The sequence below is a fragment of the Nilaparvata lugens genome, chromosome 11 (genome assembly GCF_014356525.2).
Source record: "Nilaparvata lugens isolate BPH chromosome 11, ASM1435652v1, whole genome shotgun sequence".
Classification (NCBI taxonomy): Eukaryota; Metazoa; Arthropoda; class Insecta; order Hemiptera; family Delphacidae; genus Nilaparvata; species Nilaparvata lugens.
The window spans coordinates 31,511,227-31,572,174 of record NC_052514.1 but is presented as its reverse complement, the minus strand read 5'-3'; the positions used below and the strand labels follow the sequence as shown (position 1 = coordinate 31,572,174).

Here is a 60,948-nt window from a genome sequence, read left to right as displayed (position 1 = left end):
AGACAAAAATTGAAAACAAATAAATTTTAACGATCCATTTAATAAACAATGATAATAATAAACAAATAGATTCTAATTTATTTATTTATTTATTGTATAGGATACTATAATCATAATACAATTATGACATTGGAGGAAAAACTAGGCTAAGCGTGTACTATTTCTCTCCAAAAATTTTGATAAAATGTTAATGTTGTCCAAAAGATAAGGTTATATAGTCACACACTGCTTCGTCACTTGATTTTCGGTCCAGAAATGATGATTTAAAATTTTGAAGGTTGATTTTATACTCTAAATGAATCACAATAAATTATAAACTTTAGAAATATTGCACTTATTTAAAAATTTGAATACAAAATCAAAAACCTTCAATTTCAACTTCAAGCAATTTAATTTTAAAAACAAATTAATAAACAACTGATATTAAACGAACAGAATAGAATTGAGAATTTCTAGAGAAGATTGAAACAGAGGATTCGAAGGCTCTTCAGAGTTGAAATAAAGAGAAAATCCAAGGTTTCTTGGTAAACCTCAAAGTTTTAAAGTTTTTGTTAAAGGGTACTCAGATTTTTTGTCCATTTATATTAAAAGTAGCCCTGAAGAAAAAAGACAAAACTCTATAGGAGTATAAGAGATTTTTGAAAATACCGTGTTAAAGTGACAGCTCTCGCACAATAAAGGTGATTCAGTGAAGATATCATTCTCATGAGTTTTGATGGGATTAATGGAACTATTAATGGAATCACTAAGCTCGGCCAAGTATGAATTATCGCATTAGAACTCATGGAAATGATTCCATCACTGTACTGAACAGTTCCACTCATACTGATATAAATGAATCAAGCGTAATAGTGGACACACACTATAGAGAGAACAGTCGTGTTCACACCAAGACGTAAGGTAGAAAAAATAGAAACCTTTGAAAGAGTGTGAACGTTCTCACTGGGTAGAGCGTATGAAGCCATAATAACGTGTACTATATAACGTCTACTGTATTCTATGTGATCTATGAGAGTGAAGAGACCATTTTAAAGAGTGGTACGCTCACACTGAGTGAGAAGAGAGAAGCCCACATTAGAATGCAGGCGTTCACACCAACAGCGACCCATTGAAAGATGAAAGTTGGGCGATAAATTTCGCCGCTGATAATCGATGTAAGCTAGTAGCAGAGGCTTTGAGTCTAGGAGAGCCTGCTTCCAGCATCGGTTCGCTCTGATTTATATGGCAGTGCATTAGTTCGGCTAGGGGTGCCTACCCGCCAATGCCAATCTGAAATAAGGTGCTGCCGGATAACCCGTTCAATTTATGGACTTCTGGCAAATTTTATCAGGCCATTGCTAACGCATTCAATTGAGTACGCCGTGTCCAAAGGGAAGAAAAATGGGCCAAAGTGTTTTCAGAGCTTCTAGTGTGCCACCGACTAACAAAAACTTTCGAACTCTGGTCACATCGACTGCTGTGATGCTTTTTAAAAGCTGCACTGCTCGATTTTGTTCAACTGATGAGGCTATTGTGAACCACATTGTTGGTGAGCATGAAGGTAGAAAAGGCTGATGGATCAAACCACTATAAATTATCGTGGATCTGCCAAGAAATATTATTTTATCTGTAGATTGAAAGGGTTTCAAAAATAGTAGAATGGGATCTAGGCGTACTGTGCAATAGTTGGATAGTAAGTTTGAAGATATCTGATTTTATGTGAAAATAGACAGCTACCATCATCATAATCATCATCATCATAATTTACTCTTTTCCGCAGAAGTATATCGTATTCAAGAATAGTTATTTGCGCAACTAGTGCGCAAAGTGACAGTTTGCTGCACCGAAAGAAACGTTTACGCACGAGCCGTAGGCGAGGGCGGAATGGTTCTTGAGTGCAGCAGAGGAACTTTACGCACGTATTTCACATTAAATTTTTCCTACAGTTGCCATTGAATATGAAAAATGGTTGATTATGGGTAAAATGATGGCTGAAATCCATCAAATGTTTGTCTGTATAATTTTGTTATTAATAACAAATTCAATTTATTTCAAACTTGATAATCCAATTGAAAATTAGTAATTGATAATTTATTGAAATTAAAATTGAATTAATCCAATTAATTTGAAAATTTGAATAATTTTGAGTAAATCTTAATTTCTAAATAATTTTTAACCAATCAATTTATGAATGAAAAAAATTATTTGAAAAAGTGAATAATTAATAATATTTAAAATATATGATTTAATGAGTTCTAATTTTTATTCATTTGAAAATCAGAAAAATTATAGATAGGAAAACTCGCATTCAAAATACACGCCAACAATGTCAACAGCTGATTGGGATGGCTGCAAGATAATACGCAAAGTATTAAAAGTACGCCAAGTAATACTTTGCGCACTAGAGCGGAAAAGTGATTCTTTGCGGCCTGCAATCAGTGCAAAAATGGTCACTTTCCAAGGTACCTGTAGGAAAGTAAAATTTACAATAGAGTCCCCCGGGAATGGCTAACAAAAAACCTGAAGTTGGATAAACCTCACATGGTTGGATGAAAGATCATCTTTTCAGTTCAATTAATGATTTAGTTCAATTCAGTTTTGATTAATAGTACTACATTTCTAAATTATAGGTTTAGTAATATTCTCTCTCAGTTGTCTTTTTGTCTTTCGTGTGTATAAAGTTGATAAGAGTGTATAATGTGTGTACAAGTGAGTAATAAGTCAAGTGAGTTATGTCAAGACTCCACGTTGGCGAACACGTTTTTTTTGCCGAAGTGTAGCACAACTCTAATATTTAAGAATATTATTTGTGCCATGTATTTTTTGTGCAATAAACTAATTGATTTGATTTGATGATCTTACAAGGATTAGGTTCTATTTGCCTGTACCGACATCCATTTGTTTCTTGGTCTTCCTATGCCTCGCTATCCCTAGGGTTTGTACTCCCAATATTAATTGGGAGAGTATTGGATGACATTCTGAGAATATGACTGTAGTCTCATTATATGACTAATCATAGTACAGTATAATACATAGTCTGATTTCATGTGACAAATAATTTACTGTGACTATATTATAGTGATAGTCAATTTACTGTGACTACTATTACTTCTAAGTTGAAAGTGTAATTAATTCGTCAATCGTGAAAAGTGTTTTGAGTATCTTTGAAAATTTTTGAATTTATTCATTGATTAGCAGCTCATGATGGAAAGTGAAGTGGAAGAAGTTGAATAGGTGAACAGGGAAATGGATGAATAGAGTTATAAGGCTTGATTGATAAACCCATTCATTGGTATGAAAATAAGAAATAACATTTATTAAAATGAATAAATAGAATTATTGATCACTGATTTGATCTTATATGTCTTTTTATCCTCACTTCACACGGCTAAGTTTTCAATGATAGATTATTGATGCTTCATCTATTTCCCTGTTTAACTATTCAACTGTCAATTGTTTGGTTTCTAATACGAACTGCTCGTCATAAATGTATAAGTGAATTAATTCGAACACTTTCAACGACTTGGTGAGTCGTTTCAATGACAAAATTGAGATAATATTCTCCAACTGTTTATGAAAAAGAGGTGGGTGTAATCCCAAAATGGAGTTACTGTTTTCGTGAGTAAAACTTACGAATTTGATAAATTTAATGAGTCTTTGTGATTGAAACTCTTGCGAAGACATTAATGGGCAAGAAAGATAAAACTTTGAAAAAAATTCAAATTCGCAAGTTGCAAGACCTCAATGATTGAGGTTGGAGGAATGGTAGAAACTAGGATCAGAGAAAAGGGAAGTACTAATTTCTCCTTGTTAGGAAAACAAAAATGATAACGATATAGGTGCACCTCGTGATGACATTCGACTTCCATGGAAAATGAGACTGAAAACGTCACTGAGGAATAGGAATTTGACGTCTGTCGAGGAAAGTCGAAATTCCGTCAAAACCGATCAGTGGGACTGAATTGAGTTTCACTTACTTCCCCTTTCTCTCCACCAGATAGATCAAAAAAGATGTAGGGATGGAAATATCCGTACTATTCTTCCCAGTCATAATCATCATCCTTATGCACTTCCATTCATATCTTTCTCCTCATCTTTCTCTTATATCTCACTACACTACACTCTTTTGCTGATCCTCCCTTCCTTTTTTTACACATTCTTCGTTGTCACTTTTGTACTTTCCATTCTCTAACCCCTTTCAACATATTCTCCTTTTCGCACTTCTTCACTTGTTATCTTCTGCTTCTCTATTCCTTACATATATTCTCTCTCTTCCTTTAATATCCTCTTTTACTCCTAATTCATCTTTTCCTTATTCTATACATCGGCGTCTACTACTTCTCCATCTTACTAATTGCCATCCTCTTGCTTCTTATCTATGCAAGGTATTACGCTCTATAATATTTAGGGACCTCTCATGGTGGCATTCGGCAGGCGAGTGATGGTTCTCCTTCCTCAATTTTACAATTCTTATTTCCGACTTTCAAATTTACATAAAATTTGAATATCCTAGTCCTCCGCCATTTAAGGTTCAAATAGACCATACTAAAATATTAAATTATTACTTATGTTGTATGTTTAATAATTTCTTTGCCTTCGGGCCATATCCATAACATAGACTATATAACATTTTTACATAAATCCCAATCATTTATAGAAATATATATAAATATTTTTCAATTGGCATACTATTGCCGCCTATTAACTGCCATTATGTGATTGGTGCATGCAAATTGTTTCAGTATTCATGCGCTTGGTAACCTCCTATTTCCTGGATACATTTCATTATTTTTATTAGGTTTTTTAAGTATGCTCTCTACATGCTAGTTAATATTCTATATACTACTATTTATTTCATGCTTCCTAATAGTTAGCCACGTGACCTTTTGTTCTTCCAAATTGCATACCGTTTTGCCGCAATAGATCTCTGCCAAAGGGTTTGGTCAGATTCTACGTTGCATGGCTCGGTCGATTGTTAGGTCGCCGATCACTGAACGTTTATACCTAACCTCAATCTTCAAAATTTTATAATATATTATATATTAGCAAAAAATTATTTCAATTCCTTTTAGGCTATTGTACCGTTTAGCCATGACAAGCTGATGCTATCTAATCTTTATTGTTATCTCTTTGGCGATATTAGCCAGTTACTTTACTCAGACCTATTAATACTTCAGCTAGGGATTTTTATATCTACCCAAATTTCAAATATGTTACAAACTCTAATATTTAAGAATATTATTTGTGCCATGTATTTTTTGTGCAATAAACTAATTGATTTGATTTGATGATCTTACAAGGATTAGGTTCTATTTGCCTGTACCGACATCCATTTGTTTCTTGGTCTTCCTATGCCTCGCTATCCCTAGGGTTTGTACTCCCAATATTAATTGGGAGAGTATTGGATGACATTCTGAGAATATGACTGTAGTCTCATTATATGACTAATCATAGTACAGTATAATACATAGTCTGATTTCATGTGACAAATAATTTACTGTGACTATATTTTGTGATAGTCAATTTACTGTGACTACTAATACTTCTAAGTTGAAAGTGTAATTAATTCGTCAATCGTGAAAAGTGTTTTGAGTATCTTTGAAAATTTTTGAATTTATTCATTGATTAGCAGCTCATGATGGAAAGTGAAGTGGAAAAAGTTGAATAGGTGAACAGGGAAATGGATGAATAGAGTTATAAGGCTTGATTGATAAACCCATTCATTGGTATGAAAATAAGAAATAACATTTATTAAAATGAATAAATAGAATTATTGATCACTGATTTGATCTTATATATATTTTTATCCTCACTTCACACGGCTAAGTTTTCAATGATAGATTATTGATGCTTCATCTATTTCCCTGTTTAACTATTCAACTGTCAATTGTTTGGTTTCTAATACGAACTGCTCGTCATAAATGTATAAGTGAATTAATTCGAACACTTTCAACGACTTGGTGAGTCGTTTCAATGACAAAATTGAGATAATATTCTCCAACTGTTTATGAAAAAGAGGTGGGTGTAATCCCAAAATGGAGTTACTGTTTTCGTGAGTAAAACTTACGAATTTGATAAATTTAATGAGTCTTTGTGATTGAAACTCTTGCGAAGACATTAATGGGCAAGAAAGATAAAACTTTGAAAAAAATTCAAATTCGCAAGTTGCAAGACCTCAATGATTGAGGTTGGAGGAATGGTAGAAACTAGGATCAGAGAAAAGGGAAGTACTAATTTCTCCTTGTTAGGAAAACAAAAATGATAACGATATAGGTGCACCTCGTGATGACATTCGACTTCCATGGAAAATGAGACTGAAAACGTCACTGAGGAATAGGAATTTGACGTCTGTCGAGGAAAGTCGAAATTCCGTCAAAACCGATCAGAGGGACTGAATTGAGTTTCACTTACTTCCCCTTTCTCTCCACCAGATAGATCAAAAAAGATGTAGGGATGGAAATATCCGTACTATTCTTCCCAGTCATAATCATCATCCTTATGCACTTCCATTCATATCTTTCTCCTCATCTTTCTCTTATATCTCACTACACTACACTCTTTTGCTGATCCTCCCTTCCTTTTTTTACACATTCTTCGTTGTCACTTTTGTACTTTCCATTCTCTAACCCCTTTCAACATATTCTCCTTTTCGCACTTCTTCACTTGTTATCTTCTGCTTCTCTATTCCTTACATATATTCTCTCTCTTCCTTTAATATCCTCTTTTACTCCTAATTCATCTTTTCCTTATTCTATACATCGGCGTCTACTACTTCTCCATCTTACTAATTGCCATCCTCTTGCTTCTTATCTATGAAATGTATTACTCTCTACACAATCCACTCAAATATTCCTTTTCTCCTTCACCTCCTTCTTTCCATTATTTTTCCAATCCTCATCATCCTCCTTCCTCTTCATCTTTTGAACAATGTCCTATAGTGAGGTCCAAGTTATAATGGCAGTGGATAAAGATAGGAGAATAGCGATGCCGATTCTCTGCATTGATTAATTATATTTCTACACTGTCAAAAACATAATTGACATCGTTGTGGACCTAGAGAAGGATTCGACTTTGTCGAATGATAGACAAGGATAGCAAAACCAAAGTTGGTCAAATACTGTCATTATAACGTGGACCTCACTATAATACTGCGTATTCTACATTTCTACCTTGACCTTCATCTTCATGCAGCTTCATCTCTCTCGATATAACCTTTTTCTCCTCCATCTTCTCCTTCTCCTCTTCCTCTTTCTTCTTCTCCTTCTTCATTTCTTCCTCCTTTTTTTCCTCCTTCTCATCCTTCTCCTCTTTCTCCTCCTCCTCCTCCTCCTCTTCTTCCTCCTCTTTTTCTCCTGCTCCTTTTCCTGCTTCTCCACCTCCTCCTTCTTCTCCTCCATCACTACCTTATCTTCTTCCCCTCTCACACGCTCATCTCTCCCGATACCCCTGCAATTCACAGGAAGAAAATGAAATATTCAGGCCGTTTCAAAAGTGAACGCTGATCTCTGGGGATATCAATGGTAAACGAGTGGTAGCGGTATGCTCGGCTTTATCTTGTCAGGAACAGTCGAAGAAAATCATCATCTTTCATAGCTTAGGCAAGAAGAAGGAGGAATAGAGAACTCCCAGGGGAGAACGGAGAAATAAGAGGGTGATCGAACATGAATAATAATCAATAGGATGCCGATGTCTTGCATAGAATTCGAATATTGGAATAAGAATAAAATAGGAGGAGGATAACCACATCAAATTGTTGAACGAATTCATGCCATGTCAAAAAACAGCCTTTACAATCAGAGTCTTTATGATCAGTCTTATAATAAGTCTTATGATCAGTCTTATAATAAGTCTTATAATCAGTCTTATAATAAGTCTTATAATCAGTCTTATAATAAGTCTTATAATCAGTCTTATAATCAGTCTTATAATAAGTCTTATAATCAGTCTTTATACAGAGTCCACTGTAACTCTCTGATGGTTAGTTGTAGCTTTAAACCAATCAAGAAGACTTTCCTCAATCAGGCAGGTTGCTAACAGGGTAACTACTCAGCGGAAAAGTTACTTCCCGGTAGGTTACTATAGGCAAGTTAAGATTTTTTTCCATCCTTATAATTAATTCTATTAGGTATAACATAACTTGACGAACATGTATCAGAACACATCATGAGTTTACCAATTTACATTCAATCTGTCAGAATTTAAAAGGACGGCAAAACATCTATGTGTGTATCACTGGCTTCAGTTGAGAACATAACAGGTATGGCTCACATATTACCATTGTACGATGCCCAAATTTTGGGATTTGGACCCAGGGCAAAGATGCTTATGTATATTAATTGTTATATTTCTGATTCATCTTTTTGGATTGAAAGGAAAATGGATTCAGTTTGATTGACAAGAAGTTTTATTTCTCTTTATTCAAATTAAGTTTTGATACTAAGTTACAGAGAAATGATTAAAAACATAACTTCTATCCAAATGCTGCAGTTTTTTGAATAAAACACCTTGCTATAATTTCTTCGATGAGCTGCAGAATCACTCCTCAATTGACTACATTGGGCCTGTGGAAAAAATTCTATGGTAAAATATTCTGTAGTACAAAGCTCTCAGGAAAAATCAGTAATCTAGTCCAATATGATAATAAATTATATTTTCATAGTTCGTCAATCATAAAAATAATGGCATCCCATTAGCAACATGAATTTTGGAAGTTGGCATCTTATTAGTACCTATCTTGAAGTTTGGATCAACACTAAAATACATGAATTTTCTATGTTTTGGAGGGTATAAGACCCATTGTATTACTGCATAAGTCCATATCTGTTGAGAATATTTGGAATGATTGCAAATATCTATCCTAAGAACTATAACGTATTCTCTGGATTAACAGTAGTTTACTAGAGGAGCTGTAACACCTACACGAGTATCAGTATTTTACAGTGAGTGAAGATTTCCCAGAAGGAAAAGTTTCCAAGCAAAAGTCTCCACTCCATCCCTTCTTGTTTATCCCCTTCATTAATCTCCATCTGAGTGTGAGTGTTTACCCTCAAGAGACTTGAGAAATTTAAAATAATTCATGATATTCAATATATAAATTTGGTGATTAAGAAATTCAATTCAATTCAAATTAATCATAATGAATTAATGATTCTCAATACCCTCAAGTGACTTGTAAATCGATAGAAATTTAAAATAATTCATGATATTCAATATATAAATTTGGTGATTAAGAAATTCAATTCAATTCAAATTAATCATAATAAATAAATGATTCTCGATAAATCATTTCTAAATAATTCAGAAATGGTTTATTGGAATTCAGTTGAATTACTCCATACTTCAAGATCGTTGATATTCTAGCTTCTTATCAGGTTCAGCCTCTATGTTTCAGCTTCTTAACCTGTATTTGAACTCTTTGTAATCAAAATGTAAATCATTTTGAAGGAGTGCCCTTGTTATTGATTGCTTGATGAACCCCACACAAAGGAGAGAACTTCACTGTTCAACAGTAAAGTAAACCTGTGGCGAATACGTCTGTGATCACAAAAGTTCACCTCAGAAGTGTTTGAATTGTTATTCCTTATTTCTTATTCTCAATTATTATTCTCATTCCTTACATTGCTATATTTTTGAGCCAAATCATTTTATAAATATGGATAATAACTTGATATTTTTGTTGTGTTTTTTTTGTTATATTGTACTGTTGTTTATGAGGACCAATAAATTCTATTCTATTCTAATTTGGACAGTGTTTAGTTCTTTTCAGATTACCAAAGGAGTAAGCCACCTTACCTCTTGCCCTTTATAGGTACTGGCTCTCTTTCCTCAACAGCAGACAGGGGAATATTATCTGGTGAATAATTTTTCTCTTCAATGGAGCCCACTGCAACAGAATGGATAGTGCAAAATTCAGTATAATCAAAAGTCAATCTCATTCCTTTTAAACTTGGTACACATTACCAAAGTGCGCGACTTTTTATGAACTGTCTATAGACAACCTGGGGCACTTATCTGACAACATGATCGCGCAATATGCCTTGTTGTGTGTAGTGTGTAAATAAATGAATAAATAAATAAATAAATGAATAAATAAATTTTTATTGTCATTAAGTAACATTGGCAATAGACAAAGTCAAAACTATACTAACATTATACAAGTCAGAAGGTTATAAGTTAATGTAATTGAAAGTATATACGATATACATATATAAACACATAAACATAGCTACATCTAAAGTAAACCCAAACGAATTCAAATATTCATCACTATACAAACAACAGTACTAAACAAGTCCCTGTCAAAATGATTAAAACAAGAAAGAAAAGCTTTAAGCAATCAAGGAATCAAACATCAATAATCATATCGGAATCCAAGAACTCTTGTATAGAATACATTGGTGTTTTCATTAACCAGTTGAAAAGTTTTATTTTAAATCTATCTGAAGACTCATTTATTAAGCTTAGAGGTAACTTATTGTACAGTTTCAGACCTATAATATTGTAGCTATTCATTGACTTTGAAAGCCATTGGAATGGTATATTCAGTCCATTCTTATTTCTTGTTGCATAAGAATGTATGGTATGTCTTTGAATTTTCTCTACCTTTGTTTTTACACGTATTAGAACAGTGTATATATGAAGATTTATGATTTATGTATTGTGTAGCCTACAAGCAGAGTCAAACAAATGAGAGAAGTATTCTTTTCTCCATGACAGGAGGCTTTAAGGCCATTCCACACAGCACGTGGCGTGCGTGGCTGGACGCACGCTAGCTACTTTTAAAAACATCGCTTCCCAGCTAATCAAACGCGGCAACGCTTGCTATACTAGCCACGCGTGGCTACCGTTCGCTCTCTGAGCGAACTTTTCAAACGTGTCCGGCCACGTTTTGGTCCGAGCATGCGCAGAACGTATACTAGACGTATACTATCGTATAGAACGTATACTATCATTGTCAGCCTCAAGGTCGCGCATTAAATGATGGAATTCGCCATAGGTCTTCCTTTTTTTATTGATTGGATGTAACCACTGGTCCCGTGCTTTCACCGAATACAATAAAACCAGCTCATTATCATTACTACTGCTGCTGTTGGAGTCATCAAACCAAGGTAAGCCACAAGAAAATCCAGATTCACACGACGGGACCGTCGGAGTTGACATCTTCCTGCATACTGACGGGAAACTGGCCGGTATAGCATAGCAACAGTCGTGGCGGTGTGAATTGGCATGTGGCTAGCGTGGCCGGCGTGGCGTGCGTCCAGCCAAGCACGCCACGTGCTGTGTGGAATGGCCTTTAAAGCTACGTTTACACTATGTAGCTGGAGAGCTATATAGCTATATAGCAGAGCTATATAAAATTTGAACTACATATAGCTCTGTCAGCTACATATAGCTCTGCTAGATGTAGCTCTGCTATAAGTGGATTTTGAAGCTAATTTCATCTAGCAGAGCTATATGTAGCTCTGCAAGATGTTGGAATAAAGTTCACTGTTCAGATCCCAGCCAGATGCCGAAGAAGAAGGTAGCTCTTGCAGCAGTCGCTGCTTTCGCCGCAGCTACTGTAATATTTTCAGCACAGAGAAGAGAAAGACGATTTTGGATAAGACCCTCCCTTCAGGCTGGAGAACTATTCAGTGGTAGTGACCTTTTAAAAGACCTAAATGAGGATGATAGAGACGATTTGACTTATGAAATTCGTTGTGATGGTAGTTTCAAAAACTTTCTTCTAATATTGTCTTTATTCCAGTCAAATTCACTCTCCATTTTTATAATTATAAATCAGAAAGAAATGCTTGTAATGAGCAGTAGCCTACTAGCACTCTGACAACAAATGAGTACAGTACATCAGGTAATCAGGTGTAAATCCAGGAGGCACTAAACAGCTGCAAACAGCAGTAAACAGTTGCGGCAGCCTTCCTTCAAGGACAGAGCAGCTACATCTAGCTATGCTATAAACAAAAATTGACATATAGCAGAGCTATAGGTAGCAGAGCTACATTCTCCTTGATGTTTACCGAAAACTTTGGATAGCTCAATTTCTGTTATATAGCTGAGAAAATAGGCTTAAAACTGCTATATAGCAGATTTCCAGTGTCACTTTTTGAACATGTAGCTCTGCTATATAGCTCTGCTACATAGTGTAAACTTAGCTGGCTTAATTCATGAATCCCTTTTTTTGAAAAAGTACATGCAATTTTTGAGTACTTGAATGATATCTGAAGTTGCATAAAGAGTTATGCGCCACAAACCAATACCTACTATTACTTAAGAAGAATAGAGCCCTATGATCAATTATCTCTTCTTTTGACGGCGCCATGTGGTGGAGCGTGTTGACAGAAGCTGGATGCTGGTGCTGGAAGCTGTTTGCTGACACACCAGTGACAGTAAACAGTAGAAATATAATTTCTTATTAGATTATTCATACTCGCTCGGCTGGGCTAGTATCGTCCAATCGGAATCTAACCCATGGGAATAATGATAATTTCCACTGTAACCGTGGTGTGGAAAGCTAGCTTCAATCTCAACAGATTTTACAGAATGAAAGAGTATCGAATTGGGATCAGTTACACTACTCCAGGGGTTTCCAACCTTTTTTATCCAAGGGCCACATTGTTAGTTCTTGGGAGGCTTAGAGGGCCAATAACAAGGATGTACGTGGAATCTGACTTGTGGGGACACACACGACGGGGTATTTGGGGGGTGTAAAATTATTATATTTTCATTAAAATAATATGAGGAGTTTTAAGTACGTTTAATTAAACACAGGGAGAAACAAATCAATTCATTTCATTTTAATACAAAGTCCAATTTATTGAGTGTAAAAACGTCATAAGAAAACTTGACAATATACGAATTAACAAAAAGTTACCAAGTTAAAAGAGAATATTTATTTTTAGTGAGAATATTGCATTTGTTTTCCACTTAAAATGTCCGCCCATTCAGGATCAAACTTTGTGGTTTCGATCATTAAAATTGATTACAAATGTTCATCTGACAAAGAAGATCTGTATTTGGATTTAACAAACAACATTTTTGAAAATGTCTGATCACACACTTATAGGTAGATCCAAAAAGCTGTTTGTTTACAGTTAATTCTACACTAATTAAGAAATTTATCTATTTATTTATTTATTTACATACAAATGGAGGGGCTAGTAAGAGAAGAGTACCTACTGAACTCACAGTTATTGTCAAAAATGTGAATAAATAATATTTTAAAAAATATGTTGTTATAACTCTCGGCGGGCCGGATGTGGCCCGCGGGCCGTAGGTTGGAGAGCCCTGCACTACTCTATTCAATCATCTCATAGTCATGAGCCAAACCAATGATTCATCTCACCAATTGAATCAAACTTACACAACATCAAAAAATCAAAATTTTCACTACAATATTTATAATATCTGAAGATTCTACTCACTATATGTTATAAACTCATGCTTGTCATTGTAGTAGGCTACTTCTCTAACCGCTATGCCGTAAAACTCTTGATCAATCTGGAATTTCCATAAGTCGATGACATCATTTTTGTCAATTCTGACGTCAACTACGAAAAGCTTTGTCAAGAATTCCAGTACTGATTTTATGAACTTTTGGCCTCCCTGTTGACAGGAAAACATCAAGTGAACATTCTAAATAACTCTTGGATAAAAAAATAATACAATCAAGTGAGCAATTCTAAAGAAATAACTCTTGGATAATAAAAATCTGGTGTTGTACACTCACACAACTTTCCTTGCTCATTGAACTGTAAGCCTCATTCTTAAACGAGAATAATTTAGGGGAATAACATAATGACGATTGGCGGCAATTATTTGAAACTACGATCAGACTACTGTTGTATAAGTGTATACAGTATATAATTATATTATTGTTTTCAGAGTACTTTTTCCTTTGAGTAAATTGTGAAATTCGATGATTTTTTCAAAAGTCGTCAAAGCAGCTGCAACGTCTCAAGAATGGGGGGGGGGGGTGGACCCCCCATTAGTTTCCCAGGAATTAGACTCATGCCAGTTTATAGAGCTGATAAATAACTATACAGGATATGAATTTGAAATAAATCGGTCAAGTCATTTTTGAGAAAATCGTGAAAAACATGGTTTTTAGTAACTATCCGCCATTTTTCTCAAGAATATTACGGAGCTCCAGCAATTCTCCAAGAAATGAGACTTATGTCAGTTAATAGGGCTTATAAATAGCTATCCATGGTATAAATTTGGAGAAAATCGTTAGAGCCGTTTTGGAGAAAACCGTGAAAAACATGGTTTTTTAGTAATTATCCGCCATTTTTTCCGCCATTTTGAATTGAATTCTATTGAATTTCTTAATGTCGGGCCTCATGGTATAAGGACCTTAAGTTTAAAATTTCAAGTCAATCGGTTAATTGGGAATAGAGTTATCGTGTTCACAGACATACACACATACACATATACACACACATAGACCAACACCCAAAAATCATGTTTTTAGACTCAGGGGACCTTGAAACGTATAGAAAACTTGAAATTGGGGTACCTTAATTTTTTTTGGAAAGCAATACTTTCCTTACCTATGGTAGTGGGGCAAGGAAAGTAATAATACAGTCATGATCAATAATACAGGGCCATTTGCACAGTCAAAGCTTGAGCCAATGTACCTACAATGTATTGTAGGTACATTACATTCTAGGTACATTGGCTTAAACTGAATTGGATCAGCTGGTCGCTGAAACTCGAAATGAACACCATCATATCGAACGAGACTGGATATGGACTTAATCCAGTTTAAAATGAATTCACTGTGCAAACGGTACTTTTACAGTACATAATAATGATTATTATTATATTATACTTGGTTTCATTCAGATTCATACCATGGAACTCTACTCATGTTACGTTAAACACTGGAAAATGCTATTATTTTTCATAATTGAGGTACTGTGAACTCACTAAATACTGTACTCCATGAATTCTTCGACATTTATGTAAACTTATTGAATACGATGACATCAAAATTATATGATCAACTACTGCAGGAGAGATGTAATCTCAAATCCCACCAAGTAAATATTTCTTGACACATCATTGCATTGAATCATCATCACTATCATTACAGGTTCTCATTAAATAAGTTCAGTTACTCATCACTCCAGAATAGAAATAGAAATCGATCAATGAGAAGATATTGTAAGGAAAGCGTATTGTATTGTTAGTACATTTTAACTTACTTTTTTTGTCTCACAGTTCCAAATCTCATGTTTTATTACCATAAATCCTTTTCGGAAATCTTTCTTCTCCAATGGTATTGTTTCATATCTATCTCCATTGGGTCGGTGATGATCGAACCTCAAGCTGTTCCATTCCGTCAAGTATTTCAGTGAATACAGTTCCGGATCTTTCTGATTCAACTCACAGCTTCGAAAATTATGATAGTTCATATCAATGATTGACAGAAATGATAATCATGAGATACGTGATTAAGATTGTAATTCTTCAAGATGTTTGCAAATAATCAGTCACTTGTGCGGGGAATACAACTTAAATATGATATACGTTTTATGTGATAGGAACTAAGCATATTCTCCACAATGTTGTTTCAGAAAAAGATGGAAAATTCATCTACTCATTCACACATAATGAATCTGTTATAGATTTATTGTAACAACTCAATCTGAAAGGAATGAAAATTCGTTGATTCTATTAGAATCAAGATTCAAGACACATGTACTCAAGATACTGTACCAATTAGATAAAACTTTCATGATAAATGGATTTACACTTGTATAGTATGGTTCATAATGATTGAGTGATTGTTGCAACTTAAACTGACTATCCAATAATGATATAAGAATCTTGAGTTTGTCAGACTTGAATAGTATCAGGACCTCCCATATGGGAAATCTTGATAGAATCATATTTATTTTGACATGATGCATAATGTGAATAGTGTGATAAGCATAACCCTACATTATGTTAATAATTCAAATTCAAATTCAAATTTATTTTGTCAATCAAAACAAATACAATTTCAAAGAAAATAGTATACATCACAGAAAATATAATCAGAAAAATCCTTAATAAACAAAAAATGAAATAGAATTATTAATCATATAACATGAGCTTAGTTTATCATGAATGTATAAATGGGAAAAAATATATAAATGTATACAATAATACTTATAATTTAAAAAATGATTTGACAAATTTTACTGAGCGCAAAAAAATATAAAATTTTCGTCCGCGTTCAGGAGTTAAGATAAGCCCTTATGCAGTATTATAAAAGATAAAATAAATAATTCATATCAATGATTGATAGAAGTTATAACTATGGGAGATTGTAATAAATATATTTGCAATTTATCAGTCACTTATGAGGAGAATAGTTCTAATAAACTGAATCCAAAAAAGGAGTAGTTTCGAGCTTGTGCCTGTTTTCAATATTGAGATGGATAGATAAAAAAATATCATGGTAATGAACATAAAATCTACTCACATAGCTACTTCATTGGAATCTCCCAGAATCAGAGGCTTCTCAATACCTCTCACTTGATTAACGTTGCCATTGTGGGTCCATCGCATACTTTCATAATTCTTCAATATCTTAAAATACGTGTTGGAGCCGTCGGATAACTGGTTAAACATACTAGAGCGCATTGGGAGAAATAATTATTAGTTCTAAATTTCACAAATAGAAAGATATTTCAATAGTACTTCTACTACAAAAAAATATAGTGTTTCTATTTCAGTATTAATACATTTCTATATTCGTTTCTATTATGTATTTATACAGTCCTACAGTGAGTATCACGTTATAATGGCAGTATTCCATTAACATTCTTGTTGCTATCCTTGTCTATCATAATTATTCGTGATAGCGCTATTTCTAAATTCAGTTTCAATTTTGGCTTCTCCATTTCACTATTCTCTCTTCTCTATTAGGAGTTTTAAATTCCACAAATTGAATGATACTTCAATGAAACTTCTACTGAAAAAAATTTAGTTTTTCTATTTCTGTATTAATAAATTTCTATATTCATTTCTATTATGTATTTATATAGTCCTCCAGTTCACGTTATAACGGCAGTATTCGATTAACTTTCGTGTTGCTATCCTTGTCCATCATTCGACAAAGCAGATAGCGCTATTTCTACAATCAGTGTAGAATGAATAATATAGTAACTGAAATGAACAATGATATTCTGGAGGAGTGGAATGTCCAAATAAAAAAGTGTCTTTACCTCATGAGAGACGAATTTTGTTTCCATATCTATTACAATTTTTATCACTGTCTACTACCAAGAGTGATATTGTCTCAAGAATCAATTATGAGCTCACATGTACATCCTTACCTGAGATCTTCTAGTTTGAAATTCTTCGGTATATTAAATTCAATAAATCCCTCTGTGAATCAAAGATTTCATATTTTAGATATTAAATTTTCACTTCTTTAGAAGTTTTTGAAATTTTATCAGGTAAAGGACATACAAAGAGTGTCCCACGAAATATGTAACAGCCGAAGATAATAATTATTATATTCTACATAGAATTTGCAACGAAAAATGTCCAGTAACATTTTTCAAAATTATTTCTCGAGATAATATATAGATTTTTCTGAACCGACCTGGGAGATGACCTGGAGAGAAGCCGAGACTGACTTCAGAGGGTGTCTCGCTGGTTGGTTGAAAATCTGCTAACATTGAACCATGAGAAAACTTCTTTCTGACCTTTTCGGCGACTCAACATGGACAGCCAACAGGAGATTAGATAGTAATCAAGAATCAACGGAATAACACTTCATACACAGTTCACAGGAAACAGTCACAGAAATACCTGGGAGTTACAATGGACTCTTTTCTGCGCTGGGATCATCATCTCAATGAATTATTCGGGAAGCTGTGGAAGACTATCTGCAGATTCAGGATTCTGAGGACACTGGTCGACAAGGGATGTCTAAGAGTTTTCTACTCCTCTCTAGCACAGTCCCTCATGCTGTATGGGATTGTGGGATGGGGAGGTGCAAGCTTCTTGCACATTGAACCGCTCCTCAGGGTACAGAAGCTGATCATGAGGGTCATCAACCAGTAGCCTCCACGCTACTCATCAGACCAGCTATTCAATGAGTTTGACGTGATGGATCCAAGACAGCTTTACTCCAAGGAGATACTATGCAGATTACACAAGAACCCAACAACATTAATTTCAAACCAGAAACCACAACCACAACACCAGATACAGGAATCTTCTCATCACCAGTGTTGCAAGGAAGGCACTATACCAGAGACATTTCAATCATTTAGCACCAAAATTATATAATCTACTTCCTGCAAACTTTAAACAGATTAATCATCCCAGAAAGTTCAAAACAATACCGTAGTAAACAACTGAATGATTAGCAAAGGAAGACAGAACATAGAAAACATTATTTCAAATAACAACTAACCACCTAATGACTTACTAAACACTAACTAATTAATAATACGCACAAAAAACTAACAAAACTACTCTAGAACATGGTACGCCATAGTGGAGTAGGTCAATTTCCACACAAAAAAACTAAACAGGTAGAGGACACATTTTAAAAGAATTTTTGTAACTAACTATTGTATGTAATGTTGTAATTTATCTAATATTTTGTGTAATTGATGTTGTAGTTTTAGTTTTTTTGGGGGAAATAAACATTTATTCATTTATTTTGAGATATATTTGAGGAAAGTCATTATCTAGTAAACTATCAGTCAAAATCTAATTCTAAGGGTTTGCTTTTAGTGATGAAAATTTTCCAATACGATCCATATAATTTGTTCCTTTGCTTGACGTTTTTGAACTTTTTATGAGCGTTTAAACTGTTAGAAATTTGATTTATAAACTAGATTTTTTTTAAACTTTGACCTCATAAAAAGTTCAAAAGCGTAGAACAAAGGAACAAATTATATTGTTCCTATTGGAAATTTCTTCCTCTTTTCAATCATATTCTTTGGATCCAATTTGAATTGGATTTTGACTGACAGTTCTATAGTTGCTAGAGAACTGTCAAGAACTATTATTGATGTCTTTCAAAAATAACTGAAAATCGATAGCTATATCTCGAAGACTAAGCTCGATATGAAAGTTTTTACTGAACATTTTTTGTTTCAAATTTCATGTGGAATCTTCAGCTCTTACACCTTTCGTGGAACACTTTGCATATGAAAAATAAAAATACTCATGGAATACTTGAAATATCCAATTCATCTAAATACACATTGAAATCTTGATTTCATTGAATCTATAAAAATATGCATGGGTCTTAGTGCTGTCTGAACATAAGTGATTCTAAAGAAGCATGTAATAACGGCTAATCCAACCGCTTCGAGAAGAGTAAACGTTTTTGCCAAAAAGGCACAAATTAATCCTTTTCAATAATTGTACCGCAATATGGAAGCAGCAGAATGTATCGTGTGGAATGACCGTTAGTTTATTTGCCATACAATAAATACATATTAAAAACATAATAAAAGAAAATACATAATTTTATAATTTTATAAAAGTATAAAATAATAATTGAGCATAAATAATACCAAAATCATAATTAGATACTTTTCAATGGTAATTTGGCATTACCAGCAAAAGTATTCGAGCCTTTCCCGCTGGTGAGAGTTGCAATCAGTTTAATCCAATAATACTTTGACCTCACAAGTTTATGTTGACTAATAACGTTTCAGACACGCAGTAATGCATTTTATATTTTCTGTGATTGAGATCTGTCATTGGCTGTGACACGACAGCATTCTTGGCGTTCAGTGTCCCAATTTTAGAGCCGGGTGATTAAAAACGAGTAGTGCCTGGTTTCATGAAGCTCGGTCAACACATTTGAGTATGGTCAAATCATGTAGGGTTCACAACGTATGCACACTGGAACATGATGTCTATTGTACGGTAATCTGTTGATAATCCCAGTGAAAATTTGTAAAGCGTACCCGGTTTGACCATGATGTACAAATGCCCAGACCAAGCTTAATGGAACCGGGTATTAGATGAGTAAATTCTCTTTTAGGATCAAGAAACGAGTAAACACAAAAATCGAAGTGAATAAGACATGAATAACTAGCCTAAAAACAAAAAATTAGCCCACTTGTAAGTGAGATCAGCCTATTTGTAAGTTTGTTGAGATAGAAAATTAGCCTACTTGTAAGTGAAGTACAATTCAAGTGAACTAAAAATAAACGTCTAGATTGTTGTGATTGAATACTTTCATGACAAGGAGATACTCATAAACTCACAAGGTTATAAAATATGACTGTCACTCCATCTTTAATATTGAAGATGGAATTCATATGAAACACTTACCATACTTGAAAGGTGGGACTTGATATTGTGTGCTAACATATTTTACTTCTCTGACTATTGGAATTCTTTCTGTGCCTTGCGATGATGTGGGATCGGTGGAATTGTAAGGTATGGGCACAAACCTCACATCAACACCTTCGTAGAAAGCGATATCTGGCATAGACGACTTTCCCACCATTTCAGTTACAACTCTCTTGAACTCTATTTTAGTGGTAGATTGCTAGAAAGAAATTCATGATAACTAGAAATCTACTATTCTGTTGGTGATTCAAGAATCTAATTTGAATTTGAATTTCAATTTATCACTCATTGCATGTACAACAATAAAATTACAAAACAAAAAGTCATTCATGTCAGAAATTCTTATCAGCCAGCCAGTTCTTAATTTTTTTCTTGGGCATCTATCTATTGTCAATATCCTTAAGATGTTGCGGCAGGGAGTTGATAATTTTTTTGCTCATATGGATTGGACTTTTCGAGTAGAACGATGTCCTATGTTGCTGTATTCTGTAGCTGTTCCTTGAGCCCGTGTTATAACTGTGTAGGTCAGCACCTCTTGTTCACGTCGATACATGCTTGAGACCAAAAATGCTACAGACTCCATAATATACAGGCAAGGTAGTGTGAGCGTCCCTGTCGCTCGGAGTAGTTCTCTACATGGTGTTTGTTCCAGGCGGTTTTTTAGAATTATTCTAATTTTTTTATTCTATTTTTTTGTGCTCGGAATACTCTGATAATTTCCGGTGACGTGTCCCAGAACAGTAATCCGTAGGCATTGAATAGATAACTAAGTTGTGAGAGTTTCAGTGGAGAAGAAAAACACTTTGAACAAATTTCATGATACATTAAGAGAAAACGACTATAATGTATGCTGTAATCTGTTGTAGTACGATTTTTACTGTTAGAGAGTGTTATTCATTCACTTTTTTATTACGTACATCCTTATAATATTATCTATGACTTATTTCTAGTGCGTTAGTTTTAATCTATAATATTTTATTATATAACTTGAATAACTTAATGTATGCTGTATTCTGTGTAACAAATATAGTTTCAAAATAACTAGAGAGCCTCCACCCCCTGGCTCGTGAACCATCACTGGTTTACTGGTTAATAATCAAGTTACTAATCATATAATTATTATGTGGCAGATACACCAAGAACAATATAATAATATGGTTTTAATTTTTTTTCAAACAATACGAAAATTGATATGTCTCGACTTGTGACACTTTTCTTCACACGCAATGATTATTGGGTTTTTATAACTTATTTATTAACTTTACTGTCTATCATATCTATTGATTAACTCATTTCTTGATTATTGGGTTTAGCAAGAATAATTTTACTCTTGTTAATTGACATTTTGCTTTTGACCCATGTGGCATTTATCTCAAGATTGAGCGATATACTAAAAGGTCTACTGTTCTTATTCGAATCTTCTACTCTACTTACCAATCATATTATACTGTATTGATTCGATTTCAGTAGGCATTATAACAAAGTTATAGTGTATTATGTGTGTGTAGTTATTTCAATGTAGGAAGTTTTATGTGTGATTTATGATGTCAAAACCAGAAAAATTAAAATTTATTCATGTGTTTGCATGCCTGATCCTATTTGTTCAATTTAATCATCTCTTACGTTTGTCATATTGGAATATGACGTCATTTGTGATAAAGAATCAATAAATCAATCAATAAAGAATCATATTCCAATATGACAAACGTAAGAGAAGATTAAATTGAACAAATGGGACAGATTCGACAAATATTTAAGAGAGAAATAGGCCAGAATATTCCATCATTTTTACATCAATATAATACATATTCACTGAAATGAATATAATTGAGATTGCTCCTCTTACCTCATTCTTATTTTTGCAGTTCCATACTTCTTTTTTCGTGATGATAAAGTACTCTACGACACGATAAGCATTGTGAAATCCACTTTCTCCCAAAGTCCTCATCATTGGAAAGTACGAGTTCAAATATGACTTTTCTCCAACATCAGGTTCACACCTGAAAATGATGAATTAACATTGGTATGATATGCGTACATGTCCTCAGATGATACTTATTCCATATAGCTGATAAATATTGTTTTTGAAATTGTCGGATCTATAGAATATAGATAATAATAGGTAGAATAATATGGAGACCACAATAAGGTAATTAGGGCAATTAAAAACTTTATCTATAGATGGTGGTGAGTCTTTCCATAGTGAAATGCAACAGAATATATTTTTCGCCCCACTTGGATGTAATGAGCTGGTTTACGTGCGTCATATGGAGGCCGAAAGTGATTGTTTTCCGACCAGGCCGGTAAAACTTTACAGCCCTAGGGCTGTAAAATGACCTTGAATAACAGCTGATCGTGTCCGATCTCACAAAAATCATGGAGAGATAATCTCATAATGACTGTAATAATCTATATAATTATGTATCGTGAATCGCGGTATTATGTCTATAATAATATATTTTATAAATTACTGTTTCATAATTTAATATTTATTATTGTGTTTTTGATATCAAACAATAGAATACGATGATATATCCATAGCCTCAACAATATAATGTTGGCTACATTGTCCATTGTCAGAAAGGTACGTATCGCAAGTCTTTAAAAGTGAAGAATCGAATTTGAAATCAAAGTACAATAATTGTATCGATATTTAAAAGTGAGGTAGAGTAATAATTGTTTCTTTTTTATTATCGAATTCCACTTCTTAATGCAATACAATCAACAATAATAATAGGAAAATACAGCAGAGATCTAAAGTTTAAGGTAAGCCTACTGGTGAAACTCAGCCTTGACTAAAAAATTCCTAGTAATTTTCCGTAATTCATTATTAAAACTTTTAGATAATTTTTCTTCAATATCAAACCATATAGAGAAAACATTAGGCCCACTCAAGATTAAATCTTCGAATGTTTTCACTATGATTTAACTATTTTCAGAGCAATATTTTGTTGTGAAAATGCCGGCAAACCGACTTAAAGTTTGCCGCTATAGGCTACACTATATTATAGTAGCCTACATACGTTACCTGACTTACAGGCCAGTTCGATCAAAAGGAGCAATGGCCGAGAGTGTAAAGGCGTGTATTCAAAAGCTCTAAGCTCAGTGAATTACAAACATGATCTAGGTTCGAACCTCGGTCAAGTGACATTTTTTTTGTCGATGAATTTCGACTTTTATTAGCTATTTTTATATTAGTTACCGTAATTTAAATTTCAATCAATTTTTTAGATATATTTTGAGACAAAACTGTGAAATATGCAATTATATTAATTTTTTAATCACATTATTTCACAATAGTAATGAAAATTCTATTCATCCATCTATCCATGAGATATTGCACCAGGCGCAAAGCGCGAGCTATAAAAATTCAAACAATTATTCGAAATATTAATAGTATAAAAATATTGTCACTATTGTAAATCATTAATTAGTAATATTGAAATTAATTGACAGTGAAAGTTGTCATAACCAAGATTCAAACTATCAAAATAGGCTGTTTGAATTTTATTTATTTTTTAATTTCTCATATATTGGGAAGTTTTTTTTTGGTGTGGCGAAAAATAGCGTTCGCACCATGGGCAAAAATGTATTTCCGGCTCTCAATCTTTTCTAGTCCTCGGCCTACGGCCTCGGACTTAAAAACCGATTTCGAGCCGGAAATATCTCATTTTCGGCCCTAGGTGCGAAATATACTATTTCCTACAGTTACGTTGAAAAGTGGCCATTGCTGCACTGATTACAGAACACAAAGAATCACTTTTCCGCTCTAGTGCGGGAAAATTTTTTCCTGCACTCCAGATTTGCAACATGGCAACGCAAAATAGTTAGTAGGTTATATGGAGCACCAGTGCAGCAAAATCAAAATTAAGTTGGTAACTGTGACTGTGGTGCACATTATAAGAGTCTTGAAGTGGTGGACAACATTCAGCACACAGCCGCCTTCATTCATTTACTACTACATTATTATTCAATTTGACAATAAATTAAGGTTTTTATTAATAATAAAATTACACAGAAAAATATTTGATGCATTTCAGGGAATTTTACCCATAATTACCCACTTTTCATATTCAATGGTAACTGTAGGAAAAATTAAATGTGAAATACGTGCGCAAAGCTCCTCTGCTGCACTCAAGAAACCATTCCGTTCCGAAACGTAAACGTTTCTTTCGGTGCAGCAAACTGTCACTTTGCGCTCCAGTTGCACAAATAACTATTATGTTCCTGATGAATATTTTCATTCTACCAATATTCAAGTTTCAAGTCTTATGCCTACATCGTTATTCAAAAACTGTTGTTGAATTTCTGTTAAGTACCTCACTATTCAAGTCACACATAGAAGACTTACAGAAAGATGTCTTTATTCTGTTGGAGAATTTTTTGAATAGCTTCAGTGTTCATCTGTTTAACTGTAACAGCTTTGTTGTGACTTGTGTTGGATCCCGTTTCAATACCTGCTATTTATCAATTGCTGCTGTTTATTACTATTCGCCAATTTTGTTGTAATTTTTTTTTTACAAAAATGTTATTTTGACTATATTATTATTATTTTTGAAATATTTTGACTGTTTTTAATTTTATTGTATTTTGACGTTTGTTACAACACCTTGTGTTTCATGACAATAAAGGATTATTGATTGATTGATTGACTTTTCTGTAGGCTGTACCTATAAGACCGTATTGACAGGTCTCTACGGGCTAGACTTCAAGACTTCAGGCCTTGCCACACCGACTTCGCTAGCGACGCTGAAGCTTCTTAGTGCGCGGAGCGGATCCAAAACATTTGGGCACAAGATGCCCACCCCTCAAACCCATGAGGGAGATTGGCTAAGACTCCCCCCCCATTCAACCGAAATTGAAAAGAAAAAATCAGCTGCTGCCCCTCGATGAGCTCAATAAATAATTGTCATTCTGAACACTGCTGACCTTTTTTACTTTCCTTGCCCTATTACCATAGGTAAGGAAAGTATTGCTTTCCGAAAAAAATTAAGGTACCCCAATTTCTAAATTTCTATACGTTTCAAGGTCTCCTGAGTCGAAAAAATTGGTGTGTGTGTGTGTGTGTGTGTGTGTGTGTGTGTGTGTGTGTGTGTGTGTGTGTGTGTGTGTGTGTGTATGAGTGTATGTATGTCTGTGTACACGATATCTCATCTCCCAATAAATGGAAGGACTTGTAATTTGGAACTTGAAATCCTTACACACACTATAAGTATCCGACACGAACAATTTCAATCAAATGCAATTCAAGATGGTGGCTAAAATGGCGAGAATGTTGTCAAAAATAGGGTTTTTCGCGATTTTCTCGAGAACGGCTTCAACGATTTCGATCAAATTTATACCTATAATAGTCATTGATAGGCTCTATCATCTGCCACAAGTCTCATATCTGTAAAAATTTCAGGAGCATCGCACCATCTAAGCAAAGTTTGACTTTAGATTCCCAATTCTCAGTCTTCAGATACAATTTAACCAAAAAATTCCAAGTGGAAAAGATTGAGCATGAAAATCTCTACAATTGATGTATTGTAACATTTCCACCTTGAAATGGAAATAAGCTCGAAATTCGAGAATATGTGATTATTCAATATTGCAAACTGTTGGCAACTGTTGATTCTATTAAATCATTCACTATGGAGAGAAAGCAGACCTCGTGTATCTCCAGCGTTATAGTCCTGTCACCAGCTGGCTCAGATCTTAGAATAGTAGACTTGAGAATCTCGTGAACACTAGCTTCAGGTGATCAATTTTCATAACGGCAAGGAAAGTTGTGTGATTGCGTCACACCAGATTTTTCAAATTCCAATCCAATCTCACGATACTTACACTACGATGTCATCTTTAGTTCCAATTGTTTCATCACAGCGCTGTCCCAGTTTGATTTTCCTAAACGTCTTATCAGCTATCTTTGAATCGTAGTAGAATTCTTTAGTTTTCTCCAAATCGTAAGTGATTTCTTTAATTTTCCCCTTTTGCTTGGCGTAGTCCACTGCATTCGGGAAACAAGATGGCGCACCACCAGGCAGGAGACTGCAAGCGTTGCACATCAACCTATACAAATATGCCGATTAATTTTTATAGTAGTTTATACAACAGTTTCAAATGATAGTATTTAAAGCACGAGTTAGATGAAGAGTTAAGACACAAGTGAGCGAGCGTAGCGAGCGGTCTCGTGTCTAAAGCTGCGTAAGCTCCGCCCTCGTTCCGCCTCGTTCCGCCCTCGTCCCGCCATCGCTCCGCAATCGCCCCGCCGTCGCTCCGCAATCGCTCAGCCATCGCTCAGCCATCGCTCCGCAATCGCTCCGCCCCCGCTCTGAACTCGCACCGATCATGAACGTTACCGGAGATGTTAGCTCTTCTCGCGTTCCACTCTTGCTCCCCGGTCGATCATCAATCGCTCTGCTCGAGTGATGTTCGGTTGTGGAGCAGAGCGAAAGTCTGTACGCACCTTAAAACACCTCACGAGTGCTTCGAAGACCTTATAAAACTGTTGTATACACTATTTTATCTACGACCTTTCAAGCAAAGTATCATATTGCTGACTTGTTGTGAAAGGTTAGAAATCAACCAAATAGCCTTTATGGTGAAAAGATTGGAATACCAATAGGTAAAAAGCTAATCTGAGAGAGTGAACAGTAAACTTGAGATACTGAAAATAAGACAAACTATAAACTTGACGAATTGAAAACTTGACAGGCTAAAAACATGACCTATAATTATACGATCAAAACCGAGAACTTGATAAAATGAAAACGATTGAATAAAAACATGACAAATACCTTGCTAAACTGAGAACTTAATGAACTGGAAACTTGAAAAGCTGAAAACTTTACGAAATGAGAACTCGACAAACTGAAAACTTGATAAACAGGAAATTGGATGAACTAAAATCTTTAAACCTGACACAATGGAAACTAGATAAACCGAGATCATGACGAATTGAAATCTTGATGAACTGAGCTGCCAAATCGGAAACTGTGTTTTAATTTTGCGAAAAGATGTAATCCCTGTTATGCGATTGATTGTGATGGTGTAATTTTTACATTAAAGCATGATCGTAGATAAACATAATTATTGACAATTTTGATGAATGGATTAATATAATTTTATTAATTGTATAATATATAGTGTCACGTTATTTTTTTATATTTAAATAACGATTAGCCTCCTGCTTGGCATCAGTTGGTAGAGCATGAAATATTTTAATAATTAAAAAAATTAGGTCGTGGTTTTTCATAGGATACAGTCTCATAAAAATCTTTATAGGCCCAGATGTGAGCTTCCACTATAATTCTGATAATTCATTAAAAAAAATATATATATGGTACTTATCCTATAGTATTGAGGAATAAAAAATAAATCGCACACCATAAACAATTTGATACATATATTAGCAAATATTGCAAAAAATATATAGAATGATAAAAAAAAATATATAATATAAAATAGAACAATAATCGAAATCAATAAAATATCACAGGCTAAATACTATTTTCTAAATTCTACAGCACGAAACGTTACCATGTGCTTTTATTTTATGATCCTATGCATCTATTTGCATGTAGCTGCGATATCAGCTTGCTAATACTTGTCGACTTGGACAATTCCATTTAAAATAGATTTCTTAAAATCAGCTTGATAAATTGACAACCAATAATCCAAATATATATATTAAATTCTATGGTATCTAATAGATTTCTTTGTAATGAATATATATTTTATCTCAGGGTGCAAGATTCGGCACCTGACGGAATAAATAGAGCAATTCATCTAGTGAATCAGAGCTACAACAAACTATCGCAAATTATATTGCAGAAATTAATGATCATATGAATATGTATTAATAGCCTAGATTTTATACTTCTTTGATTTATAGAACTTCTGATATGTAGATTGACTCGTCACTTTCCAATAAAATACCTTTAATACTACATTTACTTGCGCAAGTATTTTTTACTAAATTCTTAATTTATAAGAAAACCCTTTCGACGAGCTAGCTTTGATTCTTATGTAATTTCGAAGCACTGAGGGCGCCCTATCACTATTTCAATATTTTTCACTCACGTGTCGAAATTTTCTTATGAGCTGCTGATGTCGATCCAACTCCTGGTGGTCCTGGATTATTGTAGCTGGAGTCGTCTCTTCCAAGGGGTAACAAAATTATTTAAAAATGAAAATGACTTTTGCTTTATAAGAGCATCACAAAGTCTTATAAGAAATTTAGTAATTCAATTTAACTTTAAATTATTACAAGATATAGCAAGGTATTCTATAATTCTATACGCTCTATAATTTTTAGTGACCTCTCATGGTGGCATTTGGCAGGCGAGTCGTTCTCCTTTCTCAATTTTACAATTCTCATTTCCGATTCTCAAATTTGCATAAAATTTGAATATTCTAGTCCTCCGCCATTCAAGGCTCAAATAGACCGTGCCAAAATATTAAACTATGACTTATATTATATATATAATAATTTCTTTGCCTTCGGGCCATATTCAAAACATAGACTATACAACAATTTTATACAAACTCTATTTATTTGTAGAAATATATACAAATATTTTTAATCGGCTCACTATTTCCGCCTATCAATTGCCATTATGTGATTGGTGCATGCAAATTGTTACAGTATTCATGCGCCTGGTAACCTCCTATTTCCTTAATACATTTAATTATTTTTATTGGGTTTTTAAATATGCTCTCTACATGCTAATTAATTTTTTATATGTTATTATTTGTTTCATGCATCATAATAATTAGCCACGTGAGACCTTTAGTTCCTCAAATTGCATACTGTTTTGCCACAATAAATTTCTGCCAAGGTGTTTGGTCAGATTCTACGTTGTATGGCTCGGTCGATCGTTAGGTCGTCGATCACTAAATGTTTATGCCTAACCTCAATTTTCAATATTTTATATAATATTATATATTAGCAAAAATTTATTTCAATTCCTCTTAGGCTGTTGTACAGTTTAGCCAGGACGATCTGATATTATCTAATCTTTATGTTATCTCTTTGACGATATTAGCCAATTACTTCACTTAGACCTATAAATATTTCAGCTAGGGATTTTTATTTATCCATCCAAATTACAATATGTTACAATAGTAAAGATAACTATATTTAGAACTATATTTAAAGATTATTTCTTTCACCTGTGATTGTTCCCACATGAGCTCTAGGCTTGTGCATGGTAGCCTACACAAGGCTTTACATGGGAATTTGAAGTATAATGATGAATATCGGGGACCGAGCTTTGCTCTAGAGTAGAAAGGCATAAAACATATATTACGAAAGAAGAAATTATAATAACATTCATAGTTAATACAGGAATGTTTTATCCAATCACAGTAAATTGAGATTAATTCCCATAGGAATGCAAAAACTTCCCTCACAAAGGCCCGGTTGCACAAAATCCGGTTGAATTTTATTCCTAATTAATTTCACGTGAGCCATATCAGAGAAGACCATTTCAAAAATCTGGATCTATGGAATTAATCAGGATTGAAAACAACCCGGCTTTTTTGCAACCGGCATTAAGTACCTGATTGAATGATTACAAAAGTTCAACAACTGAGTCATAATTTTGACACAGTCCCACACACATGAACTCGCTCACTCACTTCCATCAGCAACAGACGACGAAACAATAATTATTATCAGCTGTTTTTCCAAGGATGAATAATAATTATCCTTTTAATGTCCTTCAGCGAGTTCTCCCAGGGATGAGACCTAGTGCAATCGAATTTTTATATTATAAACCGACTATGTTCTGAATTTCGTGAGAATCGTTACAGCCGTTTTCGAGATCCGGTGAAGTACAAAAATATAAATATATAAACATTTAAACATTCAAGCATTCAAACATTCAAGCATTCAAACATTCAAACATTCAAACATTCAAACATTCAAACATTCAAACATTCAAACATTCAAACATTCAAACATTCAAACATTCAAACATTCAAACATTCAAACATTCAAACATTCAAACATTCAAACATTCAAACATTCAAACATTCAAACATTCAAACATTCAAACATTCAAACATTCAAACATTCAAACATTCAAACATTCAAACATTCAAACATTCAAACATTCAAACATTCAAACATCTAAACTTCTGAACATCTGAACATCTAAACATCTGAACACATAAACATATGAACATATAATCAGAAATTGCTTGCTTAATAGTATAGGATAAAGCTTGAATTAACACTAAATCGTGTAAATCGTACGTCTATTTCATTATATGAAAACGATTCAAGAACATCTTTGGGAATATCAATAATTTCAAACAAAACTATCTTATTTGTCATCAATGATGATGTTCAGTGTATTATTTCATTATTTAGAAGATTTATCAATCTCTGAGTCCATGAATTCTAAATACTAGGCTACACTATTCTAATACTCACTCATAGTTTCCAAAAATCACTGAAACTAGTAGAACAGTTAAGAAACCCATATCTACTCGATCCGACAAAGCTGGAAGTTCCAACAGCTCTTCCAGCTAGAATAATATATGATAAAAGTTGACATTTACTATGTCTTTTATCTGTTCATCCCATTGCGTCATACGTTTTATTACAATGATTAGTAAACATACAGATCATTTGAACCAATTGTCTCTCATTTTCATGTACTCAATCGTCAGTATTTTCCATTGTATTTTCAGAAACTCCGCTTCTTTGTTCTGAAACACGCTGTTCAATGTGATCGGCTATGTTCGTAGATCAAAGTAATCAATCAACTTACATAGGCTCGCAGTGAATAGCATAGAACAGTGAATTTTCTCATACAATAAATTTATTGAGAAAAAAGTAAAAAATTACAAACTCACAATATTTTAATAAAAATGTAGTTACGCGTTCCACATTTTTATAAATAAGTCCACGTTTACCTCTAGTCATCTGGATAGGAAAACCAGGAGCTTTCAATTTAAAAGTTTGAAAGGAAGTGGAGAAGCTTCTGACATTGCGTTAACATAGAAATAAATGATTTTCCGACTTATGTTTCCAGAACTCTCTCAATCTTTTGATTGTGATAGAGCTTCCAAGTATCAATATGAATGCAATATTATGCAATCTAGTTTTATAAAAGTTTTGAACAATAAAGAGGAAACCGTATAATTTTCCAATAAAAGTGTTTTGTTTGTTGTAGACATGCACTCACATACGGACCAATGTCTATATTATAGTTCTGCTTAGGATGAATATTCCATGGATATTTTGTCATAGAGGATACATAAATGAATATATATTTATCATGTATATCATACAACCTCTTTCTTCCATTTGTCGATAAAGACTTCAATGAAAATCCAAATATCATGGTAATTAATATTCGTGGTAACATACTTCCAAGAAAGGAGTCTTCACGTTTCTAGACTCTTTCAAGTTTTTGTCCAACAAAACTGTAATAATCGGATCACATGATACTGTTGATATACTCATCTTTCTCATTAGCCACGCACAAGTCCATATGAACCATGGCATATGTGACCATCATCCTCAGAAAAATGAAATTAATAATTCGATGTCATGTATATAACAAGGCAGAATAGCAAACTTATCAAAAATACTAACAGTGTCGGTTGCACAAAATCCGGTTAAATTCTAATTTAAAAAGAACCAATCGAAGAAGCCTTTCTTCGAGATAACCTTCTCTCATTGGTTCTTGTCAAATTAGTCACGATTAAAATTTAACCGGCTTTTGTGCAACCGGGCCTCAGAGTTTCAAGCCTGGTAATTTAACAGACTCTTATTTTTTGTTTGAAATTCCAGAGATAGTAAGTTCACTGCTATGCATGAATCTCAACTTTTTGGTAGAATAACCAATTTCTCATTGTATTCAAGATCATTACGTCTCTCCATGATGAATGACGCCAACTTAAAGTTGCATTCAGAAAGTGCCGTTCGACATATTATGAAGTTTCTGTCTGCAGCCCTCTCCGAAAATACTTTTCGAACAAATTTCTAAAGCGGCAACATATTGAACATCAAACTGACATTGAAGTCGAGAGTTCATTTCATGTAGGAGTCATTTTGTCGCCATATGTCTCTCTTGGCCAACTTCACTTCTCTGTTTTCAAAGTCTTTACAATGGAGGAATTCTCCACCATTCCCTCCAACTTTACAATGGAAGAATTCTTCTTCATTTTCTGTCTATCCTCGTCTTCACAATGGAAGAAAATTCTCTGCCGTTTCGTGATTCTCGTCTCACTCGACTTTCTTCGCTTGCTTTCATCTTTCAATATGGCGCCCAATTTCATTCCATTTGTCCGCCACATGTGCACGTTTCTCATTGTTTGCGAAACTTATATGGAAACAAGAAGGAGAGAAAGTATGTCGAAGAAGTAGGCGATGAGGAAGAAGGTGCAATAAAATAACAAATAGAATGCATGATGGTAAGAGGAGGGAGGAAAGATGGAGGATGAACAAAATACAAAGCTAAGGATTTAATTTGATTAAATTCACTGGAAGATTGTTTAGAAGAGGTTGAAAAGAGAATCAGAGAGTGAAGGAATGGAATTTCGGGATGGAAGATAGGAAGAACAAGTTGTGGAAGGTAAGAAGGTGGGATAAAAAATTGTCAAATAAAATAGTGTGGAAAGGTGATGTTAGAATTTGAAATTGTTATGTTGAAGACTAAAACAACAGTGAAAAGGAGGGAAATTCGTTCAGCGTAAACGGAAAATGAGTGTGATGGTAAATGTAGCACAATAGAGAGAAAAGAATGGAGATAGAATAGTCAAGAAGTAAAGAGAGATTGATTGATTGAGTACTAAAGAGAGAGAGAGAGAGAGATTGATTGAGTACTTTATTTATGTAGATTACAATTTATACTGGCTTATACACTTATACAATAGCTTACAATAGCAAAGTTTTAGATGAATTTACATAACATAAACTAAGAAAATAATTATTGAACTGTACAATGATATGAAAAAAAATCAATTTGGAATAATACTATACAAGATAATATTGTAATGCATCTTCATAAAATGGTGGAGCTTTGGACATATCAATGTCCATTCTTTGGAAAGAATATTAAAAATATCCTTTCCAGTAACTCTCTACCAAAAGAGAGAGTTGGAGAGAGGAGAGAGGAGTTAAGAGAGTAGGGAAGAGAGGTGAGGAGAGTGAGAAAAGAAAAGTCGAGAGAAAATTGGAGAGGAAAGAGAAGAGGAGAGAAGAAGAACAAGTGGACAAAGAAAGGATAACAGCAAGAATACGTGGAAGAACTTGATTTTGCTGAATTGTTCCTTGTAAGTGATCGCGGAGTTGCTACGGGAATGTTGGTGACAGATGTAAGCAGTTGAAGCAGCAACATGGAGGACACTTCAAAGATATTTTGACATCTTCAGATTTGCTCATTCCTCTTTGATTCTCAGCTCAAGATCTTCTTTACTCTAATCTTCTAAGAACTAAGAAGTAAATCAGTGAAATATTCGTGTACGTTTAATCGACACGAGAAAAGAAGGCTACAAAAATATAGGGATGATTATCGGAATCGTCATTGATAGTTTAAAGAGTGGAAAATTTAAAAGATCCATGTTATACGAGGCTGATATGGCGTTGGTAGCATCGCGTTAGCGTCGGGTTATCTGGGCAATCATACTTCCACAGTACAAGTTACACATAAGCTGCATCAACTACTACCTCCATAAACAGAGGTAGTGCATGTTTTTACGGAGGTAGTGCATCAACGCCGGTGAGACCGCGTTAGTCCGGCCAACACATGACATTAAAATTTCATGTGTTGAATTCCAAAAGTGGGAATCTTATATAATAAGAGAGAGTAGGGTTATGTTTGTTCGTGTGTTCGTGTGTTCGTTTGTTCGCATCAAAACATGTCAACTTGTGGATTGCATACCGGAAAAACAGGAATGATTTAGATCTCCAAATTTTGCACATAGATTCTAAAAATATCAATCTCGTGCACCTGGAAGCCCAAATTTCCTTCTATATTTTTCAGAATTAATGTTCAAATTTCATCTTTGCTACCGTACAAGAAGTTCCATAGGCTACATTGTTGCAGCCCAGAAGTGTGTTTTTTTAATGCTGTTACAAGACAATGATTTCTTAACGGCTGTGTAGCATAACGGTAAAACGCTAGCTTACGGAGCGATGGTTCCTCGGTTCGAATCCCCATTCTTCTCAATTTTTTTGTTCTTAATTTTTTCCTTCAAAACGTATAATTATCAATTATTTTTTGAAGGAATTTTTTATCATTACAATTGAACTTTGATTTTATCAAATAATTATTTTTAATGTGAAATTTTGCCACCAGTACAAATAAAATAGACATAGTCTTCATGCCGTAGGCCTATCATTGAATTTCATAAGAAAAACACGAATAGATCACAATAAAATAAGTGGTAATTTATATTCTTCAATTATAATGTACTATCAGACACGAATTCGCAGTGAAACGAGTATTTTAGGTATTTTGCTTGGAATTGGGAAATCAAAAGGCTGCCTGACTCAAATTGAGGAGGATCTAATCGATACTAAAATTTATTGATGTATTGGAAAAATCAATATGATTCTGTGAGGTATTCAATTATTAATATGTCTTCTTCAGTTTCCTATACTATAATAAAGGAAAAAACTGGCTTATACACGTAAAGGAATAGGGAATTATGTTTGATGCATCATCACGTCTGAAATATACTAAACCGATTAATTTGAAATTTTGCATATTATAGATTCTTAATTAACCGAGGATGGTTATTTATGCCTATTTTCTTTTTGAGAAAAGTAAAATATATTCTGACTTTACTTTTGAAGAAACTAGATATTGCTGTCTTCCAAACCAGAAATAGTGCTTTTGCGAAGTGTTTTGGCAAATTCCGATCTAATTCCCCGAGAAATAACATTGGTGATCAACCATAATATATTTTGGAACTCAATCTTCAAAAAGTGTCTTAATTTTAAGGTTTAAAATGATTCACTCTTCAGTATTATGTTCATTGATTGATCATCGTAGTTTCAATTACATGCACAATTGAAACAATATTGATAAATGGAGCGCTTCAATTTGCAAATGCTGAACAAATACAGCAGTACTTGTACCTTCATTACGCGTACAATAAAGTTCAGCTCCATATTGAGCGTTATACGACAGTAGTTTTATAATGCTGATACGTTATTTGTGAAGAATTGGAATTTCACAACTCCTACTCCACGAAGAAATAATAATTATGATATTAATACTACCACGGATTTTCTTGGTTGGGTACGGAAAATACCTAATCAAATTTTAAGAATGAAAACTACAGGGTGTAAAAGCATTTCTTTCATTTTGGAAGCTTTTAAAACAAGCTTCGAACGAGCTTAATTGATTTCGACGCAGTGTCGCGACGCACTATCATTACAAAAATAATAGTTGGAAAAATAAAGCACTATTATTACAAATGATAGTGCTTGACGCCAACAAGCACGAAATGAAGCTGAACAAATGCTTTTTATGAGCATGGGAGATTCTGAAATTGAGAGTGATAAGTCATTATGGAACTGACTTTGTGACAACGTCTGGATAATGTCTTGATAGAATATGAATAAATAGCTCAAAAAAATGTCCTAATATCAATGAAGAATGTGACAACATCTATTCCATTCCAAGATCATAGACTGTTGACTTTTTGAATTTATTTCCTACTAGCAGGTAACCCGTGCTTTGCAAGGGTCTAATTAAAAGCTTGACAAACTGATAACTTGACCTACTTGAAATATTGAAGAATTTAAAATAAAAATTGTCTTCCCAACTTTTCCTTGACTTGACTATGGTGGCAAAATTTTACATCAAAAATAATTATCTGATAAAATTCAAGTTCAATTGTAATGGAAACAAATTCCTTCAAAAAATAATACGTTTCGTGGGAAAAAATTAAGAACAAAAAAATTGGGAAGAATCGGGATTCAAACCGAGGAACCATCGCTCCGAAAGCGAGCGTTTTACCATTACGCTACACGTCTCCGTTCGAAAATGATTGTCTTGTAACAGCATTATAACCCACAATTCTGGGCTACAACAATGTAGCCTATGGAACTTCATGTACGGTAGCATGAATGAAATTTGAACATTAATTCTGAAAAATCTAGAAGGAAAATTGAAATTTGGGCTTTCAGGTGCACGAGATTAATATTATTAGAATCTATGTGCAAAATTTGGAGATCTAAATCATTCCCGTTTTTCCGGTATGCAATCCACAAGTTTACATGTTTTGATGCGAACAAACGAACAAGCACAACCCTACTCTCTCTTATTATAGATTTAATATAATTGCTGATAATTATCTAGCTTGATTTTCAGGTTTACGCAGATACTGGATAAAAAGAGAGATGGCGGATATTTTCAGGGGGAGACGAAATTAGGTCGTTCTTGGGGCGTCTAGGATACTTGGACACTTATATAGTTGGGCCCTTACAGTATCTTGTATCTTATACTATTCAGAACTTATGAACCAAGAAAATCGGTTACAACCGTATTGTATTATCAGGGTTATAGATGCTCACAATGCTACTAAACATCTTGATGGTTTGCAAACAACGTTAAGTTTTAGTGTAAATAAAGGAAGTGTAATACATTGCAAGGGAATCAATTCCCCCAAATTGTATTCATAAACTATCTTTGAATAATCCACACACTCCTGGTTCCTTGCATCCATATTTATTGATAAAACCGTAGGCTTTCTAATTAATTATAAAAATATGGATTTCAATTAATTAATTAGTCTCTTCCTTCTTCTTCTCCTTTTCCACCTTATCGTCCTCCTCATCACCCTCATAGCCAACCTCTTCACACATTCTCCTCTTCATCCATCCTCCTTCTTACATTCATTCATACTGACACCAGCACTCAATTTGGAACGTAATTAACACCATACAAATGGAGGTGTTACTACTCATTCCAGAGGCTGATTAAATGATCTTCTCTCTTCATCCTCTTCCTTCATTCCTCTTACTCCCTCACACTCTTTCTTCTTATTCTCTCTCATTATCACTCACTTTTCATCTTGCTTGGTCTCTTGTTAATTTAATTAGGCACACGAAGTATATGAGAGCTGGTATTCCTCTTCATCCGATGCAAATGTGTAGAGATATGTGTTCAACTTGGTAAACTGTGTGATATATTATTGTGCGATGAGTGGTGCTCATGTAGCACGTTCCCAGATTGAGACGTTCAAGTGGTTCGAGTGAGAGGCTTGTTCTGAAGTGCTTCAAAATAATCTTGCTTGAAGTAAGACATAGAAATCACATAAGAGGATTTTCATTCTTGAATTTATAATAGATACTAGCCGTCAGGCTCGCTTCGCTCGCCATATCCGTCTAACCCGGGGGCTCCGCCCCCTGGACTCCCGAATAGGTTGTCCAACAATGAGATCTGCGGGCTCGCTTCACTCGCCAAAAACGCTGGTAGAAACACCTGTTAATATATCTGCATATCTTTGGCGAACAAAATTCTTCCATCTCAGCTAAACCTGTGTACTGAATTTTTTTAATATATTTCCATCAATTATTGAAAAAAGTGAGAAAACGCAGAAAAGCTGAGAAAAACGCTGATTTTGGGCGTATCTTTGATGAAATATTAAAGTCACCTCATCACAAAATTTTTAGACCCCAGATAAACCTCTGTACCAAGTTTGAACATTTTCTGTCTATTACTTGATTTTCTGTTCATTTGTTCTCGATAAAGCTGAGAAAACGCTGGAAAACGCTAATTTCGCCATATCTTTGACGCTATTGCAAATTCTTTCTAACACAGCATTATTACACCCTAGCTGAGCTTCTGTTCTAAATTTGAACATTTTCTGTTCATTTGTTCTCGATAAAGCTGAGAAAACGCTAATTTTGGGCCTATCTTTGACGTTATTGAAAATTCCTTCTAACACAACATTATTACACCCTAGCTGAGCTTCTGTACTAAATTTGAACATTTTCTGTTCATTTGTTCTCGATAAAGCTGAGAAATCGCTGGAAAACGCAGATTTTGGGCGTATCTTTGGAAATTTTCTCAAATCCGTTCTTAGTGCGCTTCTAAAGGGCCAACTGAACATACCTTCCAAATTCGAACGTTTTTGGTCTAGTAGATTTTTAGTTCTGCGAGTGAGTGAGTGAGTGAGTCAGTCAGTCAGTCAGTGAGTGAGTGCCATTTCGATTTTATATATATATTAATATATATATATATATATATAATATATATATATATATATATATATAATAATGATAGCATGTTGATAATAACGTGTTTTTTTATTTATAATAGCACGTTTCCAGATTGAGACGTTTAGTGGATGGTACGGGTAACAGGCTTGTTCAGAAGTGCTTCATAACAAATATTCCTGCTCGAAGTAGGCCATGGAAATCACATCAGCGGACTATCATTTCTGAATACATTATGACAGCAAAGCCCCAATAGTTTTCACTTCCACTTTTTTATAGTTGAGAAGTTGATATTGTGGTAATTATTCATAATATTAAGGCTGTGCAAAGGCTAAAAATGAACTTTCTACTGGTGATATTTTCAAAGTTTTTCGATTTGTATATTATATCATCAAGCTTTCAAAATGAAAATGTTTTCTCAGGAAAACATTTTTTTTCATTCATTACTTTTTGATATATGAGCGCAAAGAGTTAAAATTTTTGGGACAGAAGATTTCAAATTCGGTAAGAGATGAATTCATGAGATTCAAGGGATAGATTCTTCATTGCATTGTTTATCTAGTAAAACAAGAATTTTCTGAAAATATAAATTTTTAAGAAAGTTATTCAATTCACCAAAAATTACCAATAGTTGAGTTTTTTTTGGCCATTTTTGGTAAATTGAATAACTTTCTCAAAAATCGATATTTTAAGAAAATGTTTGGTTTACTGGATCAACAAAACCATGAAGAATCTGTCCTATAAATCTCATGGATTTATCTTGAAATGTTCTGTCCCAAAAATTTAAACTTTAGGCGCTCATATCTTAAAAAGTAATGATTCGAAAAAAATTTTTCATGAGAAAACTTTTCCATTTTGATGGCTTGATAGTATAAAAATCTAAAAACTTCGAAAAATATCACCAGTAGAAAGTTTATTTTTAGCCATTGCACAGCCTTGAATAAGAAGACTAAGAAATTGTCAAAAAACACAGATTTTAATGATAGTTAAAAAGCCCAGTTTCGGTTGTTACACCATTGTCAATCTCAGTTTATCAAAGATTCATTGCTTAGCCGCCATTTTGTGACGTTTCTGTTACACGTTCAAGTGGGAGGAGACTGTCTAGCTGGGCCAATGGCAGGCGTTCATGCCATTGACCAATAGCAGTGCTCGACTACTAGTATAAATTCTTGTATTTAGTTTTAGTTTATCAGAGATTGACAATGGTGTAACAACCGTAACCGGTCTTTCTAACTATCAATAAAATCTGTGTTTTTTGACAATTTCTTATTTAATAAATTTTCACTTTAATAGTGCATAATGTGGGAAGATTTATGAATTCCAATGATGATCGAAATATATATTCATTGTGTAATTATATAGAACTACTGAATCCCATTTTTTTCTCAGATTATAATAGCCTTTTTTATAATATACTGACAATATTTAGAAGTGTTGATGTTTTTTAGAAAGGAAAAACCATCAAAGATCACAAGAATATCAAATATTATGGAACAATATGAGTTTTAAATGAAAGATAAATGTAATTTTCCAGTTTCCGGTTGTCTATTGGTTGACACTTGCAAGGAAATTCAGACATTGACTGACTTCAGAAACAAAATATCTCTAGCGGCTTATGGCCTCGCCAACGCAATCCAGCCCAATGAAATGATCTTTCTCCACTGATCACTGTATTAAATCGCTGCAATTATCCTATTTTTACTGTTGTGATCGGAGAGTAACTCTATGTAAGTGGGTCAATATTAATATTGTATTCTCCGATGAAGAAATCACTGATGTATGACTGGTCAACTCTTCTAGCATACAGTAACTATATACCCCTATAGTTATATAGTTACTCTTACTGTATTCTAGCATACTAGTCTCATTTTATTGATTATCTAATCACCATTTGGGTATCACATGGGAGCAAACCACTACCAAAGCATAGTTATTAATTTCAATCGTCCGTAAAATAGAAACAACAAACAGTAATTGCAAAGTGATTTCGAATTGGATTTTACAATCATCGTTTGCAGTTGGACCATGATATCGTATACTATTGAACTGCTGTATCATAAAACTGTAGTTTGAGTGGAATAATTGAACCCAATGGACTCAGAAACAATCGAGTACAAAAGCGTTTCAGACTGTTCATTGTGCAGAATCACATTGAAAATTAATCGTCTGTGATTACTCCTATTATTGGCAACGTTCTTATCAGATTGAGAAGAGCTTTGGAAACAGTAAAAGTTGAGCTCGAAATTGAGAGGATTGAATTGGTGCCAATTCACCATGCAAAGTTTAAGTTCATAGACTTTGAAATTATTAAATAATTCCGGATTTTCGAATATTATAAAATTTGAAATATCTACTATCCACTGTTTTCCAGTCTCTAATTCTACATAGAGTCATCAGACTCATCCAAACGTAGAAAAATGTAGACCATAGAAGTAGTTCAATGTACTGTGTATAAAAATATAGAATGTGAGGGAAACTGTTCTCCTAGGAGAATACTTCTTGAAGAAACATTCCACTTGTGGAAACAAGTAGCCAAGCGACTTGAAACGTAATCTTAACTTCAATTCACATTATACTCGCGTTGTAGTTGATAGACCTTCAAGACATAACCCTATTCACGACCTTGTAATTTTATCTGAATTAGAAAAAATAGCAATGTATCATTATTCTCCTCTCCCGAACATCTCATTGATGCGATCTCTTGTAAATTGAAGAGTGTAGAATGACAATATCCTGTAATGACCAATTTATTTATTGGATAGAATGAACAATACAGTAGTCGGAAAAGAAAAAACAGGCTATTGCCCAAAACTTCTTCAATTTCCTAATTTCCAAATATTATCTAGGTTATGTCCATTTCAATTCATACACTAAATCATCAATCGGAATATACAAATCAGAATAAAACAACCATTTTTAAATTCAGATAGATTAATTCTAAAACTCCCGTAAAAACATAAAACAAGCTTCAAATTCAAATAGTGCGTTAATGCTATTAACAAAAGCTATTTCTTAATAGCATTACCAAATAGCATGAATAAGACTTTTATAGTCGAATACAGGAAGAACCAATTTTAGGAGAAGACTTTACCGTGAAGTACTGACTAGAAGAGCAACTCAAAGAGCAATAACCGATAATAATCCACTTTTGACAATGTTTGGAGTCTAATAAGCTTAAAGACGCTTATGAACGAAACCGCAAATCCTGTTTTAGTTCACAAAGACAAGGAGGAGGACCCGAGGCACATCAATGACATCGACAAATTATAAATTTTCAGCAGTTTGTTAGCACAGAGCAACAAATGTGCTGATGTTTCGCAAACTTTGTTATCTTCTTACTCTCAAGACGCCTAAACTTTCAGGTGGAAATTGATTGACTTCGCTCAGGCAGTGAAAAGTCACTTTTGCATCACTTATTTGGATAATAGGTTCCAATTTACTATGCTAGGAAACATAGAGAATTTCGAAATTCATATCGTGCTCACACAAAACTGAAGATTCCAAGATTTGAGAATTACATCTCTGTGAAAAAATATTAACATGAATACAATGTATACAAATACTCTTAGTTCATTTATTTAGTTGAACAAAAAACAAGTGAGTTACCAAGATATACATTATAAATATCAGTTTTTTGTACGGTTATCAAGTGCAGCAATACAGCGACTTAGACAAATACAAGTAAAAATATAAAGTGAAACTGTTCAAACTAAACTAAATTGTTAATTTAGTACTACTGTATGATGAGTGGCTTTTCAACATAATATTATAATTTTTAAATTTTATACAACTTTTTTTCAATTTCAAAGTCTTAAAAACTAGAAATGGTACTTTGATTTTCAATTTTTCATGTGTTTCATAATGAGCAAGAAAGTGAAGAATACTTCCAAAGCATTTTAGATACGGGATAGCACTGCTGCAATACGAATCAAATCCCATATTATGATTTGATCAAGAGGAGGATGTGGAGTTGTATTTATAAATGATTTGATTTGAAGTTGTAGTTATATTATTATTTATTAATATTATCATCCAAGAGTAATGCCAACAACCTGCAATCAAACATTCACTACAAAACTGATTGAAACATGAATAATGTAAAAATACACTGTTGATTATATTTGTCAATATATTTAAATTCATTCGATTCTGGTGTGTCGAATAATGAATGATTATAGAAGATAATTGTTATGAAGTATTTCTGATGTGCTGAGCCCACAATTTGATATGTTTCGATAAATAATGTTATGATCAGGCCAAACATTTTTCAATTTCCATTTCAATTTATTCATAACACACAAAAATACAATGAGTAGAAGCAATATACAACAAATCAATAACAATAACAGTAACAATGATATTAGCTCATTAAAAGACAATAAAATGATGTGTGCTGGAAGAAAGAGGGGGAAAATACCTTGCCAACTATGGTTTCCCATGTAATAGGCAGGTAAAATATGCAGGTAATTATATTGAATAATAGATATAATACTTCATCTCTGTCCCTATCTGAGATCAATAGAGTTTAGTTGATCCATTAATGTATACGGTCAAATGTAATGTAATGGAATGTAATGTGATGTAATGTTATACGGTCAATAATTATCCTGATGAGAAGTAAGTTAACCAATATTCATCAATCTCGTTCGGAGATACTCCTTATACTACTACTTCTACTATCAATCCATAGCAGAAGAGTAAGAGTTTGATGTTTTTAGACTCGAAGCCATAATTTAAAACTATATAAGGAACAATTTCCATAATTAACAGCTCTAATCTAATAATTCCGATCTCAGTATCTGCAGCAATACCTGTCTGAATTCGTAGATATTTTAATCCAAAACTACGATGATGGATTGGGAATCATAAATCTAGAGATTAAATTTTTTTCATATTCAAGCGTTAGTGTATGCACGCATTCTCAGACATGAGTGCTTTAGACTGATGAGAACAGAATATTAACGGAGCTTCGAGTCAAAGCACCTGGAAAAGCCAGGTTACTCCAAGAATTTGATGAAGAATGCAGGGAGACCCGGAACCCAATATGACTCATCCCTGGCCCAAAATGACATCTCGTTTGCATGCAAACCAGGTCGCTCCAACTTGAATGATGCCTGAATTATTTATAAGTTATGACATTTCTTCTGCGCCCCGTCACCTTCCTCTACTGTTCATCCACCCCTCGAGATAAAGAAAAATATGCTACCGATTCTTCATACTGACAAGTAATTTAAGTTTTTCTCAGCTTGCGGCAGTCTGTCTTGATCAGATCGTGATGTTGTCTCTTGAACCTGCTGAATAGTAGATTATAATACGGAATTTTCAATATGGGGTTTTATAATTACATGCAATATCCTATACTATTAAACGAGCAATTTCTGTTTATATGTTTGTATTTCACCAGATCTCGAAAACAGCTCTAACGATTCTGAAGAAATTCAGAACACAGTAGGTTTATTATATAGAAATTCGATTGTACTAGGTCTCATCCCTGGGAAAACTCGCTGAAGGACATTAAAAGGATAATTATTATTCATCCTTGGAAAAACAGCTGATGATATTTATTTCGTCGTCTGTTGATGATGGAAGTGAGTGAGCGAGTTCATGTCAAAATTATGATTCAGCTGTTGAACTTTTGTAATCATTCAATCAGGTACTTAGTGCCAGTTGCAAAAACGCCGGGTTATTTTCAATCCTGATTAATTCAGTAGAACCATCTTTTTGAAATGGTCTTCTCTGATTTGGTTCACGTGAAATTAATCAGGATTAAAATTTAACCGGCTTTTGTGCAACCGGGCCTTTGTGAGGGAAATGTTTGCATTCCTGTATGAACGATAAATATTGTTTTAACGTCTTCTTTCGTGATAAATGGTCTATGCTTTTGTACTCCAAAGCGAAGCTCGGTCCCCGATATAACATGCTAGTTTGTTAAGTATTGCCGTAGATAAAGCATGCGCTTCAATGCTTAATCTATGATATAACTCAATACGTGCATAGAGAAAAGACACCATAAGATCAATATCATTTGTACATGAGAGATACTGCTATCAATTTTATACAATCAATATAATATTATAAAATTATACAATGTAAATGAGTGGTAAAAAATATTAAGTGGGAGTTTCAGACATTGTCGAGCGAATCTTTGTTGAGAGATCTTTCAAGCTTTGAAGAAGTCGAAATTTGTTGAAAAGATTATTTATTTTGAAGAGACGAGAGAATTTTTTAAATTCAAAACTATCAGAATGATTTAAGTATCAGATTAGATATGATTAGAGTTAGCCTCTACTCTTCAGCATAGCTAGTTATTTCAATTTCGAACGAATATAGTTGAGAGAGTAGGAAAATAGTAGAGTACTGGATATTTTTGGAGTGGCTCGACTGAACCCCACAGTTCTGAAATTACATAAATCTCATTCGTATAGTGAGACAAGAGCTTCCAACATCACCTTATTATAAATAATCCTGGAAATTCATAATCAACAATGATAATATTTATATTTCTCGGTGGAGTCTACGATGTTAATGATATGTTCATCAAACATCTACTCAGAACTGAGCTCATTCCATGGAATGAAACAGGATCCACTTTTTTCTTCCGAGAAGCTGGATATCAAAAAATATGCAGCATTGGCAACTTTGTGAAGCCTCTCCGAACCATTTACGAGCTCATGAGCTCCAATAAATTATTCCCTATGATGAACATCACAGAGAAGCTTGTTCCAGTTTATACTCCCGCAATACATCTCGTATTTATGTTAGAATATACAGTTATATTATGACCTATTTAGTGCTGTGAGTCCACTCATGGTCCAGTGTTTATTAGGCCACTTCACAAGGTTTCAACAAACATGTTTGTAGTATTTACTTAGGCTAAGTAACCACCCTCGCTTGCTCTGGCGAGACTGCAGGAGGAAGGGGTTTTCCCCAGGAAAAACGAGTTTCCCCCGCATTTAATACGGTTTTACTCGCAGAATTTTTCCGAGGATGCAAAAAGCTACTTAGTAAACGACTCACTAATCCACTGCAAAGTAATATAAAAAGCCAAGCACTGTGTGCTTCCAGTGAGAATTCGCGTAATACTTCTCATCATAATATCATCACTCTGCAGCAAATAAAGTCGACTGGGTTTGAAGCCGTTTCAATGACTTGAAATGTAAATAATGATAATTTTCATTAAGCATTCTATTCAATCGAGTTAATGTGACTTCTTCAAGTTCCATAGCTTTCAATTAACTTATTTCAATTTTCAATAAATAAGTGCAGGAAATGATCAGTGTTTAAAGGTAGTCTACATCTCTATTGGAGAATAACAACTCATTTCAATTTTCAAAAAATAAGTGCTGGAAATGATCAGTGTTTAGAGGTATATCTCTATTGGAGAATAACAATGGATAATCCTATTCTGAATTGAAGTCTACGATGAATGAGCTTAACAGTTTGATATATAATATACAACAGATATAGCAAACAATATCTATAAGAGAACTTGACAATTTCACTGAGAGATTATGAAGAAAATAAGTCGAGTCCAGTGTAATTTATGATTGTGATTTCTCTCATACAGTAGGAGCACTATAAATCCATATTTATTTTAGTCTGTTCTCTCTCTTCGGAGGAACAAATGAATGAAAACTGAGAGTTTTATGAATCATATTCATAGAATCACTCCACTTGTATGGGCTACATTTTTAAAAATTATTAAAAACAATAATATAAGAACATGGAGTACCCTTTTATTTAAAACATTTAAAACAAATAGTTTCAGGCTTTGGTCATTTTCAAGTCCAAATGCATTTAATGCATGAAATGTTCTAAATGGAAGTGTACTTCATGTTTTCGATAACCATATTTCATGTCTACTCCTCTATAATAATTCTCAGACTTCAAATTCATCCCCTTCTGCAGTTTACATAGCCTAAATCTTTTCTCCCTCCTCAAGTTATAATCTTCAGATATAATATTTTTATTCCTTATCATATTTCAATATTCATTTGATAGGAACTCACACGTATTGGACATGATTAGTACTATCGAAACTCGTTTGAGCACATGATAAGAAACCTCGAAATATTACACCTTAGAAATGATACTATTTATAACCATCAGGTGGATTACGAGCTGAGAGAAAACTGATGAAACATACTAAGAAATGAAAACGTTGGCGAAAGAAAGTAGGAGAGAATTGTATATACGTAATGGGTTAGTCCTAAGGCGTTATCTTGCTGTGTTGTCCTTCCAGATTTCCCAAAGGAACTCGGTAGGAGGTGGATCACTCACTCACACACTCTCTCTCTCTTAGCCCTCCTGATACACTCTTTCAGTCACTCTCTCTCTTCCTCTCTGGCTCACAAAACATAAACAGCCTATTCGCAGCATCTATCCCTGGGGTTAGCTTCAAATCAAAGTCGTTCTCGCCAGGAATACCCTGCTGATTGTGGTTCTCTATAGGGGAAGTTCTATTTTGTGAGCCTTACAACATTGTCATCTGGAAATATCTCATATTTTTCAAGAAAAACATTCATTATTATAACATAATTGTATTGATAGGATGTTTGATAAGAAAATACAATTGAAGAGTTTTTCTGAACACTACGAAGTCAGCATCATTTTAAAGAGTAGAAATATGTATATTTTTTCGACATTTATCATTGTTCTAGGCGATGGTTAAGGGATAAGGAGGAACGTTATTCAATTATCAATAATGGAAAATTGTTTATTTCTTAAACTGGTAGAAGCTATTGAAAAAAGATAACATTCAATTGATTTTTACACTAGAGACTGGACAGAAAAATGTGAATTTCTTAGATATTAAAGTGGAATGAATTATGTGAAGCCACACACGAAGAAATATTTTGCAGAAAAAATAGATAAAGAGAAATAAATAAATGGAACCGGAGAGGAAGATCATCTTACTTTTTGGTGGAACTAATAACATTTCTTTAAATTCACCTCAATTGATTTTCTTAATAACTTATGCTGCTTCAGTAGATCATTCAAGTTCATTCTCATTGAGTAAATAATACTTTGATGAACCATTGTTAAATAAATAAATGAATGGATGTTGCTGCCTGATATATGCTATTATAATGTTGATCTAAAATAAATTGATCAATCACTAATCTAATAGTTATGAGTCGTAGAGCTTGGAAATGCACTAGTTGGAGAGAGAAACAGTGATTCATTTGTGACAATGTTTGAGAAAGAAAAATCACTTGCCAAGTTGACATCCATATTGTGAGAGATTCAACAAATACTCGCGTATATAAATTCGAGGCTGGATGCATTCAGCGCGACTCTATCAGACTTCGCCCTGTGTATATCCGAAGTTTATATCCAACCCTTTCTTCCATCTGAATGAAAAGTAATATTCGACAACAATTCATTTTGGAGAAACTTCTACTATAATATACAGAGTACGTCTCCCACTCCTCAGACCCAGTGTCTACCTTTCTCTTGTATTATTTAGTCTTTGCATTGAATTCAGTCGCAGGGTCTGGCTTGAATGCTCCAGTAATCTTGAATGCTGTGGATATATTTTGAGCAACTCGATGTAAGCCTATCCATTCAGTTTGGCCCTCGACTAAATCCTTGCCTGTTCCATTATATTCGTGTTCCTTGTCCGGGTGCTTTGTTTGCCAACACTGGTGAGACTACAAAATACACTACAATGTGATAAGGATAGGCATGGTTGTGATTATTGTAGGAAAAGAGACAAATGGTAGGTATGATAGACGTGACTAGATCAATAGATTAAATTTGTAGGTGGTTCAAGAGTTTCTGTCAAATAATATTCTATCCAATGTATTTTACATGAGTCTTCATAATTTATTCTCTTCTTTATATCCATTTCTATTTTGATTTAATTTATGAATAATTATGAAATTTATCCTACTCCGTTCAAAAACTAAAGAACATATTTGTAATATTGTTTTTCATTGCAGATAAATTGATTTTACTCCGATGTATTCTTTGTTTATCGGAGTGATTGTGGAGATTGCTCCACTAATATAAACTTTAAGATGGGTTGGAGTGAGATCAGGACTCAGCATTTGTGATCTTATCAGGTTAAGAGACAAAATTCTTGCTACTATTAATTTTCCCCACTAAAGTTACAAATTGTCAAAGCATTGTGATAAAGAACTGTATGAAAATAGTTCTAATTGTTTTTTTTCATGGGAGGTCCATGAATTGATAACTAATACAGCTATAAGTTGATGGATAGCTAAGAATTATAGGAAATTTCTCTTTCAAATTATAAACACAATATTGACAATGAATGGGGTCATCCCAATTATATTCTCACAATATTTGTATATCATGTCTATATTGACATTTATTTATTTAATTTTTCTCTCCCTATCATTCTAAAGATGTACTTATTGTATGGATCAATAAAGAAAAAATAAAAGAAATGAATATTGTTCAAATGACATGATGTCTACAGTCTACAATGTAGAATGATATGTAGCCTCTATAAATTCTAAAGTGTAATCTATCCATTCAGCAAATTGGATTTCATCTTCGTCAATTTTATTGAAAAATATTTCTTGAAGCTCGATGATCTGAAGATGCTACAACAAAAGGCATTTCCAAGTTTTCTCACAGTATTGAGGTATACTGTGTTCTGACAATAACACACCACTGGGATTTGCATTAGACATTTCCCTCGAAAATCATGTAACCAAGTTGAGTAAAAATGTAAACACAACGTAGCAAGCAGAGTCTTGTTGTAAATCACATCATCTCGGCACACCAGACTTATTCCCTGAGGCTGGGAGCAGTTGATCTTTCATAAAACGCACAAGTATATGGAGGCGTTTGCTGCTCAGTGAGGTACATTGAACCTTTCAACAGAAATTGAAATATAGAACACAGAAGGGCCAACGCGAGATGCGCAAACGGTTCTGTGCAGAAAGATATTCAGATTGCTGCTCGTAAATTCTACTTTCGCCGGATATGAAAAGCCGACACAAAATTTTCAGTCGTGCCCTTCAAATAAATATTGCCGAGAAAACAACAACACGCCGGCTACAAATTGGATTCTCGGATGCAGGATACAATACTCGGGGGAAGTTTTGCTGTTGCAAGGGTTTCTTTGTAGAATAAAGAGCAAGTGAAGACTTTCGCTGCCTGCTGACAACTGTGATGAACGCCAGACGAGATGGTTGTAACTTCCAGTCCTGTCAACTATTCACTCTTACCACAGAGGAAAGAAACACACACTGTATGCTTATTCCGTGCTCTTACCAAATTTCTAAATTTTCACTCAAATCTCTAAATTTTTCCCCTGTTTTCATCGAACACATTTTTCAAATGAATATAAAATGTATGTCCTTGAGGATGATGACCAACATGAGGTTGGGAATTGAAATCGAACCAAGTAGGAAATATACAAATTGAGCTGCAAATAAGATGGAACATCAAATCATTACTTCGATGAATTCGATTCAGATTTATCACTTATAAAGTCCTTCCTTCCTAAAGTTTTGTCATTCCTTACTCAGATTATTATAATTTAGTTATTTACAGCTTCTTCCTCCTTTCCTTCAAAAATAAGTGAATTTAGTAGGATGGAAGTCATAAATACTCACACATCTCAAATAACCAACTACAGCTAATTAGATTACAATGAAAAATCACTTCACTCCCATACATGATTTTATCATGTTTTCATTAACGGGCTATTGTGTGATGTTGTGTCGTTGGAATTTATGTTGTAATCCTTCTGTGATCTGGATGTTCTAAGGATTGGGGACGTAGTAGGTATCCATGTATATAACTGGAATGTGAACAGTATGTTCTATAAATAATGTACATCGGGAGTATATAGATAAGATTTATACGACTATGCTCATAGCTTTGCAACAATTAAGTGACACAAGGTCACCACCGTGAATTGAATTACCGGTTTCTTTGATGTTCAGTAATCGTATCATCTTTGAATGAGAATAAAATAGGTCGTGGGGTGATCAACCCGATGTGACTCTTGTTCGGTGACCTACATGGATACAAGAATATTCGAGAAATAGACTTAAAGAATTCTTGACGGCATGTCTGAAATAAACAGAAATAATTGATTATACTAATGATAAATTATAATACTGCTATAATAATTATAGTTACTATAATAATTATAATTATTAATAATAATTGGTATATTGTTGACTGTAACTGTTCTCTATTATTTATTTCATGTAATCATGCATACTAGAAAGAATCTCCATAACTTCAAGAAAGATCCAATATTCATGCTTATTATACCAGGAAAAAACCACATTGATATTCCATATCATCGTCTTGTCATAAGCATGGAACACTATGACAGCGTCGGCTTGAGATTTTACAATAAGTTGCCATTGGATATCAAATGTTTTAAAAATATTGTTATGTTAGAGAAGTTACTTTTTGTGTGGCTGGTTTTGAGACCTTTCTATTGTTTGACAGAGTTTTTAGATTCTACTTGATGTTATTCTAATTTGTGACTTTGAACTATCACTTTGTAATCGTATTACTATGACTTTATGAATTACATTACGACAATAAAATGCATTTATTTACTTTTTATTGTGTTATGATTGAATTATAATTCGAAACGTTTATTGGAGTCTCATACATGAAATGATTCTAATTGATCTGTTAGACAATTTGTTAGGCATTGTTTTGTTCCACTCTCTTATTATAATAGAGATAATATTTTATCGTTACAGAACATGAGATGACTGAATCTCTGGAGAGGATAAAATATATTTGAACAACCTGTAGTCTTTATAGATTCTCCATTGTTGCTTTCATTCGAGTTTTCCAAAACCCCATTGTTATTCAACTCATTCATATTCTGTATTTGTTAATATGTATACAACCTCAATCTTAATTTTATTTCAAAAATTGAACCATTGTAGAAGGGTAATGAGGAAGAGGCAAGCTTGTTAGCTGCTTCACTTGATGTTTTTGTGTTTTCAAAAACATAGAGCCCAATTTCAAACTGTTGCTTCTCAACAATAAAGATAGCCTACTGGATTTTTATTCAACTCAAATATTCTGTAATTGTTGATAGGTAGAACCTCAATCTCAATTTAATTTCAAAAATTAAACCATTGTACAATAATAATAAGGAGTAGGCAAGCTTGTAAGCTCTAAGCTGCTCCACTTAATATTTTTATATTTTCAATAAATGATGTCTCATTTCGGAACTGTTGCTTCTGAACTATAAAATCTTCAGAGGAAGATACTACATTATTTAGATCACTTAATTTGTACTGATTGTTTAAATGTAGGAGAGAGAACATTCTCTGTAACATGAAGTATTTTGTTCCTCCTCATCAATATTCTTGTGAATCCATCAATTAAATCAACAATCCAGCTCAACCAACTCAATCCACAATCAAATAATTCCAGAGACTGTCACTTGATCATCTATTAAGCTGGACTTCCACTATTAGTAGAAAAATGATTCCCACAAGCTCTTATCGGACAATTCCCACTCAGTCCAACCGAGTGAGTATGAATAATCCTATTAGAACTTACGAGAATTGTATATTCACTTTACTTTGATGCTGATAAGTGGGAATCAGCTATATTCATCAACATCAATAACCATTGGAATTGTTAAGCTGCGTACAGACTTGATCACCAAGAAACACGCGCATTTCACTTTTCATCAGCTGATTATATCTTCTGTATTTGTACATAAAAGTTAAGATACATCTAAATAAAAAGCTTATAAAAAGATACTTATCTGCTGATGAAGAGTGGAATGCGTGTTTTCTTGGCGCATGAGTCTGTATGCACCTTTAGGCATGAAAAGTAAATATTCCATGTACTGCATGATAATGTCCCAATCATTAAAAAAAGACATTTAATATAGATGAATGGATACAACTGTTGAGATCTGGTTGATGATTTTTCAAATATCACACATTCATAATAATATTGAATCGGTTTATATTATGATGAGAGAGAAAATTTTGTTCATCGATGAAATAATAGCTAGAATAAATAATTAAATTGATGAAAACAATATAAAAACTTGTAGTACCCTTCATTGAGAACTTTAAAATATTTTTACAAGTTTTTATATTTTTCTATTAATTTGAACAAAAGTAGCCCATATAAGTGAATTTATATTTAATAAATAATTATTAATGGATGGAAAGGAGCTATAATTAAGTTGACTGCAGTATTGCAAGTACTATCCTCAATTATGTTTCTATCCTCAACACAACAGTGGAGACGCATTCTCACCTCACTTTCTTGAGACTCTCAAGTCTGGCCGAACTTTCCATTCGCAGAAGTTTGCCAATTCTCCCCTTTCACAGTCTCTTCAGCTGTCTGCTTCCCCTTTTGCCGCCAAATTTATTGTCGAAAGCAAACACCAGCAGCAAGGAAACAAGCAGGAAGGACGAGACTCAAGAGAAATCGGATGAGAACATAAATTCAAAACGGAATTAGGTGCTGAAAGCTGCCTGCTCGCTCACCTCCCAAGGCAGAAGGGACCACGTGACAACTACAGGGAAAACTTACAAAGGAAAATTGCTTGCTACAAAAACAGTATCACATTCATGTGGTGCCATATACTTCGTTTCATAATCGGTGTTACTATTTTTTTTCCTGTAAGAACTTTCAAGTATTGGATATATTATGTATTTAAATGTGGTCCAATATTAGTATTATGTATCTAAATAAGTCTGTCTATCTGAGTCTGATGGTATTATCGCATTGATTTATTTTCTGTTGCAGTGTATTTCCATTACGTAGTTTGAATGCAGCTCCAAACAGAAATGTCTGTCTTCAACTCTTTTCTGTATAGGGCTACTTGTAATATAAATATAAAGAAAAATAAAAATCTCAGATAAATCACTTGAAAATGACATCAATGTTGTGATAAAATAATTCAAAAAGGGTACTGGGATTTTTATTTTTCTTTATATTTGTGTCTGTGTTTATTAGCCTAATGCAATAATAATAACAATTTCTACCATTCTTGATGGTTAAATAGCTTCATCTTAAGCTGCGTAGGCCTACAAACTTGTAGACTTGTTTGTCAAAGCGCCACAAACGCGCGTTTCTTTAACAAGTATTCGTATTTGCTAAGTACGGTGACTGAGATCCGAGTGCGAGCTTGCCACGTGCTCCACTGTTGTCGACGGGAGCTTTGCCAGTTCGTTGTCCGCGAACCGGAATCGCGCGACTTGCGATCATCTTGCGAACGTTTGTGTGCAGCGCAGCACGTTATATTAGGTACGGACCTTAATACGGTAGTATTATAAGAATCGTATCAGGTTTGAACGAGTGTGATACACTGCATGAGTGTAACTTTTTTTGAAAACTTTCTTCTTATAGTATGCCTTTCGACCAAAATTATCAGAGGTGGAATCTTAAAAGCCGTGTCCACACAGAACAAATGTTCGACAAACATGTTAGTTGGAAAAGTTTGGGCAAATTCTATTGTTTGACAAACAATGTTTGCCCGTGGCCAGTGTGGACGCGTCACCAAACAAAATATTTATAAGTGGGAAGAACAGGCTTTATGTTGTACAGTTGATTTATAGCTGTCAACTCTGAAAATGTTTGGAAAAACAGTAATTTTTTTGACAAACAATGATGGCCCAAACATTTTAAAATGTTTGTCCCTGAGCTCCTCAAAAAACATGTTTGCCGAACATGTATGTCGAACATCTGTTCAGTGTGGACACGGCTTTAAAGCATCATTGCCTGTTCCGAACCTCATCGTCTCAGAGGTGGGATCTGGCATGTTGATTTGAAAGATGTTTGAAATAATCATTTCAAAGATACATTCTGGCTTATATCAGAATTAATTAACGCTGTAGCAGTTTGTGTTACATTAATCAACTCAACTGTAAAGATTTATGCCGCAAGAAACAGTGACATTGCAATAACATATTAAGAAAAGTAACAGTGAGATATTACAGCATGGTTATGGCTCTCTTCCTGTACATTAAAGTGGCTTATCCATCTCATTCAATTATAAACATTTTCCAACGTACTGTAGTATAAACAAATAAAAAGAAGGTTTATAAATTGGAGTTTAAATTCACTAGTAAGTTGCTAGTTAGTTGTGGATTTATAATTTTGTATTTGCAGATACATTACTTATCATTTGCAAGTCGAGTGCCTGATATCGATGGTTGATCGCGATTTGCGCCGCCTCTGTCTCGTCCCGTAAATATGAGCAGAGTCCGCTAATTTATTCAGTGAAGCCCGAACACAGGCAGTTGAGGCGACTGATTGATAAACAGGGCTTCAGGTGATGACAAGCGTCGCTTGTTCGTGTAACTGCAACACAAACCGAATGCAGTTTGTCACCAGTCTGTACTCTCAAATGAACAATACCCCTAGAACTTCTTCACCACTAACAAGAATGTTTATTCTGCCTACTTTCCTCGTCTAGCCTATAAATCGTGGTGTTGTTGAGTTATGAACACTGTTTGATGTGTGTTTATAGTTTTGTTGTGTACGCCCATAGTGAAATTCAATATAAATTGTCAGCATCCCTAATCATGAACAACTACGCTTCCCACCTAACCAATGCTGATAGTTCGGAGTGAGCCTCAATATATTTGTTACAACGTTAACCATCTATCACCCACAATCTATCTATGGTGATTCCAAACGGTAAATAATGGCGACATGTTTTCTGTTCATGTTCACTCAACTCGATTGGATATATCTTTGTCGATCTGCGTCTAGAGGTTGATCACCTCCTTGTGGGGAGATTTGAGTTATTCGTAATCACAGATTATAATCTATATATGTGATAAATACTATATATGATCTATTAAAATGTACAAGGATTAGGGGAAAAGTTGAAGCTTAGAAATACTCATGGTTAATATAGTATTTTCTCCCAGTTTCATCTGATGATACTGAGTATAGTCTACACACATTTAAATCCATTAATCCGAGTTGATGATTAGTGTAAGATAATATTAATGTAAATCATCATCTATTAGAAGATGAAGAATAATTCTTTCTTAGAGCACAGTAAATATCCTAGTATTTATCATGTACTGAGATTATTGAAATGTCCTATTCTCTATAGTAAATACTCATTCCATTTGCCACTGAAAACGTTCATTATGGAACAAAACAATATAAGATATGAAAGGAATGGTTTCAGAGGAGTCTCGCTTAAATTGTTCAAAAGCTATCTGAGTAATAGAACCCAGTCCTTAATCATAAATGATCAATCTAGTGTAACTAACTTAACTTCTTATGGTCTTCCTCAGTACTGTACTTTCTCTCATCCTTTTCATACTCTATGTAAATGACTTTTTAAATTTAAGACTTCTAAACTCAACTGTGATATCCTTTGCAGATTATACTGCAGCTATTTTCCACGGTAATTCATGGAATGAAGTTCATACCATAGCTGAAAATAATATGCTTTAAATTAAGAAGTGGTTAGATAAGAATACCTTAAGTTTAAATATTGATAAAACGAATTACTTAACTTTCTCTGCAGATAGAGTAGGGCAGCCTAGCGAGAATCAAGATTTGAGACTCCATTCTCAGTGCAATTAAAACTTGGGTAATTTCGATTGTCCCACCATTAAAAAAGTCAATAATACTTAGTACTTGGGAATCATAATTGATGAAAACCTTAAATGGGATGTTCATATTGAATACATATGTAGAAAAATGAGATATTTATCTTTCAAATTTTACCAAGTTAACAGAATTCTTAATAAGAACCACCTGAAAATGATGTATCATGCTCTAGTCAAGTCAATTCTGCAGTATGGCATAGTTGTTTGGGGAGGCTGTTTCAACTGTCATATAGCACAAAAAATGATAATTAGAACTATATTAAGCAAACCCAGGCTCTATCCAACGGATATGGTTTTTAGTGATTTTGAGATCATGACTATACGTCAATTATACATATAAACCGTAATTGAGTACTTAATAAAATATAGATCCGATTTTCCTCTCACAATAAACTCTACACTTGATTATTATAATCAAAGGCCACTGCTAACAAATATGTAACCTATAACACTAATATTGAATGTATAAGGAGGCAGTTAATTTACATAGGTACTAAAATAATAAACCTCATTCCAAATCACTTTCTCATGGACAATAAGATCAGCGGAAAAATTAAACTGGATATAAAAAACTGGACATACAGTAATTTCTTCTTCCATTTAGATATATGACTCAAGATTTCTGCTCCAGCATTGTTTTTTAATTTTTCAGTGGACTCGCTTACCTTTATTTTTGAGTACCTATTCCTCTGTTTTTTTTCCTTCCCCCATTTCTCCCTTACATTTTTCTCTCATTACTTCTCTTCTCTTCTTTGCCTGCTTATTACATGGGAAACCATAGTTGGCTAGGTATCTTCCTCTCTTTTTTCTCTTCTCCAACACACCCAACCACAAAGCCCATGGTTTTTTATATTTGTAAAATGTTATTGTGTTTTATTTGTTTCATAATTCTTTGTAATTTTGTTTTGTCTTGTTTTGTGTGTTTTTAATAAATTGAATTGAATTGAATGATGAGTTTCCACATGAAAAAGCAATAATATGCATCAACTTCATAATAATATTGCAATACTGGCAGAAAATACTGAGTTTTAAAAGTATTATCACAAATGTATTATTTCCTTGTGCAGTGTTGAAATAGTGATTGAATTCGTATTATACTCTGTCCAAATTGGCATGAGCTCTGAAGAATTAGGGCGACCCTCCTACTACTCACACACACACAAGTGTAGTCTCCTTTTGTGTATGTGAGTAGAGGGACGGTCTCTCTACCTGTATACTACGTAGTATACATAGTATATCAATGGCGCAGGTAGGCCGGGCGTGTGTGCCTGCGCGTGGGGAAGCGAGGGTCGGCTTAATCATCCAGCGCTCATCGTTCTTTGGACAGAGTATAACTGTTAATGTATTTATGGTACGCCTAAAAGAAGAGAAGGATAATATGAATGAAAATTTAACTTGAACTTTCAACAGTAACAACAAAACCTGAAATTGAGACATGGTACTCATTATTAAAATTTGAGAAAGATAAATAAATAAATAAATAGTAACATAGATGAATTAAAATGATTTTGAGTATTTCAGGGAAAATATGAAATAATCTGCACAACTCTGTTTTAATTGAAATGGCTGAGCTATGTCAATTTTACGTTCCACATAACCTTCTATGTTACTATTCATTCAAGAAATATAAACAGATACAGAATACAAGTTCAAATCGATTATACACACTCCAAAAAGCTAACACAGCGGCATTCAGTAAGCGACTTACTGAATTGCGACCTGTTATGCAATTATTTCAGACATGCAGCGCCCTAAATTGATTAGACTTTAGAGGAACTGCGACAATAAACTTGTTAATCGCTGCAATTAAAATGTTTCGCAAAATGAATATTTATTCAGTGACGAAGGATGGATGAGTGGAGGTATGGAAGTGAATTGAAGGTCCTCAACTTTGAACACAGACCCTAAGTGGATTAGTACTTCCCATGTTCATGCATTTGTCTTGAAATGTCTCTCTTCTCCAGTGAACTTCAAGTTTATTAAGTTGTAGGTAAACGTAGAATCTTCTAAGTTTGGAAACAAACGAGTTGGCAAATTTTGAAATTCACAAGAATAAATGAGGAAGGAGTTGAGTTGATAATTCATGAAATTTATGAGAAATAATTTCTAAGAATTATAGAAACTAGCTGCAACTTATGATTAACTTTTCAAATTTATGCTAATTCTCTGGCCATCCTTGGATCGTGTAATCATGTCTCAAAAATTGATAAAACAATCGGATCTGCTGAAGAAGGTGTATCCTTTTTCATTGTTCCGAGAAGGCACGTATGATTAATTTGAGTTAGGAATTTCTTAAGATTGTTTGAAAATTGCACACAGGGCTCGGATTTAGCAATAGTGCGCCCAATATTTTCTCCATCACGATTCTAGTCAGATTTATCTCCCAAAACACATTTTGAAAATCGAAAACAGGGCTTCAATGTAAATGATTGCTTTAACACCAAATCTCGATGGAGCTTCATAATTTTTGTATTATCCCAAATATATTGGTTTGTTCACTTCTAAAATTTTAGAGAAAAATTATTCTTATCCAGGCAGAACTAACTCAAGACACGAAAAATTAAAGGATTTTGTAAGCCACGCCTCAAGTTCAACAAGAAGTCTCATTGGGTGATGTGACTCTCAAGCTGCTTGCTTCCTATTGGCAGTGAGCTGTGAAAGTAAATGGCGACTACTCACCCATTGACCAATCATACAACTTCGTGGTTTTGAATCTGTGGACCACTAATTTAGACTAATAGCTACTGAATCCATGTCATGTTATTGCCCTGAGAAGTTTATTCTATGAGAATAAAGCAATAAAATGGGTATTTATCCATTCCAAGAACGCCTCAATGGAAAAAAATTGATTCACCACAGGTTCAGCAAAAACTTGGGGCTGAGATTCAAAAGAGTTTCTTTATTCTTTTCACTTATAATTCTCGAGTATTCTATGATATTTTCCAAGGCTGAAAGGTTATTAGACTAATGTATTAGAAGTATTCTACACAATTTCTACCTCTATTTAACACAAAACAGACTCAAATTCAATAAATCACAAAGTCCTACAATATCTCACACATATGGTGGAAAAAAAACTTTTTTTTCATTCTGATTGGACAGATTAAAATCTTACTAAAACAGTTTTTTTACCTAAGCTACATATTTGCAGATCATAGTTTGAACTTAATAAGTTGGCCGGAACAGGTGACTGAATCGAGCTTGAAAGTCTTTAATCATGGATTCTGTAGAGGAAACTACAGTTTATCCTCATGATTCCTGATCATTAAATTCTTAGGGCCGTTTGCACAGTGACATGAGGCTATTCTCATGTTCAAGTTCCCTTGTTGTTCAAACCAAAATAATAAGTGATGAAATGAGATATAGTTTGTTAGGTATATTTTGTACTTTAGCTGTTATATCAGTATCGTACGCATGATGTTCATCACGGATTACAGATTACAGTGATATACTATACATATACACACTTTTCACTTTTATTCATAGAAAATTCTGAATAGGAATAGTGTATCATTTTCTAAAAAGAATAATCTGTTACTATTGATGAGGGAAAATAATGAAAGAAAAATACTTTTATATTCTCGTAGCTTTCAATTAAAGAGAGGCATTTACAGTTATTTCCTGTTTGCCAAATTCTTTATTCTCAATTCATTTATACAATAAGTACATTATAAAAATGATAGGGAGAGGAAAAATAAGCTAACCTTGTGCTATTCCTCTTCCAAATTTAGATAACACATAGATCGAAATAGGTTAAGTCTTGTAGTTCTTCAATTCACAAAATTTTCAATAAATCACATAATAAGTGTGATCCTGATTAAATTAATCTTTTCAAGGTGCATCTTAATTGGAAACTTGAAATCAATTACATTCAACTGGATGAGTGGGATTATATCAGATTAGAGTTATTTTCATGTATGGAATGAGAGAGGAAGCACAGACTTCGATCAGAAATCATATCCGATTAGCTTATTCTTACAAGCCATTTACAATTGAGTTTCTGATGCAGGGTTAATCTATTCATTGATACAATAACACAATTCATTCATTAAAAATTTATCCATATTAGACACAGAACAGAATTTGTTCATTGAAATGAATTGAGGGTCCTTGGAATATTATAATCATTTTTTGAAGTTATATGATGAGTTATTCGTGGAAAAGTGCTATTTCATAAAGATGCACAATTCTCTATGAGAAAAGAATCGATGGATGGTAAAAGAAGTTTTCATTAGGCGCGGTGCACACCGGAGAAACGCATTTCGTGAAGCCCTCTTCATGAAACTTGTTTCATGCAATCCGTTTCACTCGCGCATGCATACAAAAGAAACGTTACCTGCTTAATCTTATCAGTCGATTGCGAGCAACTTTCGTTTCACGTTTCCTGAAACTTGTTTCTCCGGTGTGCACCCCGCCTGATTGGACTATTATGAATCCGAATGGCAATGAATGCTCAAAAAAGGGTATAGAGTGAAAAGTTGGGAAGGCAATTTTTACCCCGCAAGTCTGTTCAGGGTAGTGAGGAGGTAAACTTATCAAAAGTCCCCATCCCTACCACCTGTGCTAAGGGGGTAGGGGTGATTCAAAGGTACCATTTTTTGGTTTCTCACATATAACTCGAAAAATATGGATTTTACAGATATGACTATTCTATAAGAAATTAAAGCTCACATAATTTCCTACAATATTGATCAAACAACGTTCTCCATAATATCTCTTCCACTTTTCAAGATATCCGCTCTAAAAGATGTGACATTTTTGAAAAAAACATATTTTTCTTAGATTTTTTGCTATTTTTGCTCTTATAACTTTTTTAATACCGATGTGAAAAATCCATACTAATCATAAGCTTATAGAGCATCAAATTCTCTTCAATTTTATGTATAATTTCACAAGTTCACG

General features: G+C 33.9%; 1 protein-coding gene across 1 annotated transcript; it reads right to left on the bottom strand.

Moving 5' to 3' along the window:
* Positions 1 to 8,365: 8,365 nt before the first annotated feature.
* On the bottom strand, positions 8,366 to 30,852 carry LOC111060279. Its single transcript, XM_039437326.1, has 10 exons — positions 30,725 to 30,852; positions 26,128 to 26,352; positions 22,148 to 22,301; positions 20,281 to 20,500; positions 17,304 to 17,355; positions 16,448 to 16,597; positions 15,183 to 15,369; positions 13,398 to 13,578; positions 9,772 to 9,862; positions 8,366 to 8,540 (listed from the first exon to the last, which is right to left on the bottom strand). The coding sequence occupies exons 1-10, from the start codon at positions 30,772 to 30,774 to the stop codon at positions 8,522 to 8,524; spliced, it is 1,329 nt and encodes a 442-aa protein (XP_039293260.1). The 5' UTR covers positions 30,775 to 30,852; the 3' UTR covers positions 8,366 to 8,521.
* Positions 30,853 to 60,948: the final 30,096 nt, after the last annotated feature.

What these genes read in the sequence shown, in the direction of transcription:
- LOC111060279 (XM_039437326.1), bottom strand. Translation starts at nt 30,774, where the DNA reads ATGGGTTTCTTAACTGTTCTACTAGTTTCAGTGATTTTTGGAAACTAT. An exon ending in GTGATTTTTGGAAACTATGA is followed by an intron (nt 26,353 to 30,724) that starts GTGAGTATTAGA and finishes ATATTTGTATAG; the next exon opens with GTTGATGTGCAACGCTTGCA. An exon ending in ACTGCAAAAATAAGAATGAG is followed by an intron (nt 20,501 to 22,147) that starts GTAAGAGGAGCA and finishes ATTTCTTTCTAG; the next exon opens with CAATCTACCACTAAAATAGA.